Source organism: Stigmatopora argus, chromosome 2, assembly GCF_051989625.1.
Source record: "Stigmatopora argus isolate UIUO_Sarg chromosome 2, RoL_Sarg_1.0, whole genome shotgun sequence".
In the NCBI taxonomy this organism is placed as follows: Eukaryota; Metazoa; Chordata; class Actinopteri; order Syngnathiformes; family Syngnathidae; genus Stigmatopora; species Stigmatopora argus.
This window is the reverse complement of record NC_135388.1, coordinates 20,954,846-21,026,934: the sequence shown is the minus strand read 5'-3', so window position 1 is coordinate 21,026,934 and position 72,089 is coordinate 20,954,846. Positions and strand designations below refer to the sequence as shown.

General features: G+C 40.6%; 2 protein-coding genes across 9 annotated transcripts in view; one reads left to right on the top strand and one right to left on the bottom strand.

Annotated features, from left to right (window-relative positions):
* Window positions 1–17,933, top strand: part of herc1 (HECT and RLD domain containing E3 ubiquitin protein ligase family member 1) — a 136,903-nt gene extending 118,970 nt beyond the window's left edge. For all 8 annotated transcript variants that reach the window (XM_077586910.1, XM_077586900.1, XM_077586865.1 and 5 more), the window contains exons 62-79: window positions 2,953–3,252; window positions 3,356–3,421; window positions 3,532–3,657; window positions 4,748–4,886; window positions 5,707–5,888; window positions 7,639–7,794; window positions 7,943–8,065; window positions 8,158–8,260; window positions 8,589–8,758; window positions 9,364–9,502; window positions 9,614–9,783; window positions 10,034–10,203; window positions 10,294–10,459; window positions 10,536–10,612; window positions 11,983–12,235; window positions 13,502–13,654; window positions 13,777–14,082; window positions 17,332–17,933. In XM_077586910.1, coding sequence (XP_077443036.1) covers window positions 2,953–3,252; window positions 3,356–3,421; window positions 3,532–3,657; window positions 4,748–4,886; window positions 5,707–5,888; window positions 7,639–7,794; window positions 7,943–8,065; window positions 8,158–8,260; window positions 8,589–8,758; window positions 9,364–9,502; window positions 9,614–9,783; window positions 10,034–10,203; window positions 10,294–10,459; window positions 10,536–10,612; window positions 11,983–12,235; window positions 13,502–13,654; window positions 13,777–14,082; window positions 17,332–17,517 — 2,985 coding nt within the window. In that variant the 3' untranslated portion in view covers window positions 17,518–17,933. The remainder of the gene's footprint in view (window positions 1–2,952; window positions 3,253–3,355; window positions 3,422–3,531; window positions 3,658–4,747; window positions 4,887–5,706; window positions 5,889–7,638; window positions 7,795–7,942; window positions 8,066–8,157; window positions 8,261–8,588; window positions 8,759–9,363; window positions 9,503–9,613; window positions 9,784–10,033; window positions 10,204–10,293; window positions 10,460–10,535; window positions 10,613–11,982; window positions 12,236–13,501; window positions 13,655–13,776; window positions 14,083–17,331) is intronic.
* Window positions 17,934–41,524: 23,591 nt separating this feature from the next.
* LOC144066843 (CD82 antigen-like) lies at window positions 41,525–69,623 on the bottom strand. Its single transcript, XM_077590221.1, has 9 exons — window positions 69,415–69,623; window positions 57,480–57,551; window positions 54,870–54,942; window positions 49,125–49,246; window positions 48,869–48,943; window positions 47,853–47,951; window positions 44,290–44,463; window positions 44,118–44,201; window positions 41,525–42,683 (listed from the first exon to the last, which is right to left on the bottom strand). Exons 2-9 carry the CDS (start codon window positions 57,540–57,542, stop codon window positions 42,606–42,608), a joined length of 768 nt encoding a protein of 255 aa, XP_077446347.1. The 5' UTR covers window positions 57,543–57,551; window positions 69,415–69,623; the 3' UTR covers window positions 41,525–42,605.
* Between the last annotated feature and the right edge of the window lie 2,466 nt (window positions 69,624–72,089).

Genomic DNA, 72,089 nt, shown 5'->3' with positions numbered 1-72,089 from the left:
TGGCCCTTTGTGGAATTAATTGCCCAGGTCTGTTTTAGCAGGAACAAAATTATTTTTTCTCATTTTCCATTCTGGGTAGTACTTAAATGAGTGTCTGATTCAACATTAATAATTCAATTAATCAACATTAAATGACTGACAAGACATGAAAGTACATTTACGTAGTGAAATATCAGTCAAGAGCAAGGTTTTTTATGTGACGTCACTGCACTTCCAACCCAAATTTTGTGCCCTCATTCTGCCGTTCACCACAACTAGTACAAACATATCACGCTACAGCTGTACATTGTTCTTCAAAAGCTTCCACATAAACTGGCATCTTTCATTGTCATTGATAGCGATAGAGTTCCAAAGCATTTTGGAAAATTGTAAATTGACTGTATAACTCCTTTCCAACGTCACAGTATACTCACAGCGCTTTGACACTTTTGTCATTCACCTACTGTTGTCACATCAGGAGCAATGTGATGTTCAGTATGTTGCTTATGGATACTTAGACGAGGTCATCAGGGCAGAGAATCAAACCAACAACCTTAAGGATTGACGATACACTAATACCCTGACATACAAGTGCCCCAACATATGAGAAATTTGAGATCCGAGGAAAATTCCGAGCAAATATTTGCCTAGAGATACGAGACAAATTTGAGATAAGAGCATAGGAGACAGCCTGGTGGCCGAGTCCACGAGATGCTGCTTATGATAACAGCGCACTGTCTTTCTCGCTGCATCTCCCTCGCGTAAAGATAGCCACGAGCACTGGGCGTACAGGTTGCATTTTTTACGAGTTTTTTGCGTTAATCAGTGCAGCCTGTCCTTTCTCTCTATCCCTCGCCCGCGCCGTCTGTCTGTATTGAGTAATGTCACATTTTATTATTGAAGATCATAACCACTAGATAGGTATTTGTTACTTTGTGACTAAGTGGTGAATTAGAACCAATAAAAATGTTTCCATTGTAATATCCTGTTTTTTGGTGTGTTTTTTTTCAGTGGGAAAGAATTAATTTGGCAAAATTTGATTTGAGTTACAAGTAAATTGACATACGAGCTCGGTCCCGGAATGCATTAAGCTTGTATCTCAAGGTACAGTGGTACCTCGACATACGATCGTAATCCGTTCCGAGACTGAGATCGTATGTCGAGCTTTTCATAACTCGAGCGAACGTTTCCCATTGAAATGAATTGAAAACAAATTAATTAGTTCCAACCCTCTGAAAAAACACCAAAAACAGGATATTGGATTGGAAAAAATGTTTTATTTCTTCTAATTCGCCATATATTGACAAAGTAATAAATAACGAGTGGTTTAATAGTAATAAAATGTGTTTAGTAGAAGTAAAATTAGACGCATTTCGCGGAGGGTAGAGACAGCGGCATACACGGAGGCGGGGATGTTCGGGGGGACTTTATCCACGGCACTCGTAAACGAACAAACAAATTTAAATTAACTTGGATTAATATATACAGACATACTCAAACATACGTTTAATGTAACTTTACACAAACTGAATTCTAATTTTGTTTTAATCTTTTGTTACCTTCGTTTTCCGGGTTAGCGGTTTGCCACACCTCCACCCTCACGTTCGCTATCGATGGGCTGTTTGCTGTTGTATTTCCTTCAAAATATTCCGAAAATGATGCACACAAATGTCCTCACAATAGGATAGCCAACGAGAAGTAGTCTTGTATGAGCGATCGCGAGAGCTTCTTTCCTTAGAAAGAATAACGGGAAATGCAAAATGCAATAGCTGAGCTTACCCACATATTGATTGTGGGTAATGAAGTTTTATTCTGAGAAAAGGGGCCATTGCCTATGGGTGTTGTGTGCACGAGTATACTTCATTACCCTGAAAGCCCTCTTTTTGCCGGCGCATGCGCGTTGTGCGTTTCCTGGTCGAACCTCGTCTGAATAAATCGTTCAGTGCTAGATATCTGTAATACACGAAAGAGATGCGGCAAAAAAAGACAGTGCGCTACAATGATAAACAGCCTCTCATGTCATGGCCACCTGGCTTGGTCGCATCTCGAAATTTTGATCCTATCACGGGCGAATTATTCGATCGAAATTTTCGTCATACCACGAGCTGATCGTAAGTCGAGGTACCACTGTATTACTGTATTCTACCACTGAGCCACTGCACCCCATTTTGACTGAAAGGGCCAATAAGTTAAAGGAAGTGACACAAAAATGCCCCAAAATGAATAGGAAGTAACCACAAATCTACAAGAGGTCCCCTATACGAGAGCAATACTTTCCTACGTATTTTCCTTAGAAATTAAATTTTATTTTATTTTTATTTTTTTGATATTCTTGTAATATAATTTCATTAAGCCACAAGTTATATTTAGGTGAGTGCATTGAATCTGAGAGCTCATTCATCAATAAAGCCTCTTTTACCAATCCTTCCATGAAGTACTTGTAGGCACCAAGACTTGTGTTCGCTTTTGGAGTTTTGTGGGTCTAAGTACTCGTGGTATTTAAATTAATTAAATTTGTAAAGAAACAAAAGTGGAAACAATTTCACTCTCAAGGGACAATAATGGCCTATCAAATTACAAAATGTCATTTAAACACATTTTTGGCTAAAAATACTATGCATCCGTTAAACTAATATGCTTGATCTTGGAAATATACATCTGATTCATACGAGGACACAATATTATCTTTTTTTGCAACGGTTTACTTTTTTTTTCACTGAATACAGTGTTTTAGATGGCCAAAATAGCTGAAGGTTGTTGTTTGGGTGGACTTACGTGACAATCGTGATGTGTTGTTTGGGTGGACTTACGTGACAATCGTGATGTGTTGTTTGGGTGGACTTATGTGACAATCATGATGTCAGTGAAAAACCTCCATAAGGCAAATTTCCTATATCAGTCGATATAATTGTAGAATCAAAACCAAACATTATTTGTACTTTCATTTAATTAAATTGTTATCTGAACTTCTAGCCACACGTAGTATGTGGGGAGCAACTTATCCACAGCCCCTACATGCAGTGCCTCGCCTCCCTGGCAGTGGGACTTCACCTGGACCAGCTCCTATGCTTTCCACCATTGCCGCCTTCTCTCCGACACTGCCCACAAGAGTCTGGTTCTGCCATCGGCAGTTCCAGTGAGTGGGCGTGGCTGGACAGCTTCTCAACAACGGTGAAGGCAGCAGAGGCTTTGGCTCGGGGTGCTTCCTTCCCTGCGTCCTTTACTGTTCCTGACTTGGAACCTGTTCCCAAAGATGAAATGATGTTGCTCATGGTGAGAGAATGTTGTAAATGTGTGTTTGACATTTGAAAATCTATTTCATAACAAGCTATAATGAACATTTCGGTAATCTTGTTTTTTGTCTGTGTTTTTATAGGACAACACTAAATGGGTTTCGTGTATGGATGAACAAATCATGTCCTGGGCCACCTCTAGACCTGAGGTAATTAGATTGTTGTAGTGAAAATGCATCATAATCTACTACTAACACACTACTAATGGTTAGAGCATTGATTGTCCTTGTTCATTCATTCAACATTTGCTTGCTTCTAGGACTGGCACCTTGGAGGGAAATGTGATGTATATTTATGGGGTGCAGGGCGACATGGACAGTTGGCAGAAGCTGGCAGAAACATTTTGGTACCAACCATTGCACCTTCCTTCGCACAGGCGCAGCAGGTAAACATATAAACAATCGTCAGTTCACATCTTTGTTAACCACATCTCCAGTATCGTTGTTCATTCATTCATTTTCTGAACCACTTTATACTCACAAGAGATGGAGGGGTGCTGGAGCCTATCCCAGCCGACTTTAGGGCACAAGGCGGCGGCCACCCCAATTTGGCTGCCAGCCGATCGCAGGGCATGAAGAAACAGACAACCATTCACGCTTGCGCTCATACCTAGGGGCAATTTAGAGTTTCCAACCAGCCTACCATGCATGTCTTTGGAATGTGGGAGGAAACAAGAGTACCCGGAGGAAACCCACACAGACCCAAGGAGAGCATGCAAACTCCACACAAGTGGACCGACCTGGATTTGAACCCAAGGCTGCACCAGTGTAGTTGGGAAAATCCATATTTGGATCCATGTTAATGAATGATGGTCTTTCAAAATATCATAGTTGTTAAGGAGCAGGTTTTTACTAATGGAAGTGGAATAAAATGAGCTTTCTTTTCGCGCTAGGGATTTTTTTTTCACCTGTACAGCTATAATTAAAAAAATAAAATAAAAGTGCACTAAAAATCACAATAGTATATATTTAAACATATATTTACAGTGGTACCTGTATTTACGAGGTTAATTATTTCCAGATGTGGTTTCGCAACTTTGATTTTTGTAATTAGAGACGCATTTTACATGTAAAAGATTTCACTAGAATAAGCCACCGTCCCAGCGTCCCTAAAATTGGCCACCATCATCCCAGTACCCAAGAAGTCACCCGCAAAAAATCTGCACGACTACCGCCCAGTAGCTCTCAATCCAATCAGCACAAAGAGCTTTGAAAAACTGGTACTGAAACACATCAAAGCCTGTCTTCCCATCATCCATGAGCCGCATCAGTTTGCATATCGGCCGAAGAGATCCTGCTCGTTTAAATTATTGAAATGAATGAATTCTATTGTACTATGTTGTGTATTAATTGTATATAATTTGACACATGTTAAGTTTCTTCTTGTTATAAAATGTTTTCGACATACTATACATGTAAGTTCCTGGTGATTTGAAATATTCACCTCTGAATTAATCTGTATCCTTCACCCACCAGGTCGTGTGTGGTCAGAATTGCACTTTTGTTATGCAGCCTAATGGGACAGTGTTGGCCTGCGGAGAGGGCAGCTATGGACGTCTGGGACAAGGCAACTCCGATGACCTGCATGTCCTCACCGTCATCTCTGCTCTCCAAGGTGTTAAATCAGCTCCCTGATGTATACAAATTTGCCCTTTTGAGACATCAAATAAATTCAGCCCCTTACAGACATAAATATTACGATTTGGTGTGTCTATGTGGTTCTACCACTTTCAGACATCAAGCTCCCAGTCATACTGAAACTTGGGAATCATGTATTGTTTGTTCTTGTTCTATTCATATCTATTCTGCTTAAGTAATAAAGTGTATTTACTGTACCAATCGGACCCAATTGTAAGAGACCAGATTGAACAACACATTCTCAATTTCAAAGATAATTTTTTAAAAATAAATAATAAAGAAAATCGGCCGTCCCATTTCAAATGTTTTAGTCTGTTCCTTAGTCCCAATTTGCCAAAACGCTTTTGGATCTAGTTTGCCATCTTTAGTAATTCCTTTGTGTATTGCTTTATAAATGTTATTTCATCTTAAAGTGAGAAAAAGGAAATGCAGTGCCCATTCTACTGCAGTGATATGACAGCTGCATCATCAAATTCTACTGTATAAAGCAGAACATCACCAACAGCATTCATACATAATGGTTATTGCAAATGATCTTGAATTGTGTCTAGGTTGTGAGGCGGTAAATTTCCGGTTAATATCTGGGTAAACTGAAGCAGCATGTGTTACTAAATAAGCGTGAACAGACTAATCACATGGTCATAACATGACTGAGGGAAATGTTTAAAAAGGGTTTCAAATGATACCGACTAAATTGTAAGCAATTGATTTTGCTTAGTGAAGAAAGCATATATTGAGACTTTTGAGAAGACATTTTATTTTACCCTTGATTGTGTCAATGTCTTGGTATTTATCAGGTTTTGTGGTGACTCAGTTGGTGACGTCATGTGGCAGCGATGGCCATTCTATGGCACTGACAGAGAGCGGTGAGGTTTTTAGTTGGGGTGATGGTGACTATGGCAAGCTGGGCCATGGAAACAGCGACCGCCAGCGCCGACCAAGGCAGATTGAAGCCCTTCAAGGGGAAGAAGTGGTTCAGGTCAGTTTTCAAATATTGTATACCGTAAGAATGTATTCTTAGCCCCAGTATTAAATCCCCTCAGGTGTTAAATTATTAAAGGCCAGAGTATGGCTAAGTGTCATTCTTCACGTCTCTTTAAATGGTAATACTGACATTTCTTTTATAGGCTACAATAGATTCACATTTTTTCAGCAGCCTAATGTTTTTAATAGGCTGAGCTCAATACAACCGACTGTCACGACTAGCCCGGTCGTGGAACGTAATTGGACCCAAACGCAGGGAAGCAATTAAGGAGAGGGAGTACACTAACAAAACTTAATAAAATGTGACAAGGGTATCAAGAAAATAAGGAGGACCTAAAACCAAACCTGACAGGAAGACATGGGGAAATGAGGAACATGGAACATGGCATGGCAACTTGGCTTGATGCAAAGAGAGCAGACGATTTGACAAACACACAGGGTTTAAATAGACAGACAGGGGTTGATTACATTGACGTACACCTGGGTAACACAAGAGGTAGCAAGCAGGGGATACACCAGGGGCGGAGAAACGACAGGTGAACACAATGGGCAATCACTCGAACAGAACCAACCAAAACCCCCACTAACCCTAACACAGTTATTATCATTTTATTTGTTTTCAGGCATAAGCAAATCAATTTAGACACAGTCCAACCATTACGCTAACGGACAGGGATGAAGGAATTAAACAACTCGTTGTCACACCACATCTGACCGCAAACCTATTTTTTGTTTGTTAAATCACAGGAAACAGAATGAAATAGTCAAAAGTCTTATACCTTTCAAATATTTATGTTGACAATTGACATTTGTACAAGTGCATTCATTCCCCCTATAATTCACCGTAATATGGTTGTCTGGAAGTCCAGAAACCTTTATTTGCATAATCATCTAACTTAATAGGGGAGGGTAGCTTCAAAATTCTTAAAAATACTGTATTAATTAGACACACGTTTGTGAATGCTACATGAGAGCACCATTATTTATCATATTTTCTGGTCTGTAACTTGCACTTTTTTAAATAATTTGGCTGGGCTTGTGATTTCACTCTGACCTCTTTAAAAAAAGACGCATACATTTACTAATATCTGCTACGGGCTGACCGGGGTTCAATGAGCAAATCTATGGCGTTTGGCGAAGGCTTAGGCATCTCAATATTTGTAAAGATAAAAATGTTAACATGAATTTGAAATTTGAAAAAAAAAGCCTCATTATAAAGGGTTCGGTGAATGTGAAACTCGTGGCTTTCTGGACCTTTAGCCAGGTTAAAAACCACTGATTCAGAGTTAGTCCCTCTCCCCACAATCATGTTATTGTAAAAGAGGAACCCACGCCTTATTAATATTTATCAAATGTGAATTTACAACACCAAACTTTTTAATAACTGACTTTCAGTAGGTGTCGCCCAGTGAAACAATCGATACACATGATAGATTTGGCAGTTTTACGCCAGGTCCCCTTTCTGACAAAACCCACATGAGTGGGGATCGAACCTTGGCCACCATAACAGTATAATTGTCTTGTATTGTATCGTAATGTATACATTTTAACCAGGATTTATTCAATTTTTTTTTTCTGTAAATTGTTTTTTATTCATTTTACAACAAAGTTATGGACACACTGGCAACTCAGGCTAATGAGGACTTGGAGCGATATACAGTGACGTATTTTTCCTTCAAAAAAATGTTTCTAAGGCTCAAATATCTTTTAAGCCCCATAAGTCTTTTTTTTCTCCATATCTCTAGATGTCTTGCGGGTTTAAACATACTGCGGTTGTAACAGCTGATGGGAAGCTTTTTACTTTTGGCAATGGTGATTATGGCAGACTTGGTTTAGGAAACACTTCCAACAAGAAGCTGCCCGAAAAAGTCACAGCTCTGGAAGGATACCAAGTTGGTCAGGTCAGTTTCACTGAAGGAGAAATTGATGTTTAAATGGCTTTGACCCAATATTTGCTTTGTAAATCACAGGAGTTTGTTAAAAATTGATTTGGTTAAATGCAGCACATATAAAACAGGATTCTTACTATTTCCTTTGTTTTCTATTCAGGTTGCATGCGGTTTAAACCACACCTTGGTCATTTCTGCTGATGGAATGATGGTTTGGGCATTTGGTGATGGGGACTATGGAAAACTGGGACTTGGGAATTCTACAGCCAAGTCCTCACCCCAGGTTAGGTTATTTGAAATTCTGAGCAACACTGTAAATAGTTTTGTATTATAGTTATTGATGTTATTTTTAATCACTTGAAATTTAATCCGTAGAAGGTGGAAATGCTGTGTGGAATTGGCATTAAAAAAGTGGCCTGTGGCACACAGTTCTCCGTGGCTTTAACAAAAGATGGCAAAGTTTTTACATTTGGAAAAGGTATGTGCAATAATACCCGATGGTGTGGTGGTTCTTCCGCCTGACTTTGATGCGGGCAGTCTGGCCACTCGGGGGCAGTGTGAGTGTGTCTGTCTCTGTGTGCCCTACGACTGACTGCCGACCAGTCTAGGGTGTAGTCTGCCTTTCGCCTGAAGGCAGTTTGCTTAGGCTCCATCAACCCCCGCAAGCTTTTCAAGGATGGGTGGTATGCAAGATGAATGAATGTATGAATGTGCAATAATAATTTATTATTTGATTTATTTTTAATAGTTTTGCTGTATAATGAATCCTTTTTAGTATTTTTCAAATTCTTTCAAATGTTCTGTAGACCGCCTAATTGGTTTGCCAGAAGCGCGGGCAAGGAACCACAATCGTCCCCAACAGGTTCCAGCTCTGTCAGGCATCCACATCCAAGATGTTGCTGCAGGAGCAGAGCACTCTTTGGTTCTCTCCTCCACAGGGGACGTTTACACATGGGGCAGCAACTTAGAGGGCCAGGTAGGGAAATCCACTGAAAGCCCATGTGACTTCTCATGTAAATTCACATATTTTTTTGTGCCACTGTCTTCAATGTAAAGAACACTTTTCAGGGTTTAAATTTTTTGTATATAGATTATATTTAGATATTAATACATTACTGTCTTTTCATATGGTTATAGCTGTAATATTTATCAAATACACTTGGTAGTTGTACTTGTATTTTTGTATGGGCACGAAAACGTAGTGGTAGTAATAATACGGGTGATCCTACTTGGCTGTTTTTCGATTATTCGTGATCATGTCTGGTCTATATTATCTGCGATATTCGAGTGATTACTGTGTATGTGTGTGTGTGTGTGTGTGTATATATATATATATATATATATATATATATATATATACACACACAGTAATCACTCGAATATCGCAGATAATATATATATATATATATATATATATATATATATATATATATATATATATATATATAGTATATGTGGATGTATATGTATTTTATCGGCTTGATGAGACTGGGAACATGATCATCATGTCGCACATCCCTAATTTGTACTGGTAACTGTTTATTTACTTCTTTTTAAAATGTTTTTAACATGTTTCTTTAGTTGGGTCTGGGCCACACTAACCATGTAAGAGAGCCTACCTTGGTGACAGTGCTGCAAAACAAAGGCATCAACCAAATTACTGCTGGACGTTGCCATAGTGCAGCATGGACCGCTCCGTCTGTTCCACCCCGAGCTCCAGGCAAATAGCCATACATTAACTGATTCCCATAAACTAATGGTTTGAAATACAAAATTTCTGTTCGTCTATCATGTATAATTTCACCTCTGCCATGTATTGCCATGTCCCCAGGTTCTTCGGTGCCTCTTCAGCTCGGTCTGCCTGTTGCTGTACCCCCTCAATATAGTGTGCTCAAGGAGGTGAGCATAGAGGCTGTGAGGGCTCGTCTGCGCCTCCTGTATCACTTCTCCGACCTCATGTACTCATCTTGGAGACTTCTCAACCTAAGTCCCAACAACCAGGTATTCCAAAGTCTCTGCATTCACGCATACTTACATATTTATGAGACCTCCCCATATGCGAAATTAAACATGTTTGGCCTTTTTTATTTATTGGTGACTGAATGCAATCCATATGACATGAACTTCCTATTTTCTGTCCATCTGCCTTTCTCCAAAGGTTTTGCAAAAATGAATTGTGCCTTTCCCTCATTAAGTAATAATACTGTAAAATAATGATACCCTTTGGATAATTAATGAGTCTGCTTTGCAGAGCTGTACGTCCCGCTACAACGCAGGCACCTGGGGGATTGTTCAGGGCCAGTTAAGACCTTTGTTAGCCCCCAGAGTTTATACACTTCCCATGGTGCGCTCTATTGGCAAAACTATGGTGCAAGGCAAGAACTATGGTCCCCAGATCACTGTCAAACGGATCTCCACAAGGTCAGGACCTTTTTTATTTGTGAAAGAATGGAGCTCATTGTATTGTTCTTCACCATTAATTATTATTTCTCTGTCTTTGACTGGTTACAGGGGACGGAAATGTAAACCCATCTTTGTCCAGATTGCCCGACAGGTTGTGAAACTGAATGCTTCAGATCTTCGTCTTCCCTCAAGAGCCTGGAAGGTAAAGCTAGTGGGTGAGGGAGCTGATGATGCCGGAGGGGTCTTTGATGATACTATCACAGAGATGTGTCAGGTATGGACCAAACAGTTCCTTCCTGCTTTTGGGATTGATAGTTCGGTTATTCTGATTGTTCTGCGAATGTGTTTAGGAATTAGAGACCGGTGTGGTAGACCTGCTAATCCCCTCCCCCAATGCCACTGCTGAGGTTGGCTACAACAGAGACAGGTAAGGCCAAAAGTAGGATGGGATTATTGGGGTCGATACAATAGTCAAGTCAAAAGCCTTTATTGTCATTATACAACAGCTGCGTATAACGAAATTAGTGGTGCTACTCCACAAAGTGCGCGTTTCCCAATAAAAACATAAATAAGTAATTTTAAAAAGTCAAGGTAATAGAAGAAGAAAACAACTTAGAATATTCTTAAATATTGAACATTGTTATTGCACACCCCGAAGTTATTGCACAGAAGGGATTGTGTGCCGTGCTAATGCAAGTTCAGAGCCCTTATGGCTCTAGGGAAAAAAAATGTCCCTAAGTCTATTTGTCCGTGTTTTGTGAGAACTCTAGCGTCTGCCAGAGGGCAGCAGCTGGAACAGGTTGTGACAAGGGTGGTAAGGGTCCCTAACAATGTTCACAGCTCTGCTGAGGTAGCGAGGGCTGGCAATGTCATCCAGTGAGGGCAGAGAGCAGGCGGCGTTGATCACTCTCTGAATGGATTTTCTGTCTGCTGCCGTGCTTCCAGCGTACCACACTGTCATGCAGTATGCCAGGATGCTCTCCGCAGTGGCTCTGTAGAAGGTTACCAGAAGCTTAGTGTCCAAGTTGTTCCTCCTGAGTATTCTCAGGAAGTCGCTTCTGGGCCTTCTTCACCACTGCTGTGGTGTTGGTAGACCAGGAGACCTTGTCCGTGACTTTTACTTTTACTTTTAAAATAAATACAATGATAATTGATATATGGTCTGAGCCGCCTTTATTGGCTAATATATGAGGAAAAGAATAGTAGTAGTCTGCAGCCACTGGGTTTTTGCAAAGACCTCAAAATAATGAACCGCCCCTGCCAAATAAGTAGTCGAGTTGCAATCATTATTTCAGGAAGATAAAAGTTGTCCAACATTGAAGTCCTTAAAAAATATAGGATCCTTTACATCTACGAGAAGTGTGTTGTGATGGCGCACGAGCAGGGACACAGCACAATATCTCAGCCTGACAGAATAATTACTGTACTGTATCTTTAACATATTTACCATTGTAAATTCATGAGGAATTGAGGAAAACTGTTGTGTGGGTTTGCAAGATTACAGTTTTGGTCAAAGCCACTGCCATATAGTGTTGTACTAAGTGTGATACGAAATTTTATCTCATTTTTTAACATATCAGATAAAGATTTAGGTGAGACTTAAATGATGTAAATAAGCACTTCTGCAGTGGCGGTGAAATAATTTTCAATACAGCTGTACTTTGATAATGTCTTTGAAAAATCTGTTCAGAGTAACATATTTTAAGACAATTTTGCTGACTGAAATTTTTCAGATACAAAGAATTGTTTCATCCAGATATATTTTGTGTTTAAAGTAGAAGGGTTTGTGTCTCTAAGGTTCCTCCTCAACCCATCATCCTGTTTGGATGAGCAGATGCTCCAGTTTAAATTCCTTGGCATCCTAATGGGCGTGGCCATTCGTACTAAAAAACCTTTGGATCTTCATCTGGCACCTCTGGTGTGGAAACAGCTGTGCTGTATTCCTCTTCTCCTTGAAGATCTGGAGGAAGTAGACCTCCTGTATGTGCAAACCCTGAAAAGTATTCAGTACATCGAAGACAGTGGCATCACTGAGGACAATTTCCACGAGGTAGGTTAATGTGGGCTAGCTCAATTTCTCACCTTCATTTTAATTGCCAAAGCAAATGTCAGTTTGGACAACGGCATGTTCAATACTTTCACAAAAACAGTGTATCTGAAAGGCATGTGTAAACAGCCGACCGCCGTGTGTGACTACCTTAGAGTGACCTTAGAGGAAAAATGAGACAACAAAGCATTTTTTCCATTCATGAACATTCTGAAATACCAGAAACAACATTTAGCACATGTCAAGTCTAGGCGGCACTGTGAAAGAGCTGTTAGCATGGCCGCCTCAAAGTTCTGAGATCAAGGGTTCAATCCCATTCTCCGGCCTCCCTGTGTCGTGTTTGCATGTTCTCTTTGCGTGCCTGCGCTCTCCAGGTACTCTGATTTACTCCGACATCCCAAAAGCAAGCATGGTAGGCTGTTTGAACACTGAATAAATGCATATCATTTCTAAAATGTGCTTGAATAACCTAAGAAAGTTCATTTTTTTAATTACCATATTTACTCGCATATAAGCCACTTTTGTCGGACAAAAAAAGGGTACTGAATCGAGGGTACGGCTTTATTGCGCATAAAATCATGACATGCACGAAACTACAAGTTGATGACGATGACACGATGATGTCACGACAAAATGACGCAAGACAATGCAGCCGATTATTTCAAAATAAAGAAAAGAAACAGATAAAGCGCTAAACAAAATGTATTTTGACGTCTATGAATATAATTCAAGGAAAAAAATAAACCGTATCTTGCCTAAAACGTGAAAAAACTCCCCGTTCACGTCACTGCTCGCTCGGGGCACGGCCATCTTACTGTAGTTAAACGTGCTCAGAATAGCCGGACGTGAGTACACTTATCTGCTATTGCTCGCTCGGGGCGCCGTCATCTTACCGTGACTATTACTCGTACATATTAAATGTTACTTCCTTTCACCCTGTTTGGAACATCAGGAAAGTGACTGCTCTTTGTGCGGGCAGATATTTATTCAATACCAGTACTGTTTTTAGCCAATCAAATGTGACGATCCCAGCTTTCCTGCCCTTTCTCGTGATGTCATTCATAGCCCTTGACCCATACACTGTGTTCATTTCTTTCTTTGTTGTTGTCACCAAACGGGTTAAGGGGTTTGTGTATGTGCTTGAACATTTTTTCCCATCATGAGACGTTTAAGAAATGTCTTTCACATGGTCATTTATCCTGGGTTTTGTATTTCCCTTTATGTTAACCTCTGATATGTCAACAAAAATGGGTTTTGTTATTCTTTCAGATGATTCCACTTGATTCCTTTGTTGGACAGAGCGCAGATGGTAAGATGGTCCCCATCATCCCAGGAGGAAACAGCATCCCTCTCACATTCTCCAATCGAAAGGAATATGTAGAAAGGGCCATTGAGTACCGCCTACATGAAATTAATCGGCAGGTAAGGCTGTCCATTTGCTTAATGAGCTGAATAAACATATACAAATGCCTGCACTTGAACTTCTATGTCTAGAAGCGAGGCAATTTTTCAACCTAACCCTGACAACACACAAATCCCATCAGGTGGCGGCTGTGCGCGAAGGCATGTCGTGGATTGTGCCGGTGCCGCTTTTGTCACTGTTGACGGCCAAGCAGCTGGAGCAGATGGTGTGCGGAATGCCCGAGATCTGCTGCGACGTGCTCAAGAAGGTGGTGCGGTACCGAGAGGTGGACGAGCAGCACCCGCTGGTGCAGTGGTTCTGGCAAACTCTGGACGAGTTCTCCAACGAGGAGCGAGTTCTCTTCATGCGCTTTGTCTCCGGACGCTCCAGGTTGCCCGCCAACACTGCCGACATCTCGCAAAGGTTTCAGATCATGAAAGTGGACCGGGTGAGTCAGCCATTACATGTACATTTATGTAGTATTACCTAGTCCCTGAGTCTTTTACCATGGTGGGAAAATGCATGGAATCTCTTTGGAATTCCAAAATTTATGTTAACGCGTCATAAAACATCTGAACGATGTAGTGTTGAAAATATAATATCATCCTCATTTGATTTCTGCCAGCACCCTAGGCAATCGCCGTCAATAGCAGTGATTTATGATTATTTAATGTGAGCCTTCCCAAGTCGAAATAGATTTGATGTGTATAACATTGTAACATGTTAACGATCCAGAATTAGTATTGCTACCAGCTGAAAGATGAGGATACTGTAAGAAAAAATATATACTATCAGTTCAAAGTATTTGAACTAGTGATCGACCGATAGGGGTTTTTCCGGATAACTGATTATTTGGAGCCGATATAATGTATGTAAAAAATGGTCTAAAAAAATTAATCATGCAAGCCCTGAACGTTATAGAACTTTGTTAAATCACACAATTATATATATTAGGGGTGCTCAATTTTTTTGCTCAAAGATCTACTTTTCAAGGAGCCAACTTTGCGTGATCTACCCTTTTTTTCCGGGCCAATGGCAAAGCTCAGCAGTTATGTATGCTGATGATATATACCAGATGCCAGTAAGGACCCAAAGTAGTGTAGGCAGGTAGTAATCATATTTGGACTCGCATAGGCACTGTTTCCCAGCTTAAGTCTAATTTAAAATTGTATTATCTATATATATATATATATATATATCTCGCTGGAGCTTTTCAGACATTACAACCGGGCCAGGGGGTGATTTTCCCGGGAAAAGACAGCAATGAACGTCAATGGCATACGGGCAAACATTGCCCGAAAATGGGTAAAATCCAGCCGAAAACAGCATTTATGGATTAAATACAAATAATGGAGCTTTTTAGACATCAGAACCGGGCCCGCAGTATCATTTCCCCGGGAAAAAGTCAGCGATGAACGTCGATACGTCCATACGCGAAACGGCAAAACATGCACTAAAATGGGGTAAAATCCACTTCCTAGCAGCATTTCATGATTAAATACAAATACTGGAGCTTTTCAGACATTACAACCGGGCCAGGGGGGTGATTTTCCCGGGAAAAGACACCGATGAACGTCAATGGCGTACCGGCAAACATTGCCCGAAAATGGGGTAAAATCCACTTCCTAGCAGCATTTCATGATTAAATACAAATACTGGAGCTTTTCAGACATTACAACCGGGCCAGGGGGGTGATTTTCCCGGGAAAAGACAGCGATGAACGTCAATGGCGCACGGGCAAACATTGCCCGAAAATGGGTAAAATCCAGCCGAAAACAGCATTTATTGATTAAATACAAATACTGGAGCTTTTTAGACATCAGAACCGGGCCCGGGGTATCATTTCCCCACTAAAATGGGGTAAAATCCACAGCTACTAGCTAGCTACTATTTGCAAATGGATTGTGGCCTGGACATCGACATCAACACAGCTTTACGAAGCGTGGAAGGCAGCCCCTGAATAGTTACGCTAGCTACTAGCTAGTAACTGGATAACTAAATACATTTACTTTTTGCGGGATTTCGTAACTTGGATCTTTTTCATATCTCAAGGCAATCATTCGCATATAAAAAGCTTTCGTGATCTGAACATTTCGTATCTAGAGGCATTCATAAGTAGAGGTATGACTGTATTTCATAATACAGTGGTACCGCGACATACGATTTTAATCAGTTCCGGGACTGAGATCGTATGTCGAGCTTTTCGTAACTCGAGCGAACGTTTCCCATTGAAATGAACTAAATACAAAATAATTCGTTCCAACCCTCTGAAAATACACCAAAAAGAGGATATTGGATTGGAAAAACATTTTTATTTGTTCTAATTCGCCATATATTGACAAAGTAATAAATAACGAGTGGTTTAATAGTACTAAAATGTGTTTAATATAACTAAAATTGTGCAGATTTCGCGGAGGTTACAGAGAGGGACAGAAAGAGAGGGGAGGGGGGTTATCTTTCCACGATAACGTACTCGTAACGGAACAAACACATTTAAATTAACTTGGATTAATATATACAGACACATTCAAACATACGTTTAATGTAACTTTACACAAAACTGAATTCTAATTTTGTTTTAATATTTTTTTACCTTTGTAACGGGTTGACTCCACCCGCACGTTCAGCCGGAGTCTTCAAAACGAACGTATCAAGAGTTGTTTGTTTTTGCCTTCCCTTCAAAATATTTTGAAAATGACGCGCACAAATGTCCTCACAATACGATAACGCGCGACCACTTGACAGCTTGTCAGGGTGCCTCTTTTCTACAAAATCCCAAAACTCTTGCCACTTCGTTGTAACTTTTCTGGGTGATAATCGAGGCAAATGTCTTGATAAAATCAACCGTGGCTTTCGAATTGGAACTATCTTTCATCCACAATAAAAGAAGGCTCTCCATCTCGTCGTGAATGTCACTCCGCCGGTGGGAAATTTTAGTTAGTCCTTTGGAAGGCCTCTTCTCCTTAATTGCGTCCTTCTGCTTAAGGATGGTGGATATGGTTGACGTATTCCTCTCGTATTGCCGAGCAAGCTCGGTGACACCACTCTCATATTTTTCAATTATTTTGCGCTTAATGTTGATTGTCAACGGTCGCCTTCTCTTTGCAAAACTCTGCCGATCCATTTTTGTTTACTTTGTATGTAAATGTAGTATGTGGGGAAAAAATGGGGGGGATGCAAACCTCCGCCCCGTGCTCGTAGATATATTTTACACACGAAAGAGATGCGGCAAGACAGTGCCATGGCTACCTGGCTTGGTCGCATCTCGAAATTTTGATCGTATCTAGGGCGAATTATTCGATCGAAATTTTCATTGTATCTCGAGCATGTCGTAGGTAGAGCTGATCGTAGGTCGAGGTACCACTGTACTCAAATCGCTTTCCAGGGGGCTGTTTTGCCTGTTTTGGGATGATACATAGCTATAAATGAACTTAAAAACACTCTTGCTGCTCTGAGCTGCGAATGTCGCTGTATTATGCATCAGTCTTTGTCAATATAACACCGCCACATCTTTATTCATCACTGTTGCCCTTGGTGTTGTTTATCAAATGAAAGCGTAGCGTCACGACAGATTTATTGTTGCCCTTCTGACTCTGGCTTCATAGTATGTAAAACTTGCACTGTATTTGGTCAAATCATGCAAATGGTTGCACAGGTGTCAACACTAGCATTGACTGATTTTCTGTTGTCTGCACAGCCATACGACAGCCTACCCACCTCCCAGACGTGTTTCTTCCAGCTGCGTCTGCCACCGTACACCAGTCAGGCCGTCATGGCCGAGCGGCTGCGCTACGCCATTAACAACTGCCGCTCCATCGACATGGATAACTACATGCTCTCTCGCAACGTGGACAACGCTGAGGGCTCTGACACGGACTACTGACAGCTACTCGGAAGACTAGGAATGAGCTGTCGCGTACACCTTACCGGCTGGAATGCCTCACAAGAGCTGAAATGCGTCATCATCACTTCACCATTATTGGAACTACACAACAAATGGGCCATATTTTAAATATATTTTCAAACAGCACAAAGTTTATTTGTCCTCATGACTTAAAGACTTTTTAATGACACAAAACTTCACAAGTGCATTTAGTGTGTGCCCGTTTTTTTTTTACTCCATGTTCCTAGTGCTCCGTGGAGTTACTTGTTTGGAAATGTGCAAAGGACAAATATATTGTATACATTGTGTAAAATGCTTCATGACAAATTTATCGCTGTAACATCCATATTTATTGTTTTATTGACCAATATACCTGATTTCCCTAAGCACCCAAACAATAAATGCTGCAGAATGGATTTTTCTTTAACCTTGTGTATTTTTCCTGGGTTTGACAATTTTAAATTAGTTAGGCTCACAAACAAAGTATTCAGACAGTGAGGAAAGTTATGTTGTTTTAGCTTTTACAAAAACATTCAGAATACAAGGATTTAATCTATATCAGGGGTGGCGAACAAGTTAGTGAAGCGCGTGTTCGCCACCCCCCTTCTATATGTTCTTTAAAGGAACAATATTATTGGTGGCCAAAAGTAATACTGCAACATGGATCAAAATTTTGAAGCACACGACATCCTCTTGTGTCCCCTTTTGTTTGCCAGATAAGTGCTTCGCAATGGAGAATCAAGCTGCATTATTAGACTAATGTTGCATTTCAACCAGAAACTAGAAAACGCTATTTCTAGATAAATTACGTGGTTGGCTTTGCTGTGCTGGTTAGTATACTTTTAGTACTAGTACACACAAGTATAGGTATTTGTAGAACAAGGACGCGCAAGTACTTGAAAAGCTTACAGAGCTCACTCAACGTGAATGAAGACAAATAATTCATCTAATAATTGGCTAATTGGTTTAGGGTGGGATATCCACTAATCAAAAAATCCAAACAATAGCTTTGCTGACCTGAGAATCAACTTTGTATTCACACCTGTAAGATATGCTGAGTCACTATTTGCAATTGCTTGTTAGTATTGCATCAGTTTGGTGTGAGTAATGAAAAATGTCGAGTCATGTTGAGACATCTGCTCTGCAGATGTCTGGGCGTATCAGCCCACACCCTCTTTCTGTTATCTTCTCTGTGCAGCATCATGTTTTTCACATAAATAGACGCACAAACTGTTAGTTCGGAGAGAGTTCCGGCAAATAGGCTGTGCGTTCGCAGCCGTTCGAGCTCTCCCCATCTTGCAGTCTAGTAATAAACGTATCTCCTTGAAATTGGTCTCCCTCTTTCTTAACCTGCTCCTGAAGTTGTTTTACAGAAATCCAACAACACCAGCCTAAAAGGTGTGCACCACAGCCTTTTTCAAAACAGGCCACCAAAATGGGCCATTAATGAATAATTGTAGGCCTTTTAAAAATATCTCAACTTCATTGGAATAGCGGTTATAGAAACAGGTGTTGTCTGTGTTTCATGGCCAGGTGGTCAAGTGGTTAGTGCGTCTGCCTCACCAATCTGGAATCGAGGGCTCCTTTCTGCATGAAGTTTGCATGTTTTCCCTGGACTTGCAGGGGTTTCCTCCGGGTACTCCGGTTTCCTCCCACATCCCTATAAACATACATGCTAAGCTGGTTGAACACTACATTTCCCCTATGTGTGAGTGTGAATGGTTGTCCGTCTCCTTGTGCCCTGCGATTGGCTGCCAACCAATTCAGGATGTCCCCAGCCTTGTGCCCATAGTTGACTGCAATCGACACCCCCCTGCGACTCTTGAGATGATAAGGGGTATGGAAAATGAATGAACAATGTCATTTCCATCCATTTTGTGTTTAAGGGCACCTGAGTCTCATCTCTCATCTCATCTTCCGCTTATCCGAAGTCGGGTCGCAGGGGGAGCAGTTTCAGCAGGGAAGCCCGGACTTCCCTCCACAGCCACTTCATCCAGCTCTTCCGGGAGTATCCCAAGGCGTTCCCGAGACATAGTCTTACCAGCGTGTCCGAGGTCGGCCCCGTGGCCTCCTCCCGGTGGGACGTGCCCGGAACACCTCCCAAGAGAGGCGTCCAGGGGGCATCCTGATCCGATGCCCGAGCCAACTCATCTCTGGCTCCTCTCGATCTGGAGGAGCAGCGGCTCTACTCCGAGCCCCTCCTGGATGACTGAGCTTCTCTCTAAGGGAGAGTCTGGACATCCTGCGGAGGAAACCCATGTCAGCTGCTTGTATCTGAGATCTCGTTCTTTCGGTCACGACCCACAGCTCGCGACCATAGATGTTCTACATTAGGGAATACCTTAAATGTAAAAAGACAGAATGGGTCAACGTGCACAACCTTGAATGCATCAGCCTTAAAATATCATCCCCCGGTGGTTTCCTTCTTTCTAGAAAACATAAAATTAAAACTAGATAAAGACTGGGTCATTGGTGGAGTCTTCATTGATCTCAAAAAGGCATTTGACACCATCTACCACCAAATACTGCTGACCAAACTGTCTAATTTTAATTTCTCACCAACCACGCTAAATTGGATTTAATCATACTTAGCTGTAAGATGTAAACATGGATAGTGGTTGTTGTGAGAGCCAATGAGAACCCAGAGGAGTGTAGCAAGGTTCTAAAGCAGTGGTTCTTAACCTGGTTCGGTGGAGCCTCTGCCGCGGAGGTCAAGACACATCGACTCATCATGTCTATTCACGTGATGGCTTGAACATCACTGGCTGCAGATGGTCACGTGACATTGCTTGGCAAATCAGTTGCTGCGAGGAATTTATACATCTTGAATTTGAAAAAAATCACATTTTATTTTACAGTAAAGTAGGGTTCGGTGAGAGCGTATATGAAACTGGTTGGTTTCGACAGCTCCAACAAGGTTAACAACCACTGTTCGAAAGGGAGAATCAATGCTTCCATGACAATTTTAAAATAATTACCGTCATATATATGACAGTATTTTTTTTAAATTGTCACGGAAGCATTGATTCTGATATATAAAAATGCAAAGTAACAAAAGCAGAACCAAACATGTTCGTAATATAACATAAATAAATTTAAATGAACTTGGATTATGATACAGACACACTCAAAAATACGTTTAATCTAACCTTACACAAAACTTATTTCTAATTTTGCTTCAAAATTTTATACCTTTCTTCTCCCAGGTTGGCTCTATTTGCCCCGCCTCCACCCTGACTTTCAGCTGCAAGAACCTATCGAGGGTTGTGTGCTTGTCTTCCCTTTAAAATATTGCAAAAATGATGCACACAAATGTCCTTCCAATAGGATAATGCACGACCACTTGCCAACGGGAAGCAATATACTCCTCTCGTATTAGCAAGCAAGCTCAGCAACCCGTACAGCTTGCCCAATTGTCCCAGTGGTCACCAAACTACGGCCCGCGGGCCGGATACAGCCCACGGGCCGGATACGGCCCGTCAGCACATTTTGCCCGGCCCTCTGAACAATACCAGAGACGCTATCGGATTTTTTTCCTATTTGGCCTTGAAGACTGGGACGTTTTAATCTTGTGTTTGGTTTATTGCACCCCCGCTGAGCCCACAAATTATCCCAGTGAAGCGGGGCTTCGCATTGCTTCTTTGGTGACACGTGCGGGAAGTGTTTCCCTTTGATGCACGCGGGCACCTCCACCGGTGCATGCGCGATGCATGCGCGAGCACAGTGTTACCGAGACATCTGGACGATCGCAGGTGAGGGCGGAGCCCTGGGACCATCGCGGACTATTCAAGCATATAAAAACAGTGCAACCTGTTTGAGAATTGTTCTTTTTAACCCAGAGCTGTGGAGGGGAGCAACTCTGAATTGGATTTATATATTAGGAATACATATTCTGTGGAGTAACCCAGCGCATCTTGGTCGTCTCTATTCGAATTTTGAGCATGCCCTTTTGTTAGGACGACAAGCCAGTTATAGTTTAATATAGATAAAAATATTTATAGTCTACAACTGAGCTAACTTTTATCTGTTAAGATTATGCATGGCACAACAGAAAGTTAATGTTCCATGGCTTTTTTTCTATGAAGAACCCAGAGAGTTATTTAGTTATTTATTTCATAAATAGTGTTATTTATTTCCTGTTTTTTCTGTGAAGAACTCAGAGAGGGTTATTTAGTTATTATTTATTTCATTAATAGTGTTATTATTTGTTTCCTGACTTTTTTTCTGTAAAGAACCTGGAAAGGGTTATTTGGTTGTGTGGCTTTCTGGAAAACATTTTTTTTTTTAAGCTCCCCTACGATCGTCACACTTTTTCTGTTACAAACTGACACCAGCCCCCCATCAGAGAAGGGAAAATTTATGTGGCCCTCACAGGAAAAAGTTTGGGGACCCCTGCCGTACACCATTCTGCACTGGGGGGGACACTGAAAAAATGCAACGCTCCGCCCAGTGCTCATAGAGACAATTACACGAGGGAGTTGCAACCAGAAAGACAGTACCCATGCTCAAAAGCAGCCTCTCGCGTTGGCCACGCCTGGCTGTATGCTCATATCTCTAAATTTGTCTCGTATCTCAAGGTAAATATTTGCTCAAAATTTTACTCGTATCTCAAATTGCTCATATTTCGGGGCACTAGTATGTTGAGGTATTACTGTATGTAGAAAATAATACATTTAACAATAACATAGGCCAAGCGCCTGCCTGTGTAGAGGTTTACTCTTCTGACTTCGGTGCAGACATGCGCGTCTCGATTCCCTCTGGTGGCGGCATGATTCTGAGTGTCTATGGTCTCTCTGTGTGTCCTACGGCTGACTGGCAACCAGTCTAGCGTGTAGTCTGTCTTTCGCCCAAAGTCAGCTGGATAGGCTCCAGCAACCCTTACGAGCACGCGCGGTACGGAAGAATGAATTAAGGAATAGTAGTATAGGAAACTCTTCATTTTCCGTTGAGCTTATCCTCGCAGGGGTGCGGCAGCCTATTTTAGCCAACCACAGGCAGCAGGTAGGGGACACCTGGTTGGTGAATGGGTTGCCAGTCAATCGCAGGGCACAAACAACAGGAGACAAACAACCATTCACGCTCATGCTCAAATATAAGTACAATTCAAATGATCACTTTTAATTTTAATGGCATACGATCAGTTTACAAGCTTCATGGACAGAAACTAATCCCTAGATTATCGCGGCTTCACTACATCAGGTTTTTTTTCTGGGGGGAATTTTTTTTTGTTAATTACGTTTTTTTGTAAGTTCATAAAAGTGTGAAAATCCACGCTGAAACTCTCGCTGAAGCCACTCCCCTGTCCTCCGCTTGCTACTAGAACTCAGCATGAAGTAAAAAATATATATATTGGATTGGATTGGATAACTTTATTCATCCCGGATTCGGGAAATTTCATTGTGACAGTAGCAAGAAAAGGCATAGTTATAAGTTAGACAGTACAGTCAAAGGCCACAGAACAACAAAGCAAAAAGCACAAAGTACAAAGCAAATCAAAGTCAATGGGATCATTAAGAATCACCAAATCATTAAGACAGAAAAGCAGCAAAAACACAAAACGAGCTACGAGTTTCGGTATACATACATTCATAAAAATGTGAAAATACACGCTGAAATTTGCAAGCGGAAGCCACTTCCCTGTCCTCTGCTTACTACTAGGACTCAGCACTGAAGTATAATTTTATTTAATTTAATTTTTTAAATAAGGGTGTTTTTCGTTTATCGCGGCCATGTCTGGTCTACATTAACCGCGATAATCGGGGGATTACTGTAAAGCAACTTGTTTTTCAATGCTATAACGCAACCTTTTTTTCGATGCTATCTCTTGAAATACAGTATATTCAGAACATTAGGCCTATCTGACCATACCTAAACATTTCAGTTTTCATTTCTCAACTAAAATAAATGTTTTCATTTCATATAAATTATAAATTCCTTTATGAAGTGAGATAAGACCAAAATAAAATTCTCTCTAACCGTTCACTTAAATGTTGCATTTATTTACAATAGAGTTTAAATATTCATACAACAAAAGTTTTCATATTTACATTGCCTTTGAAAATCCAAAACTTCATGACTTCAGTAGTACTGATACTGCACAGTTATTTACACACACACCATTTAGATTAAGATATGTAGATTTGTTTTACAATTATTTCTCCATGAATTCAGATCTCCTTTGTCAATCTAATATCATTTCATGGCTCACCCAATAAATTATCTCCGAGTATAAGTTGCACCGTCCAAATAATGCACAATGAAGAGGAAGAAACTATATATAAGTCGCACTGTAGTATGAGTCACACCTTTGTCACCTTTTTCTTGGGTGTGTTCCCTTGTTTCCTGTCCATGTGATTACCCATTAGTATTACCTGCTGTGTCTTTCCTGATCGGCTTCTCTCGTGTGACCCAGGTGATGCTAATTGTCTTGTCAAGCCCTTGCTATGTATATTTAAACCCTGTCTCTTTGTCTATTGTGGTGGGAATATTGTTCCCTATAAGGTTATGTTGGTGTGCGTCTTTCCTCTATGTTTTTCCCTGGTTAGTTTGTTTCTTTCTGTTATTAGTTTCTCCCAATTTTTGTTTGTAATTTTTTATTTTGTGAACAGTCTGTTTGTATTAAAACCTTACATTAGGTCACCCGCACTCCCTTTTGTCCGCCTGATTTCGTGCACCTGGGTCCAACCCTATTCTGCCACCGAGACAATCATTACAACTTTTGAGGGGGGGCTCATCTCATTTTCTGAACCGCTTTATCCTCACTAGGGTCGCGGGGGGGCTATCCCAGCTGACTTCGGGCCAGAGGTGCGAGACACCTTGAATTGGTGGCCAGCCAATTGCAGGCTACTTATTATTTGACCCTCTCAGGAACAATGGTCACTACAGTGGACAGCTATTCAAAAGTTGACAATTAAAGGTGCTGTAAACTTAAAGTAAAAATGATTAAATTGTTAGACTGGGCCAAATTAAAAACATTTGTTAACAACTCTGACAAATTTGAATGAATAATAAAAAAGAGGAGTACATCTAGTTATAAGGCTTTAAAAATGTCAGGCCCAGGGCCAGACAGGTGGGTGGTTGCTCCTCTCATCCAATCACAGGTCCAGCACCTGATGAGCTAAGCAATGGCAGGTGTGGCTCATCACAATCACTGAGCTATTTAAGCCACCCAGAGCTTGACCAAGTTGCTGGATTGTCTTTATCAGTTCACTCTAAAGCACCTTCCTGTGCTACCTCCTTGTTTTGCCTCACCTGACCTCAAACCTCCTGTTTTGGATTGGATTGGATAACTTTATTCATCCCGTATTCGGGAAATTTCGTTGTCACAGTAGCAAGGGGGTGAGGATGCAGAAATAGGAAAGGCCTTTTAGACATAAATAGATGATGATAGAATTATTATGGAATATTCTATATGTGTTGTAAACATTTTTCAATAAGTAGTAATGCTATAAATCAAGTCAAGGGATGGACTTTTTCCTGCACAGTCGACTCTTCAAGGGCGAAGGCGTTACGGACAGTTCTACCAAATGTTATGACGAAGACTCCAGCAGATTTGAAAATACTGCTTTGTTTACCTTATAAAGAAATTATTATGCTTACTGGTGCAAATAATAATGCCGTTGTTTTGCTTATTGTGCAAATTCTTACGCAGGTGTTCCGATAAAAACAGACAGTGTTTTTATAACCTTCATGCTTATACAATTGTTTAAAACAGCAGAGACAGTTGTTTTTGCATATGCAATTGTTTAAATCAGATTACCTTTGAATGTTTTGGTTATGTGCCGCTAAATGGAACGAAGAGTATTCCGCTCGTCAGAATGCACTGTGGACTAAGACGGCGTCGCATTGCATCTCCTTGCAAGTTGTAGGCAGAGTTTGTTGAAAGATGTTTTTCCTTTTTTGATTAAATATTACTAATAATGATTTAAAAGGTTTGAATCATTATTCCAACATTTGGTCCTTCGAGTAGCCGGGGTCAACACATCGATAGGGAATCCAGACGCTGCAGTTTAATATCTGGAGTGACCGTGCACGGCGAGAATCCCTTTTCCAGGCCGGACTATTTCTCAGCAGCGCCTGTTTTCTAATCGGTTGACGACTATCCTCTTGGTAAGCATCTTTCGACATTTCTGCCGAGTCCGCGTGTGATGGCTGCATATTGAGACGGGTTCCGAGTGCGTGAAGGGCATCACACGCGAAGGCCTTATTTTGAAGTAAGGCTCGCAAGTTGTAGGCAGAGTTTGTTGAGAGATGTTTTTCCTTTTTTAATTAAATATTACTAATAATGATTTAAAAGGTTTGAATAATTATTCTAACATTTGGTCGGGCATGGTGGCGCGTGCCTGTAATCCAAGCTACTGGGAGGCTGAGACTGGCGGATCGTTTGAGCTCAGGAGTTCTGAGCTGCAGCGGACTATGTCGAGCGGGTGTCCGCGCTAAGTTCGGTATCGATATGGTGTCCCCGGGGGAGCTCGGGACCACCAGGTCGTCTAAGGAGGGGTGCATCGGCCCAGGTCGGAAACGGAGCAGGTCAAAGCCCCCGTGCCGATCAGTAGCGGGATCGCGCCTGTGAATAGACGCTGTAGTGCAGCCTGGGGCGCCGCCAATGAGTGCAGGAGGGATATAATGATACCTATTATTGGTTTATGATACATGGGTTAAATCAGTTGATAACGGTGGGACTGGAGACACAGAGGCTGTGTTATTCCACAGAAAAGAGGACGGGGAGACTGGCCCGGTGGGGAAGAAATGTGTTGTTGTTGTTGTTAAAAAGGACCAGGTCGGGAGGGCCCGTGGGGGACATGGGGAGAAAACACTATCTCCCCAGGCCGGGGCGCCGCCAATGAGTGATGTGTTATTGAACAATATCCCATGATCGAAGTTGCTGATACTAATGTGGGCAAGGAGCAGGCTCCTACTAAATTTGGATGTTCGAATCCAAAAGCTGATGGTGGCCCGTTGTGTCATGACGGGCAGCATTTATCAGGAGCAGCTAAAAAATGTGTTGCATGCTCATTCAAATGTGTTGCATGCTCATTCAAATTATACTTATATATATTACATATATCGCGTGATTGCCTGGACAAAAATGTCTCTAAAAACAAGGCAGGCCTGCTCAAAATGATTTGAATGGGGATTTTGAACATGAGGATGTTGAGCAAATTTTAAACCAGATATCACATTCTTTGGGATTGAATTCAATTGGATTTTTTTGTGTGATGCTGAAAGTTGTAAAATGGCAATTAAAATGGTTATTTCAAAGAATGAAATGGCTTATTGTGGCTTATCCTGGTTTCGTTCCCGTCTGCTAGCGGGAATATTTTGGTTAACAGAAATACAAAACAGCAAATTAAATGTTTAGCGGGGTTGCCAAAACTGCGTTTTGGTCAGACTCTAAACTTGCCGAATAATGCTTTGATTGCGGGGGGAGCGCTCTGTTTTGGTGCGGCTGAATATTAAAATAATTGGCCTTGGGGGTGCTGAAGCAAACTTGAGGGCAGAAATGGGTTTTGCTATGATATAGTTGTGCTTGCGGCATATTGTGAGTATGGGGTCTTGGCAAACTACGATGATATGATGATATAGTTGGATATCGGGAGAGTAATTAATTTAGTTTATTAATTTAGTCTTCTCTAAAAAATAATTGCTCACAGGAGGCACAGGAGGGGAAGCATTGGGCACAAAGAAAAGAGAGCACTTTGGAATTTGTAAACAAAAGATAAGGATGCTGCTTCTGCAGCGAGCATGAAGGTCAATGTCTTTCGAGGTGATATAAAATCTGTTTGGCAAAGATTGATTTGGGGAAGGCTTTGGAATTGGGAATAATACTATTATTATTATTTTATTTTCTTTTTTGTGAAGTTCAAAGGGCTCTTAATTGAAGAGAGCTAGTTTTGGAGGATAAAACGATATTATTACTGTTTTTGAATGGTTGGCTGGTTAAAGAAAAATGAATGGATTTTTTACAATATTATGGCATATTGGTTACAATTTGTGGGTCCTTTATTAAGCATTGAAAATTGTAATTAGGAAATGCCTAGTAAAAGGTGGATTTCACTAATTTAATTATTGTAGATTTTTCTTGTGGTAACAGGGAGCTATAAGAAATGGCTCTTATCTTAAGTAAACATAGTATGGGGTGATTTGCAATTTATGTCTTAGGTATTAAGGGTTATTTGGTTGTTAAAGAAATCAGACATGAAATTAACAATGCGGAAATGAGAAATTTCATGGCATTCGTCCAAATTGTTAGGTAAATTGAACCTGGCTGGGGTAGATAAGATAATTGGTTAAGGATAGGCATAGTTTCCCTAGAAGAAACATGGAGCGTCTTTAGGTGCACAAAAGACTTTCCTTGTTTGACCTGAAGGGGGCGTATGCTTTGCTATAGGTCATATTGATGACTATTGGGACGTTATTACTGTCTATTGCTTTAGAGGCATACACATTAAGAATTTAGCCAAAACTTACTGCATTGCAATTATGGGGTTAATACAACTGAATGTTACGGTGATAACGATGGGCAATAACAAGCTTAGATAAAGGGGACTATCTACAACAAAGTCTGGTAGGGCCTTCCATGGTGTGAAACAAGTGAAATAATGTCTATGTTTTAAAAATAACAGCTCCAAATTATAAAATATCAACCTTGGAGAAATGCTTTAAGTAGATGGGTTGACTAGAATGGGCAAAATTCGATAACATTGAAAGGGGGTGTAACATAATCCAGAACATGGAGATAAAGTTTTTACAAACGGTTAAAATACAAAAAGGGGGTGTGTGTGTGTTTCAATGTGTCACAACTTTTCCGTTATTGAACAAATTTCTATTTTTAGATATGTGGCATGTGAATCTAATACATTAATTATCTAGTTTCTTCAGGCATCAATCTTGATGATTGGGGGAGCACTCTAAATTTCTTGATTATGAGTGCCAGCGTGGATGAGTGTCTGTCTTTTGTGTTTCAATTGGCTGGCCACCAAGATATATCAATATTCTAATATCAAGGTGGAATATTTGTGAAATCGCTGATAAGCCTTTCGAGGACGGCGGTGGCAGAGTAGGACAGAAACAAAAAGAAAAGAATTTCGCCAAATGAAATTTTTTGATTTCTGCAATGGGAAATTTTGGGAACCTGGGGGACTAAACAAAAACAAAAGACTTATCTGGGAGGGCTGCCATTTTGAGTCATGGTAAATTTCATGCCTCAAAAAAGGGGGAGGTTATATATTCAATCTATATGCAGATATATGGCAAAAACACGGGCGATTCCCCCTTATGTCAAGCTACAAAAGCTACATATCCATTTCAAAGGATACACATGGATTTTATAGAATATGTGTGGTACATAACAGTCCTAAAACAGATTGGGGAAACCTTGTTGCAGAAACTGGTCTAGATTGGCAAGCTTGGGTGACACACGCGTGCGAAAAAAACCCATCAGGCCTTCGATAAAATTAACCCATACGGTGGGGCATTACAAATCATAATTCAGACTGACAAATTAACTTGTGAATCTTTGTCTGACGTTTTTCCTAAGTCCATGGGTAAGAAGGTCGTCGGAGATGGAAACACCCGGATCCGCCATAGTAAAATTAAAATCTGAGATGACCAGAGAATTCATTTCTGCAACGGGGAGTTCCCAAACGGGAGGCGGTAAGAAATAATTGGTTATTGTTGATGGAAAATGCAGCTATTATAAATCAAACCTGTATCAAACCTGTATCAAACCTGTATAACATGTATGGGGGGGCCAACCTCTCTTAAGAGTAGTACCCGCGCAAATTACCCCTGATTGTGTAAAGGAGATAATGACAAAAGATGTAAGCCCAAAATGTATGAAATGGAATAATGTCTACCCAGTTACAACGGCAGCAAAGGACAAGCCTAACTTTTCAACACATGTCGCGTTTAATCATTTTACCTGCTTAGTCCTCACAGGGCACGGTCCGGCACTGGGAGCGATAAATGTGACGTGGTGTGCCCACGTCCTAAAACAGACTGCACCCCTGATTCCACGTTCTGACCTATGGTGGTGGTGGGGTCAAAACAAATTATACGACTCCTGCCAAAATGACAGCAGGACTTTGTGCCTTGGTCTCACTGCTATTACCAGTGTCTGTTTTTCCATCTACAGTAGAGGAGATACAATTGGCTGCACAGAAATCCGGTATGATGGCGGGCCCCTCGCGACGGCGTCGCATGGAGAGAGGGTGATCCGACATACATTGATGATGAGTATAAGTTGGCTAATCAGATCGCAGCAGGTTGGGAGTATATTTTTCTTTTAATTACTCCAAACAAAAATGTTGATTGGATAAATTACCTGCATTACAATGTCCAAAACCTTGGAAATTATACTGAACAGGGATTTGTGGCGATAAAGGAACAACTGGCAGCCACTAGTCTGACGGCGTTCCAGGATCGTGCAGCGGTTGAAATGCTTCTTGAAGGAGCAGGGGGCGTATGCAACGTTTGAAAATGTTGCACTCAACAACACGCCCCCCACTGGGTCCCACACCAGGGCCAACGATGGCCTGCAGACCCTAAACCGCAAGATGAAAAAGCATCCTGGAGTAGAATAATGTCCGCTGACAGATTTGTGGCCTCACTAATAATGATTTGGCCTAATTTGTGGTAGCCCTTTTTGCTACGATTTTGACATTATGTGGGTGTTGTATTATTCCCTGCTTAAGATCTTTGATGAGCCGACTTATAACCACTGCGATTGCCCCTACAAATTCCAAATTGCATGAATTATATCTCCTACTGAAGTGCTGACACTAACAGTGAATTCCAGGAGCATGGTAATTACGAGGATGGATTGGACGAAAATGATCTTGTGTTCTGCTTTTCAGACCTGCCGAACGAGTAGAGCCTAAGCGGGTAAAATTAAAACAGCCAACGGTGATATCCCTCTCATTTTGAATTTGTCATAAAATGAATAACAAACATATAGTAAAAGGAGGGAATGATATAATTATTATGGAATATTCTATATGTGTTGTAAACATTTTTCAATAAGTAGTAATGCTATAAATCAAGTCAAGGGATGGACTTTTTCCTGCACAGTCGACTCTTCAAGGGCGAAGGCGTTACGGACAGTTCTACCAAATGTTATGACGAAGACTCCAGCAGATTTGAAAATACTGCTTTGTTTACCTTATAAAGAAATTATTATGCTTACTGGTGCAAATAATAATGCCGTTGTTTTGCTTATTGTGCAAATTCTTACGCAGGTGTTCCGATAAAAACAGACAGTGTTTTTATAACCTTCATGCTTATACAATTGTTTAAAACAGCAGAGACAGTTGTTTTTGCATATGCAATTGTTTAAATCAGATTACCTTTGAATGTTTTGGTTATGTGCCGCTAAATGGAACGAAGAGTATTCCGCTCGTCAGAATGCACTGTGGACTAAGACGGCGTCGCATTGCATCTCCTTGCAAGTTGTAGGCAGAGTTTGTTGAAAGATGTTTTTCCTTTTTTGATTAAATATTACTAATAATGATTTAAAAGGTTTGAATCATTATTCCAACAATTTTGTTCCCAGGAACTCGACCACGCTCACGACCATGACCGCGCGTCTTGTACCTTGGCTTTGAACCGCTCTACGGACCTCTCGGCTATCGACCTCCACGCTACGCAAGACGACTCCTCCACGCTTCTCCCCTTGTACCTTCACCTCACCCTACACAACGGACACTCATAATAAACAGAAAGCTCCAGGCTTGTGTGTGTTTGCCTGCTTTGGGGGCTCTACTTTTATTTTTCTTGCTATAGAGGTAGACAACATTGTTATTTCAGATTATTTGGAAGAATTTGTGGTAATTAGCCAACAAATTACAGAACTCTGGCACCATGGACACAGCCCCAGAACTGATCTCATAATTGGTTGAATGATGAAGAGCTGGATGTTGTCATCAAAACAATAACAACTTTCACAGCTGACAATTGACTTTAAAATGGAAAAGTCTATGTTTAGAATCGGGAACCGTGTGAAAAGTATTTGCAAAACATATGTTCCTTTAGTGTTGATGGAAATATTAGGACCATTTGATGGATCATTAAAGTTCAAATCTTACAAATCCTTTCCTTTACCAAAACTCTAAGTATTCTGTTGAGAACGCAAGGTTGTAGTTGGAGGAAACTTTTTTTCAATGAAAACTGTTATTTTATCTGTTAAAAATATTCTACCAGTTACTACAAAACTGTTACATTATAATCCATTTTCAGTCCACAATCAGTTTCATGTGATCAGTCATGATATTTCACTTATTAATGTAGCTTTTGTCCTTCGAGCAAGGAGAAACTTACAAATAGAAGCAAACATTTCTTTTCACAGATGGATCCACAGCAGCCCAGAAAACCTAGCAGGAACAGCATTGCGCCAATGGCTAAGATGATGTAGACTCCCGTGAACAGCAAGGGGTTGGCCACCATGATCTCTTTGAAGCCCATGGGGTCCACCACTATCCAAACACCAACACTGATCATGAAGGAGTCCACAAGCTGGAAGAGACAGTGGGATACATTTAAAGGGGCATCAAATCGCATATCTTCACTTTTGATATCTTGGAGGACTCACGAAGATGAGGAAGTTGAATATGAACATCAGGTACTTCATACAGCTGAGGCAATCACCCTCAATGGCTTAACACCCACGCAGAGTCACAGCTGTTGAAAGCAGTGAAGTGAGTAAAAGTCAAGAAGAGCATGACTTCAAAAGTCAAGAGCTGCACATGAATTGGAATGTCAAAGTTCAGGTATTACAAAAAGTGCCATATGGTGTCGTGTCTTTTAAAAATGGGATTAAAGTACAACCATCTCTATCGTTAGTACTGTTGCAAACGCAAGGATGCTGGATTTACTGGTCTTCATCCAAATTGAAATTTGTGTTTAACCATATTTTTTGGTTGGTTCAAATAAGAAAAGACTTAAGAGGGAGCAAGCTTTTATAACAATCGAATGCTCTTAAATCATTGGATATGCTTATGATTGTAAATGCATTATAAAAAGGTTTAAAAAAAATCAACATTCATTCATTTTCTGAACTGCTTTATCCTCACTAGGGTCATGGGGGGTGCTTGAGCCTATCCCAGCTGACTACATGCACCAGGTGGGGGACACCCTGAATTGGTGGCCAGTAGGGCACGAGGAGACGGACAACCATTCCCTCTCACACTCATACTTAGGGGTAATTTAGAGTGTCCAATCAGCTTACCATGCATGTCTTTAGAATGTGGGAGGAAACGGGAGTGAGAGAAAACCCATGCAGGCCCGGGGAGAACATGTAAACCACACTGGTGGACCGACCTGGATTTGAACCCAGGACCCCAGAGCTGTGAGGTCGACGTGCTAACCAGTCAATCCGCCGGGCTGCCCTGAAATCAACATATAGTGCACGATGTCCCAGAATTGAGATGATGTTACATTTTCGATTGATTGGAGGAACATTAAATGGTCCTTTCTCGACTATGGGTTTCACCAGTGAAAACTGCATTTTTGATTTCGCTAATCAAGCTTATAGCCCATAGGGCAGTCTAAGGGGTAAAAGTAAACTGTTTTGAAGCTGTAAGTAAAGGGGAAAAAACAATCAGAGCTATTGCACAAACATTGGGCATAGCCACTACAACCATTTAGAAAATTTAGAAAAAAAGAAACTTTTTTTTTTTTTACAAAGCATTATTGTTTGTGTTCATTTCAATTTAAATCAGCTTCTTCCCACTCAGATGTACATGAAAAAGGTATTAGCTTTCCATTTAATAATGCTGCACAAAACTAGTTACATTGTATTTTGTTTTTGTATCAATAATTTACAATGACATACTACGTATTTGTCTTAATTTCAAGTCATAACAAAATTGTGGTGGTTTTAGGGTGGCCAGTTTAACCTCCATTTTATTTCAATTCTCCATTAAATCTATCTATACTTTCGACATGAATGAAAGCAGAAATCCACTGTTCCTTTTAGCAAGCAGGACAGGCAAACGCATGATGCTGACACATTGGCAACGACACTGTGTTGTCGCTTGTGAGGATGAGACCATCAAAGCAGTGCCTCTTAGTGGGATCATTTCACACATGAGGAACATTGGCTGCTGGTTAAGTGGGTACGGTGATGTGAGTGGGGCCCGCGGTAGGGGTGTGAAACACCAACTGTGCACTTCAGGTCCTTGATGGTGTTTACCAATGGGTGATGACATGAAGCCATCTGGCACATTCAAGGCAGTAAAAAAGTTTGGATTACTAAATCAACTTTTATCTAAAGAGATAGGAGTGTAAGACTCATCTTTGTTGTGGGCAACATCCTACTTCTGGTTTTCTTCAGAGGGCCATTCTGTTGGCCAATCCTTTTTTTCCATTCATTCATTTTCGGAACTGCTTTATCCTCATTTGGGTCATGGGGGGTGCTGGAGCCTATTCCAGCTGACTCTGGGCCAGAGGCGGGGGACACCCTGAATCTATGGCCAGCCGATCGCAAGGTACAAGGAGATGGACAACCATGCACACTCAGTGTTGGGTTTATTCTGGGATGTTACTATATGTTCATTAAGCATTAATAGGTAATGAAGCTATAATTTAATTTGTGCTATACTTTATGTTGGGACTGAGTAAGCTCTTTCCCCCCACAGCTGCTTTCGAGGCCAGTTAATTGTTTTCAGGACTATTGACCGAACAGGACACCATGTTCCAGGCCGAGACTGTTGATCTGAGTTGGCAATGAAGATGTACGAGAGACTCTTAAATTGCTTTGACTTGGATTCCGGCAGATGCCGATAATCGAATCAACTTCCGAAAATACTCGCATTATTGTTTAAAAATACTGTCGCTCTGTTTACCTTATAAAGAAATTATTATGCTTACTTGTGCAAATTCTTACGCAGGTGTTTTTGGTTCCGATCTAATATGAGATTGTCGTGGCAGTTGTTTTTTGACCTTAATGGTGTTATTCGGTTAGCTTATGCAATTGTTTGAATCAGATTACCTTAAGTGTTTTGATTATGCGCTGACTAAATTGACAGAGGAGGATGCCGTTTCTTTAGAATCATCTTGGACGAGGACGCGTCGGGAGTGAATTTCCTTGCAAGTTGTAGCCAGAGTATGTGTAATGATGTCTACCTGTTTTGATTAAAGTGTATTAATAATAAACCTATCACTCACATACCTAGGGTCAATTTTAGAGTGTTCAATCAGCCTACCATGCATGTTTTTAGAATGTGGGAGGAAACTGGAGTACCTGGAGGAAATCCACGCAGGCAGGAGAAAATGAGCTGTGGCCGAGTGCCTTCGATGGACTTGCAGTCGACAACAACTCTTCATGTTTCAAGATTGTCTTATTCTCTTATCGTTTTTTACGCCGATCGTCGTTATGTGATTGAACCTATGCTTGTCACGCTGAAGTCGCACTTGTGCAAATGTCGGTCCTTTTGGAGACGGCTTCAACATGGGATATTTTCGTTGAATACGAACCAATAAACTTCTGCGAGTGTCTGGGTTTCTTATTAGAAATTTCATCCAAACTGCCATCCCGAGCAGCCATATTGAGACTTTACTGTGCTATGACACCTATTTCATTTACAAAAAACCCGGAAATAATAGGATTTGTTTCAAAACAAAAGACTGGTGCTTTAGTCAGACATAATAATACTTACCGTATTTACTCGAATATAAGCCGCCCGGGCGTTTAAGCCGCACCCTTAAAATTGCCTTAAAATTGTTGAATTTTCCAATTTCTTGCGTATAAGCCGCCCCCTGATTCCCAATTTTCACCTCCATAGTCATGGTTTTAATAAGGATTTCACCTCCATAGTCATAGTTTTAATAAGGATTTCACCTCCATAGTCATGGTTTTAATAAGGAATAAAATGTCTTACTTTGAAGGGAAAATCTTTAAAAAAAATCATGTATGTATGAATTAAAATGTGTATTTTGCCCTTATCTAGTAATGACTCTATGAACTTACACTTATCCTTAGCTCTGTCCCGCAGCTAGATGTGTTCTTGAAGATTTGCAATATTGTCGTTATCTTCTATTTGCCGGTTTATAACAAATAGCTTACTGTATGAAGTGGAAAATCCCATCCTTGTTAAGTTTCGTTACCACCCTCTTAAGAAAATAAAGGTGAATGTAAGTTGTCTGTCTCTGCTCATTTGTGGACGACAGCCTTGCCTGTAGTTCACCTGTGCCTGGAATAATCTGTAAGGAAAGCTTCAAAGTCACTGTTCATCATCAAGTTTCAACTCCCCATCAGGGAATCGGACCCTGGTTTTCCACGTGATAGGCAGAGATACTAACCACTATACTAACGAGGAAATTGTGTTGGCTGAAGTGGGTAGCTGGTGGAAGGCATAACCAGGTAAAAACTGGGCAATAAACAGATGAAGTTGAAAAGAGGTCCAAAGGTCACTCGACAAGAAAACTACCATCGTATAAGGTGACTCTGTCTCAGATCAGGATCACATCCAGAGGGTGGCTCATTTATTTGGGGCAATGTTTTGGGTGCATATCACTGATTAAACACGAGAAGATCAAAACTACAAGTTTAAACTCCCCATCGGAAATCAGACCCTGGTCTTCCACGGCAATAAACAGATGATGTTGAAAAGGTCAGCGACGGCGATGGTTGATCTAAAGGTCATGGAAAGCAGTACATCCCTGGACGAGACAACAAACTGTGTACTATAAGGTGTCAATGTCTCCTATAAGCACCACTTTCAGAAGGTGGATGATTTGTTGGGGGCAATGTTTTGGGTGCATATCACTGATTAAACACGAGAAGATTAAAACTATAAGCTTCAACTGCCCATTAGGGAATCGGACCCTGGTCTTCCGCGTAAAAGGCTGAGATACTAACCACTATACTAAGAAGAAAGCTGTGCCCATCTAACCACATAGCCAGTGGAAGGCAGATTGGGGTAAAACCTAGGCATAAACAGATGACGTTGAAAAGAGGTCCAAAGATCAGCAACGGCAATGGTTGATCTGAAGGTCACGGAAAGCAGAAAATCACTCGACAAGACAACAAACAGTGTACATATAAGGTGACTTTGTTTCAGATAAGGACCACGTTCAGAGGGTGGATGATTTATTTGGGGCAATATTTTGGGTGCATATCACTGATTAAACATGAGAAGATTAAAACCATAAGTTTCAACTCCCCGTCGGGGAATCGGACCCCGGTCTTCTGCGTGACAGGCAGAGATACTAACCACTATACTAACGAGGAAGTTGTGTTGGCTGAAATGGGTAGCTGGTGGAAGGCATAACCAGGTAAAAACTGGGCAATAAACAGATGATGTTGAAAAGAGGCCCAAGGGTCAGCAACGGCAATGGTTGATCTGAAGGTCACGGAAAGCAGAAAATCACTCGACAAGACAACAAACCGTCCATAAGGTGTCTATGTCTCCAATAAGCACCACATTCAGAGGGTGGATGATTTATTTGGGGCATTGGGTGTATTAAAACCATAATTTTCAACTCCCCGTCGGGGACTCGGACCGTGGTCTTCCACGTGACAGGCACAGACACTAACCACTATACTAACAAGGCAGTCATGTTTGCAGATGTGGGTAGCTGGTTGAAGGCAGAACCAGGTAAAAACTGGGCAATAAACAGATGATGTTGAAAAGAGGCCCAAAGGTCAGCAAGGGCAATGGTTGATCTGAAGGTCATGGAAAGCAGTACATCCCTGGACAAGACAACAAACTGTGTATTAGGTGTCTATGTCTCCTATAAGCACCACTTTAAGAGGGTGGATGATTTGTTGGGGGCAATGTTTTGGGTGCATATCACTGATTAAACACGAGAAGATTAAAACTAAAAGCTTCAACTGCCCGTCAGGGAATCAGACCCTGGTCTTCTGTGTGAAAGGCAGAGATACTAACCACTATACTAAGAAGAAAGCTGTGCCCATCCAACCACATAGCCAGTGGAAGGCAGATTGGGGTAAAACCTAGGCAATAAACAGATGATGTTGAAAAGAGGTCCAAAGATCAGCAACGGCAATGGTTGATCTGAAGGTCACGGAAAGCAGAAAATCACTCGACAAGACAACAAACCGTCTATAAGGTGTCTATGTCTCCAATAAGCACCACATTCAGAGGGTGGATGATTTATTTGGGGCATTGTTTTGGGTGTAGATCACTGATTAAACACGAGAAGATTAAAACCATAAGTTTCAACTCCCCTTCGGGGAATCGGACCCCAGTCTTCCGCGTGACAGGCGGAGATACTAACCACTATACTCACGAGGAAGTTATGCTAGCTGAAATGGGTAGCTGGTTGAAGGCATAACCAGGTAAAAACTGGGCAATAAAAAGATGAAGTTTAAAAGAGCGCCAAAGGTCAGCAACGGCAATGGTTGATCTGGAGGTCATGGAAAGCAGAAAATCACTCGACAAGACAACTACCATTGTATCAGGTGACTGTCTCAGATCAGGACCACATCTAGAGGGTGGCTGATATATTTGGGGCAATGTTTTGGGTGCATATCACTGATTAAACACGAGAAGATCAAAACTACAGGCCTCTCTAATCTTTTCAAGTAGGAGAACTTGCACAATTGGTGGTTGACTAAATACTGATTTGCCCCACTGTATATATATATACATATATATATATATATATATATATATATATATATATATATATATATATATATATATATATATATATACACAGTGGCGGTCTGTGAATTTCCTAGTGACGCCTTCAGCTGTCGGAATCAATCCAACCCTCCAAAACTATTTTATAGCTATAAATCCTCTACTGCAGCTACAGCTGCGACACATAAAAAAATCATCTTTACAACGTCTTTTTCTTGAGTCTGTATCCGTTTTTGCTATTGCAATCAAGTTGGCGCCGTTCAAGTGGCAGCCGGTGGCGATAGCTCCGTCCACTCTTGCTCGTTTTGTGTTTTTGCTGCTTTTCTGTCTTAATAATTTGATTTGGTGATTCTTAATGATCCCATTTACTTTGCTTTGCTTTGTACTTTGTGCTTTTGCTTTGTTGTTCTGCGGCCTTTGCGACTGTACTGTCTAACTTGTAACTATGTGTAACTATGCCTTTCCTGTATTTGCATTCTCACCCTCTTGCTACTGTCACAATGAAATTTCCCGAATACGGGATGAATAAAGTTATCCAATCCAATCAATATTAACCTCATACAATTTAAATATTATTTAGGAATATAGCCATATTTTACTCACCAAAATCCTTTTCAACTGTACACAATATCCATCCTCCTTTCTTTCCTCCTTCTTTTCTATCGCCATCGAAGCTAATGCTGAAAGCCGAGCCTGTCCTGTCGTATTTCTGGCATACATTTTTATTCGATTTAGTGCTGAAAATGTTCGTTCCCGGTTGTGACAGGCTTGCTTGCTTTGGAGTTGTCCGACCTTTCTTAATGATGTCGAGCTTTTTTTTTCTTGAAAAGTCCGTCTTGAAAATGGCTTTGACGGTAAATCTGCAAACAAATCCATTTCTTCTCCTCCTTCAGCCATTGCGGGTTGACAAAACTGCTATTAAATCAACACAACAATATATTTGCTTGTGCAGCTCGCTCCAGATACAGTTTGGTAGCTCTGGCTCGTCCACTCTATCACTAGCCAATCATAGTTGGTGAAAGCGATGACGTATCCCTACGCCTGCGAGAAGGCAATGACATATCCCTACGCCTGCGAGAAGGCAATGACCTATCCCTACGCCTGCGAGAAGGCAATGACGTATCCCTACGCCTGCAAGAAGGCAATGACGTATCCCTACGCCTGCGAGAAGGCCTTGGTGTCACCAAATAGAATTCTGATTGGTTAAAGCAACAGTCTTATCGACGCTTGTTTAATGCAGCAGAGCCTGCAGAACTGATTGTTCTGCCTTGAGGCAGATTTCTGACCCTGGCAACAAATAAAGGCTGAAATGTGATTGGTTAAATGCTTCAATATGAAAACACACATCTAGAAGCAGTGCAACCAGGGGGAAAAGCAATGAAAGGAAGCTAACAGACAATTTAAAATTATTTAATAAGTATTCATGGACAAAATATAATATATGATTCAGATATTTCTTAGGCCAGCAGAGAAGGCCTTGAAGGCCCTCACACAACACCTGTATATATATATATATATACACACATATATGCATAAACATGTGGGCGGCCCCTCAGCTGAGTGACTAGCGCGTTGGCCTCACAGCTCTGGGTTCAAATCTTGGTCGATCTACCTGTGTGGAGTTTGCATGTTCTCCCAGGGCCTGCGTGGGTTTTTTCTGGGTACTCCGGTTTCCTCCCACATTCCAAAAACATACATGGTAGGCCGATTGGACACTCTAAATTGCCCCTAGGTATGAGTGTGGGTGTGAATGGTTGTCCGTGTCCTCTTGCCCTGCGATTGGCTGGCCACCAATTCAGGGTGTCCCCCGCCTCTTGCCCGGAGTCAGCTGGGATAGGCTTTCGCACCCCCTGCAACCCTAATGAGGATGAAGCGCTTCCGAAAATGAGATGAAACGAGACCGCATTTTCTCTCAAATAAGCCGTATTTGATGACTGAATCAAGGGTACGGCTTATAAGCGCACAACTATATTCTTTTTCACCAGTAAATATCGGCAAATTAACGTTGACTATTTGTTGGCTATTTTCTGTTTTGCAGTAAGAAAACAACCATTACTGGATGAATTACTAACTTCCTTCTGATATTGACCCCAATAATGTGGTTTTGATTCACAGTATCTCAGAAATAAATATATGCGATGATTGTTCTTAAGATTTTCCCTTCAAAGTAACACATTTCTACTCCCTATTAAAATCATGTATATGGATGGGAAAATTGTGAATCAGGGGTCAGCTTATATGCGAGAAATTGTAAAATTCAACAATTTTAAGGCAATTTTAAGGGTGCGGCTTATATGCGAGAAAATACGGTAACTTAAAATACCTAAATACATAAAACCTCTATTTAAGCGGCACCTCTATTTGAACGGCACCTCTAATAAAACGCCCCTTTGGTGGAAGAATTGAAAAATAGAACGGCACCCTTTAATTGAATGTCATTACAGGGGAAGTTGAAGTGAAGTGAAATAGAGGTTTTTCTTAACCTGAGAAGGTGGTCAGATGGCAAGCGCCTTCTTGCCTGGGATTCATACTGTTGTCACATTAGCGATGCCACCAAGAAGCATTTGAAGAAGCTCCAGATTGATGTGGCCGTGATTCCAGTAGGCTGCACCAAATTTATACAGCCCCCCGAGGTCTACTGGAATGCCCCATTCAAGGCCAAAGTCCGGCAGTTCTACGAGAACTGGATGTTGCACAGCGAGAAGAGCTACACCAAATTCGGCAACATGCGAGCACCAACAATGGGAGTTTATTTGAAATGGATTGTCGATGCTTGAGATCATCTGCCGAAGGATCTAATCAAGTTGTTCAAGGGATGCGGACTGACCAATGCTCTCGATGGCTCGAAGGATTGCCAGATCTATTGTTTCAGGTCAGACGGCCCGGTTCAGACTGGTTTGCAACTTCTCCAGCAAGCGCGAGCCAATGCTGGCGATGATGAACGTGAACTTACTCAGACACTTGACGCTTATGAGGAAGGTGATGTGAATGACGAGGACAGCTACAACAGCGACATGTCACTTGATTTTCACCAGTGAATTTGTAATAACTTACCAGTAATCGCCTTGTATTTGTGCCTTTTGTAAATATGCATATGTTACCTGGTTTCTCTTTTCATCCATAAAATTTACCACATCTCAAAATTCTGACCAGCTAGTCGAAAAATAGAGCAGCACCCTCTAATTGAACGGCACTACGGGGGAAAAGAACGGCATGCCGTTGAAGTAGAGGTTTTACGGTAACTTAAATCGGCTGTTGGAACTGAGAGCACAGTTTCCCATCAAAGTAGTTTAACTTTGAGATCAGAGTTGGACGAGTTTATGCAAACTGCTTTGTGAAATGAACTCCAGGAGGACTCCCTTTTTAAACACTCATTAACCAACACAACAAGGGGTCATGTATTGATAATTGACACCCAATAGGAATGAATTTATTGGCAAAGGAAACAGAAGAGAATGAATAATATGAGTACAAAACTACTTAGCCAGCTTCACAACCAGTCCTTTTTCATTGTTACAAAAAGACATAGCCTTAAGAAAAGCATTACAGGGTTAAGTGTAAATAAAGCTTTGTTTATAGTGACTGTACACGAATAGTGGATGACAATTTATACGAAATAAAATACCAGTTTTGTCAGGTTACAAAATAACTACATTATAGAAGACATTCTAATTTTTTCAAAACCCAACGACAAATCACTTCTCTTCTATTTCTTCATGCAAGCTTTAAAAACATTTTTCCCCAACATTTTTAGTAAACATTGTCTTTGTACGACAATTATGTTCGTGCTCGCTCAAGACAAACTGCGAGTGCAATCATTGGAAATCAATTATAAAAGTGTTTTTCTTTAGTAACAAATTACTTCTGTTATTGCCAAAAAGTACAAAAGAGGAGAATGAGAAACCTTTGAAAGTAAAAGGAGTAACCAGCTTGCATTGATAAACATGGAAGTACTTCAGGGTCAAGTTCAAGGAAATAAATGAAATTATATACAAAGTAATACAATTATACACAATGCTGGTGTGTGTGTGTGTATATATATAAATGACTCAAGGTTGGGGGATTTGACAGCTGTATAAATCAGCTGTAGAACCCCCCTAAAAAACCTTTGGAAGAATTGAAACAAATTTGAGAACGTGATGACAAACACATGATTCACTATTAATATTACTGTCATCACATATTTTGATGTGATTTTAAGTTCAACCTTCCTTCTTTGTTGTTCTCTTTTTGCCACTAAACTAGGCTATTTTAATACAGTCAAAACATTTGCAACATAGCTCTCAGATATTAAGTTTAAGAGCAAAAAAATTCTAAAGTGCGTCAAGCAAGACTGGTCTGAGAAAAACATACCTCACAAGAAGTATATAACTAAATGTAAAGCTAACACATAATTCTACATTTGCAAAAAACATTTGACCTCAAATTAAGTGGAAAATGCCGCGTTAGCTTCAGTTCAAGCCGAATTCAACGTGGTAAACTTCAATACTTTGGCACTTTGGTGTAGTACTCCCTGTGAACGTTCTTGCACAAGCAGATCGCCAGAGTCATCCCAAGTAGCTGCCAGAGAGAAAAAAATCAGATTAATAATGGCAGCCAAAGTGAACCTATGACACAATAAGTCCGGAATTGAGATATTTTAAATCACAACTTTAAAATTCCAAATTAATCCATGCACGAAATATTAAAAGCTGCCGTTGCTGAGTAAGTTTACTTGCCGTGAGACAATTCTGAGATACGAGCAGACGAGAAAGCCAAGGTGGCCGCGAGAGGCTGCTTATGATTTCAACATAACTGTCTGAATGAATGAACAAATAATAAGTTTTTCCTTTTGGTCAGCAGAAACGGCTAGTTAAAGAGCTAGCGTCTAGTCTGTAGAAAAAGCTAACAGTACAGATTTGCAACCCTGTTACTGTCATTATACCAAATATTGTACATATGAAATACTATTGTCATGTAGTTAAAAAATTACTATCTTTGATAGTACAGACGCTCCCCTACTTACGAACATTCAACTTACGAACAACGGTACATACGAACATGTCTGCAAATTGCGTTTAAGTCCAAAAATGTTCGCAAGTCCAATTTTGTATTTCGCGTCTTTTTCGGAGTAGTACTTCTTTCCGCCGCTAATACCGACGCCTGGCGCTGTGAGAGCTCAGCTCACCCAGCATCTACCTTCTTCGTTGCAATGCGGAAGTGCGTGAATGTATCTCCAGTGTGCAAAGAACCTTTTTCATTTGTATCATTAAATATCTCATGCATCCAATATTGAATATGGTTGGTAAAAAGCTAAAGGCTTCTATTGAGGGAGTTGCAAGGGAGAGGCAAGCCATTTCATTTGAAACGAGTGGCAATAATAACGAAGCTTGATGCGCGTGAGAGTGGTTGAGCGTTGCACATTCAGTACCATTTCTAAACAGAAAGATCGAGCAGCAGGACCCAAATATTGAACATTGCACAAAGTTTGCAAATCAATTGAATGATGCCATACAGTGCTACTGCATCATTTATGATGAAAAAAAGAAGAAAACTGTGCAATCGTCATTAGGTCGCTTCTTTTGGCCAGTTTCTAATACATAAATCTATCTCTCTCTCTACAGTACTGTACATATTCTCTCCATTTTATTAAATGTTTTTTTTTCAGTACAAACCAATGCGTGTTACTTATACAAGCCTTAAACATACAAATGCACTTATATAAACCTTCAATATACTTATATAGGCCTTAAACATAAATTATAATACAAAATATAGCACTAAATCAACTTACAAACAAATTCAACTTATGAACAATCGCTCGGAACCAATTGCGTTCGTAAGTTGAGGAGTGTCTGTATATTGCTATGAATGACAAAAACGCAGCAGAACAATGAACACTTCTTTTTTGAGACACGTGAAGCCATCTGACATTTTGAATGTCATCAAAATCTCGGATGATCCAACCATCGCGCAACAGCCAGATTCAAATTTCTAGTAAGGTTCCCTGCATACCTCAATAAAAGCGATTGCAATACATATTCCCAGGACGACTCCAATGTTGGTAAGAAGCCAGTTCTCAACGCTGACAGCGCAACCCTGCGGGGAAAATCAATGTTTATGCTTTCACTCTCAATGAAAACCAAAGATATTATATCAGACTAAAGAGTAGCAACAAGCATGTTACCGTGTCGTATACAGGCCAGTCAGGTGTCTGAGCCTCACAAAAGCCACTCTCAGAGACGTTTCCAGCTGCGAGGGAGATGTTGTGGCACGAGCAGGGAAACAGAAGCTGAGAGCTGTTGATGATAACCAGGTTTCCGTTCCAGTCTCCTTGACCGTTCCAGCCGCAGCATTCCATCTGCAGAGAACAGGAATGAAACCCTTCTCAAAACATCTTGTGATTTAGAAATCACTTGAGCAAGTTTAAAAATCCTACACTTCTGTAGGTGTCATTACTGGCACACTTGACTTTCAAAAAATAGTTACGAACTGTAGGGCTTTTCCACGAATAGAGTTGCCATGTACCGCCTCTCCATGAGTCATTTGGATTAAATAGCAGCCTTGCCTGCTTCAAACTCATATTCCTGCTACTGGCTGCATTGTAATGCCATGTAGGTTCTCACAGACAAGGAAAAAAAGTCCTTGATTTGCTTGTTCTAGTCTTTACTTAACTAGCTACCAAGCTCACAAATTATTATTCAGTTCAGATACTTGACGACCTTGCAAAATCTATACAGTAAATACCTTGACATTCAAGTGCCCCAACATACGAGCAATTTGAGATACGAGTAAAATTTCGAGCAAATATTTACCTTGAGATACGAGACAGATTTTGATATACAGTGGTACCTCGACAGACGAGCACCCCGACATACGAGCAATTAAAGATACAGACGCTCCCCTACTTACGAACATACGACTTACGAACAACGGTACATACGAACATGTCTGCAAATTGCGTTTATGTCGAAAAATGTTCGTAAGTTCGATTTTGTATTGCGCGCCTTTTTCCGAGTAGTGCTTCTTTCCGCCGCTAATACCGACGCCTGGCGCTGTGAGCGCTCAGCTCACCCAGCATCCACCTTCCTCTGCCCAGTTCGTTGCAGTGCGTAAGTTGCGTAAATTGCCTAAGTTGCGTAAGTGCGTGACATATCTCCAGTGCGCAAAGAACCTTTTTCATTTTTATCATGAAATATCTCGTGCAGCCATTATTGAATATGGTTGGTGAAAAGTGAAAGGCTTCTAGTGAGGGAGGTGCAAGGAAGAGGCAAGCCATTTCATTTGAAACGAGTGGCAATAATAACAAAGCTTGATGCACGCGAGAGTGGTGAGCGTTGTACGGGCATACAACTTGAATCGTTCGACCATCAGTACCATTTATAAACAGAAAGATCGAGCAGCAGGACCCAAATATTGAATGTTGCACAAAGTTAGCAAATTAATTTAATGATGCCATACAGTGCTACCGCATCATTTATGATGAAAAAAAAAGAAGAAAACTGTGCAATCGTCGTTAGATCGCTTCTTTCTGCCAGTTTCTAATACATAAATCTCTCTCTCTCTCTATACAGTACTGTACATATTCTCTCCATTTTATTAAAAGTTTTTTTAGTACAAACCAATGCGTGTTACTTATACAAGCCTTAAACATACAAATGCACTTATATAAACCTTCAATATACTTATATAGACCTTAAACATAAATTATAATACAAAATATAGCACTGAATCAACTTACAAACAAATTCAACTTATGAACAATTGCTTGGAACCTAACTCGTTCGTAAGTAGGGGAGCGTCTGTACGAGTAAAATTTCGATATACGAGCAGACAGCGGACGCGAGATGCTGCTCATAAGAACATCATGGGCACTGTCTCTCTCCCCGCAACTCTCTCGTGTAATGTCTCTGGTCGCAACTCCTTCTTTGTAATGTCTCTGCGAGCACTGGGCGGAGCGTTGCATTTTTTCAGTGTTGTTTTTTCCCATTAGTCATTGCGAGGCGATCCCTAATACGAGAGTTATATATGCTACTTCTCGTTGGCAAATGATCGTGCGTTATCCTATTGTGAGGACATTTGTGTGCATCATTTTGGGAATATTTTGAAGGGAATACAAAAGCAAACATCTAGGTTGCATGTGAAAGTCAGTGTGGAGGCGGGGCAAAAAGAGTCAACCCGGGAGAAGAAAGGTGTCAAAATGTCAAACAAAATTAGAATTAAGTTTAGTGTTAGGTTCAATTAAACTAATTTTTGAGTGTGTCTGCATCGTAATCCAAGATCATTTAAATTTGTTTATGTTAGGTTACGAGGGCTTTGACGTGCTTTGACTCTGTCCGTCTCTCTCTCCCCCTCTCCCCCTTCGAAATCCGTATAATTTTAGTACTATTAAAAGACATTTTAGTAATATTAAACCACTAGTTATGTGTTACTTTGTTAATAGATGGCGAATTAGAACAAATAAAACATTTTTTCCAATCCAATATCCTGTTTTTGGTCTTTTTTCAGAGGGTTGGAACGAAGTAATTTGTTTTTGGTTCATTTCAATGGGAAACGTTTGTTCGAGTTACAAGAATATCGACATACGAGGTCAGTCCCGGAACGAATTAAGCTCGTATCTCGAGGTACCACTTTACAGTGGAATCTCGACATACGAGTGCCCCAACATACGAGCAATTTGAGATACGAGTAAAATTTCGGGCAAATATTTATCTTGAGATACGAGACAAATTTTGATATACGAGCATACAGCGGATACGAGAGGCTGCTCATAAGAACATCATGGGCACTGTCTTTCTGGTCGCAACTCCCTCGTGTAATGTCTCTACGAGCACTGGGCAGAGCGTTGCATTTTTTCAGTGTTTTTCCCCCCGTTAGTCAGTGCGAATGGCGTATATACTACTTCTCATTGGCAAGTAGTCGTTCGTTATCCTATTGTGAGGACATTTGTGTGCATCATTTACGGAATATTTAGAAGGTAATAAATAGCTCCCAAGCAGCCAAGGAAGCCAATTTTTCGTGAAATTTTACAATACAATATCACGTAAGAGTACAGCAAGTGAACACAAAAAAAGTTAAGAGGCTGCAACTTCACATAAAATTGTTTCAATGGATAATGAGTAGAATCCTCGATAAGTTGCATATGAAAGTCAGGGTGGAGGCGGGGAAAATACAGCTAACCTGGGAGAAGAAACGTATAAATATTTAAAACAAAATTAAAATTAAATTTAGTGTAAGGTTAAATTAAACTTATTTTGAGTGTGTCTGCATCGTAATCCAAGTTCATTTAAATTTGTTTATGTTATGTTACGAGCACGTTGCCGTGCAAAAAGTCCCTCTCTCTATTCCCTCCACAAAATCCATCTAATTTTAGTAGTATTAAACATCATAACCACTAGTTATTTGTTACTCTGTTAATAGATGGCGAATTATAACAAATAAAAATGTTTTTCCATTCAAATATCCTGTTTTTGGGTGTTTTTTTTCAGAGGGTTGGAACGAATTAATTAGTTTTTAGTTAATTTCTATGGGAAACGTTGATTTGAGATACGAGTAAATCGACATACGAGCTCGGTCCCGGAACGCATTAAGCTCGTATCTCAAGGTACCACTGTGCTAGCTTTTTTTTCACCTGGTACTGAATGCAAGTGGTGTCAGTAACATGTTTTAAGATATAAAATGAGAAAACTAGCTTTTAAATATCATAGGTTGGGCTTAAAGCAAGGAGGAGGAGAACACAAGTCCACTTACATTTCTCTGGATGAAGTCCCATGCCTGGTCTGTAGTTGAGTTCTTCCCCGGATAATTGTCCAAGACCTTGGATACAATCTTAGACATCTCTTCATTTAACTGGAAGGAAGACAGTTAGAGTGTTATATTTTCTTATGAGTGGCATGTCAAAGAATGTTTTCGTTCGATATTTATATGATTTTCTTTTTGGGCTCAAAATGATTGACAAAGACTATTCTCTAGGTCACGTCTATCACTGCTCATATTGCTTTATTCATAAAAGAAAATGAATTCTTTACAAATTTCTAATCAATTTAAATGAATTGGTGCTTTACAAATTGGGGTATGAATGTGCGTGGGGATGGGTGAATGTGAGTTACTTTAAGGCACGTTGGGCACAGTAAAAATGTGCAGATAAACGCACTGCATAGAAAATGTCCTCAATCTACCATTTTACAAGCTAGAAAACCAGACAGAAATTTCAACTTGAATATCCAGATTGTTTAATGACATGGAAAAATCATGTTTATGATACAATAGGCTACACAATCATGATTTTGAAATTCCTTTCGGCATTTGAAATGTTTACCTTTAAAAATATATTCATATTTGTCAACAACAACAGAATTGATTAAATGTTTCGATGGCGTCTGTTTTGAGAATGTTTATGCTTTTATTTAAACAATGGAAAAAGAACAATCCCACTAACCAAAAGGTCATTTCCTATTATACGTTGAGTGAAACTGTGAAAAAAAACTAGCCCAAAAAGTCATTGTTTACAATGAATGAGTGTGTTTTATACAGAACTGTTTGTTTTTGTAGAAGAATAATTTTTCGATCTAATTATCCAACGCCAAGTGGAAAAAACTACTGTTGCCATTTTTGCTTGTTCAATAGACACCAGGAGGCGCTGCAAACCAATTTCCCTCCATTTTAATAACTATCAAGTTGTTTGACTTCAAATTTACATACTTTCCGTTAGTGTTGATTGCTGTATGTAAATAGGTGTGGACGCAACCAAATAATATGTTACTCACCGCACCCTTCTGAAAATAGATAAGGGTGCCTGCAACAATCTCAGCAATGAGGATCAACAAGAGGCAGGTGAAGTACTAAAAGGAAGGAATGAATACACAATAAGAAAACATGAAGCCTATTTGCCCTAATAAATCAACAGCTAACATACTCAGAGGAACATTTTATCATAACCTTTAGTATCTCTGGATGTGTACGCCTTCACTCAAAGAAAATGTCTGTGTCAAAGTTGATATCAATGAAATTTACGCCACTTACGAGGCCAAGCAGACAGCGAATTTCATAAATAGCTCCCAAGCAGCCAAGGAAGCCCATAAGCATGGAGAAAGTTCCGACTCCAATCAGGATGTAGCAAGCGGCCTTGACAGCTATGGAGTCATCTGCAAGGAAAGGATAAGCAAACTAGTCAGAATTTACAAACCAGTTACAGTATTCCCTCAAATATCGTGGTTAATGTAGACCAGACATGACAAACAAAGAAACGCAGAGTAGGATCACCCCCATCAGAGCTACAACAATACGTGTTTTCGCGCCTATAGAGAAATACAAGTACACTAGTACAATTATCAAAAAGTGTAGATTTATTAAATATTACAGCTATAAACATGTCAAAAGACCTAAATACAATGTATATATTTAAAAATGTAACTACTTTAAATACTGTACTCACAGTGAAAATAGTTCCTCTCCGCTTGATAAGAATCCAAAAAAGTCTTTGTTCTCTTGTGGCCACGAGTCAATTGTTCGCGGTATTCAAGGGATCACTACTGTACTCGCCTGACTAAACATGTCAGGAGTTAAGATTCCATTTAAGTCCAGCATCGTCTTCCCAAAACCTTGTCGCTGCCTGTAGCTCAATGTAAAACACAGACCATTTTTAAAGAGTTTCTCGTTTCATCAATCACCGTCAATGGCAATTATTTAACTTGCAGATCTCGCTCGTCGCCATATCACCGGCCGACGCTGCGGGCACGGATCGCCGAAGCCCCAGCCGACGCCGCGGGTACGGGCCGCCAAAGCCCCGGCCTACGCCGCGGGTAGGGGCCGGCGAAGACTCGGCCGACGGCGCGGGCATGGGCTGTCGAATCGTTGGCCGACCGGCCGGGAAATTGAAATTCTATTTTCGGATAAGCGCAACTTAGGTCAGCCCACTGCCTAGACCTAAATGGAATCTTAACTCCCACGCTGCTCTGCCTCGAGATCGCTGTCTTTTCCCGGGAAAATCATCCCCCTGGCTCGGTTGTAATGTCTGAAAAGCTCCAGTATTTGTATTTAATCACTAAATGCTGATAGGAAGTGGATTTTACCCCGTTTTAGTGCAATTTTTGCCATTTCGCGTATGGACGTATCAACGTTCATCGCTGTCTTTTTCCCGGGGAAATGATACTCCGGGCCCGGTTCTGATGTCTAAAGAGCTCCAGTATTTGTATTTAATCAATAAATGCTTTTTTTGGCTGGCTTTTACCCCATTTTCGAGCAATGTTTGCCGGTACGCCATTGACATTCATCGCTGTCTTTTCTCGGGAAAATCACCCCCCTGGCCCAGTTGTAATGTCTGAAAAGCTCCAGTATTTGTCATCATCATTAAATGCTGCTAGGAAGTGGATTTTACCCCATTTTTGTGCATTTATTTATTGTATTTTTATGTGTCGCAGCTGTAGCTGCAGTAGAGGTTTTATAGCCATGAAATAGTTTTTGCTGAAGGCGACACTAGGAATTGCATGGACCGCCACTGATATTCATAAAGTAAAATCACTAGGTTGGCAGAGTAAATATTGTGGAGTATAATTGATATAAAGCACAAAAACCTACTGTAGGTTTTTCATCGTTTTGAAAAAGTACCACCCAAACATTTTTTGGTCCTCCAGTATCAACAAAATGCAATCTCGTTGGTTAAACTGTCTGTGCTCAATCAGTTGGAACAAAAACCAAGACCCACAGAGGTCCTTGTGGACCGGATAGGAGACCCCTGTTTGAAGGTTTAATTTGTAGTTGTTCTTTTGTTTAGTGTACAGACGATCCCCTACTAAAGAACATTCGAGTTACGAACAACGGTACATACAAACATGTCTGCGCATAGGTGTTTTTTTTTCCCAAGATGGTGCCGTCACGCGGAAGCCAGTGACAGTAGCTCTGTATATTCTTACGTTTTTCGTGTTTTACAGCCCTTCTATCTTTTTTAAAATTACATGTCAATATTTCTCAATACATTCCTCTTTACTTTACTTTGTACTTTATACTTTTTACTTTAATGTTTTTACAACTTTCTTTGTTCTGTGAGCCTGGCTTCTTTCGGCCGCTAATACCGACGCCTGGCGCCGTGAGAGCTCACCCAGCATCCACCTTCCTCTGCCCAGTTCGTTGCAGTGCGTAAGTGTGTGAACGTATCTCCAGTGCGCAAAGAACATTTTTATCATTAAATATCTCGTGCATCCATTATTCAATACGGTTGGTGAAAAGCGAAAGGCTTCTAGTGAGGGTGGTAGTGCAAGGAAGAGGAAAGCCATTTCATTTGAAACGATAGTGGAATAATAAAGAAGCTTGATGCGGGTGAGAAAATGGTGAGCGTTGCACGGGCATACAACTTGAATCGTTCGACGATCGTTCGTTAAATGTTTTTTTCAGTACAAACCAATGCAGGTTACTTATACAAGCCTTAAACATACAAATGCACTTATATAAACCTTCAATATACTTATATAGGCCTTAAACATAAATTATAATACAAAATATAGCACTGAATCAACTTACGAACAAATTCAACTTATGAACAATCGCACGGAACCTAACTCGTTCGTAAGTTGGGGAGCGTCTGTATTTACTTTTGCATTCCGTGTATTTGTTTTATCCCTTCATTATGATTATAATTATCATCATTCATTTTGTGAACTTTAACCTTAAAGTAATTTGATTTAGTTATTGAATGTAAATGTAATAAATCAAGACAAATTATATTCGTTTGGGCAATGGGCAACTTTGTCCAAGAAAAATTGGGCCACAAGGCCATAAATGTAAACAATCCCTGATTTAATGTAAGAGGTAAAGTTGTTATTTATTCGCTTGGAATAAATATAATTGACTTGCAAGTCTTGATTTACGAATCACAGCTATCCATTTGTCATATAATCCATGAAAAAAAATACATCTGTTCAATTTGTTACAAAAGTGCCCTATTTATCAAATGTATTGTTAATATGAACAGATTAACTGCATTTTAAAACAACAAAAGCTACATGAGATGCTTACCATTGGTGGTGCGAATGAAATCATACGTCAAGGCTTTTGACTGGGCACAGAGACAATAACATCTGACCGGCAAAAGTCTGACTTAATGTCACACACAAATTCCCACCCACATTTGCTGAATTGTGCCATTGACAACACTGTCACTTAGGTCTCTGCAGAAAATCTGTCTACTGTACTTTATCCCTTTAGTTTGTGTGTTTTTCCCAAGGTATGACAGCATCTATGACCTCTGGCAAGATATGGCTCACGCTCTCTGCCTCTCCGTCACCAGACTAATGACGAGTGCAGTGGTGAGTAAGGCAGTGAGCGCACTGGGCTGATGTGATGCATTTTGATGCTGGGCAGGGGAAAAAGACTCCACTGTATGACGGGAGGACACCTGCAGCGATGCCACTGACAAGAGACGAGTGTCCTCATCTCCTCCAAGACAACAACACACTCTCTCCCTGACTGCATAGTGTACGTTCTCATTACTTGCACATCATTGTCTTCATTTGCCTAAGATTTTCAGTCTTGTGAACACTGCTTCTGCTTGTTGTCACACTCCTATGTAGTTTCCTGATGTAAGACACGAGACAATCTCTTTTTATGCTTCTTCATTTGGAATAATTTCAAGTATTATTGATATATAGATATACAAATATATTGATCAATCTATCAATGCGTACATAATATTAATTAAAAATTCAATTTTAAATGTGTCAAAACTATGTATACTCTAGTTATGGCCCTAAATAGGGACAGATATTTTCGACCAGATTTTAATTAATCAGAATCAGTTAAATTGACTTCTATTACAGAATGAGAGCCTGTCAAGTCACCCCTCAAGTTGTTGATTTTGTTCTTGTTGACATCAACTATAAATTAAATCATGTTCCTCTGTCATTTACAAACTGTTCATTTTGAAATCACTTTGCTGCTCCACGCCGTCCAGCCGTCTCACACGCCCAGAGAGTTCTATTTTCGAATAAGAGTGACGGCGTCCACCCAATGCCCACACTCAACTTCCACTTTGCTCCTTTGTGGCGTCAAACCGTCTTACCCGCCCAGAGAGCTCTATTTTCAGATAAAGACGAGGCGTCCACCGTGAAGTCGCCCAGAGCTTGATTAAAAAGGTACATTTATGTCAGGTTTTCCAGAGAAATGTAAAAAAACTTGACCTGATTCGAATCTGGTCGAAAATATCTGGCACAAATAGTAACAGGCTGTAGTCAGATGGCACACTTACAAATTTAACTTTAGATCAGGATAAGTAGTAGATTGAGGCCATTGTGCGAATGGAAAGTAAACTAGAGGAGCAATGTTTATTTTTGGAGAGAGGAATTGAAAGACTCGTACTGTACACTGCTGTTTCGGTTAGAAATAACTTAGCCCATGCTGGATGTGTTTAATAGTTATAACAAAGATTTCAGAGTTTTATAACATTCATTGGTTCAGCAACTTTTTTCAACGGTTATTGTGTATATATAAACATAATACACAAGTATTACAAATAAAGAATTATATGGAGCCTATTCATTATTTTTTTCCATACTGCTTATCCTCAACTGTTGTGGCTGGTGCTGGAGCCTAGCCCAGCCAACTACACGCACCAAGCGGGGGACACCCTGAAATTGGTGACCAGCCAATCGCAGGGCATAAGGAGACATACAAACATTCATGACACACTCAAACCTAGAAGCAATTTAGAGTGTTCCACGAGCCAACCCTACATGTTTTGGGGATGTGGGAGGAAACCAGAGTACCTGGAGAAAACTCACACAAGGGGAAAACATACAAACTCCTAACAGGAAGGTCCAAACCTGCGATTAAACCCTCGATCTCAGAACGGTGAGGCCAACTCGCTAACCACTTGTTCACCGGGCCACTAGCTAGTATAAATATATAAATAAACATTGAAGAACATACAGGTCAAGTATAAATATGAAAATAGTATGAATAAATATGAATGCTTTATAAAGCATGCGAGTTGTATTGCAAAGCAATTGTATTACACATGGTATGCTGAGTTTGGCATTGCACAGTGGAGATTGTTTAAGAGATTCAACAATCTGTATAACAATGTGTAAATATGTAAAGCAATTATGTTTTATAGGGTCTCCTCTTTGACTTGCGGCATTACGGTAGTGCTCATGTGATGCCGTGAACCGATCAAATTGTGTTTAACAGAAAAAAAATGAAGGCTCAAAGTGATGGCTTGGTATGACCAAAAGTACTAAACAAATAGATGTGGAAAGCAGACTTCATAAAATTGGAGCGTAAAGTATTTTTCTATTCCCCCAGGAGCGATTGCAAGAAAACTGCCTAATATGTTGTGACACTAGACCTGTCCTCTATGATATGACGATTGATTATATGTCACCAAAACGATAGTACTCACTACCTTTGTAATTAGAAATAAATGTTTATAAAGTGAAAATGTGAGTTGTAGTTTTTGTTTGACTAGCTGGCCGCAAAAAATTAAACAACTTTGCTCCAAGAAAAAAACAATTGAATACACCTTGTTCATACTGAAGCTGTAAAAATAATGACCATAGGAAATAATGGACTCCAAATAACTCTTTTTGGCTTGCCACTTTTCAATTTGAACTGACCTTTACATTTCTTAATTTGAAGCTAAACATAGATTACAGAGATTTTCAAAATCAAATGATGAACCGTAAAATAAAGCAAGCAACATTTAAAAAAAAAACACTTTCACTGTGACACAGGGACGTTTTCCTGACGTGAAAATAATATTTTTAATTTAGGACTTACTGAGGACAACTAAGAAGCTTTGATTGTCGAGAAGAAGCCATAATCCAAAACCCATGATGACAGCGCCAAGAAGCTAAAATAAGAAAATAACAGACAGGCATTATGAAGATTGAACAACATGCTCTAACCGTAGATGCAAGCAGTATTCAATTGTCCAGCTTTGATGCAAAATCTGTTAATATGCTGTGACTTGCTGTTCTTGTTCTAGTGAGGAAATTTTGAAACTGAAGGAAACATATATAGAAATCAGTTAAACTATTCAGGGAGTTCAATTTCCATTTTTTGACTTATTTCAGCTGACTTTGGGCAAGAGCCACATTTTCAAGACAGTTTAGGAGTTTTATAAATAAATAACCTAACAAAGATCTTTTGTGGGATTTGGGAAAGAAGTCTCAGTATCAAAATTAAATGCTTGCAAGCCTCTGCAAAACATGTTAACTTTACACTCACCAAAGACTTCAACTGTGTGGTGTTTATGCTCGCAACATTATGGTATGTCACCCAGAATATCCAGTTTGTATGTTGTTGTTATTGTTTTTAAGTTAACACTGTCCTGCTAAAAATGGATTTCGAGTACCGTATTTTCACACCTATAGGGCGCACTTACGTCTATTTTCTCTAAATTGGTCGGTGCGCCCAATCGGTCGGTACGTTTTGTCCGTGCACTAAACTCAATTTTTGTATGGCCCTGACCGCTTGAGGATTGCTAACGGATGGCCAACATTGATTGTAGTTCGGGCAGGCAGCATCGCACAAGTTACGTGACGATTTGGAATGAATTGTCGATGTCGATACAATGGCGAGGAGAATCAAAGGCTTGGGAGTGATGCATGTCGCAAGTTACAATGGATTGTGGATGACGGGGCTCAAGTGTCGGCCAGCACTGTTCGAGCTTTCGCCAAAGCTGGAATCAAGTTCCCTGAATAAACAACTCTGACTGACAGTGGAGCATAGCATGTTGAACGCCAAACTCGTTATAGAAGAGTGTACCTTTTACCTCAATAAAGCACTATCAAACTTAGTTTTGCTTGTGTGGTCTTTAAAAAAAAACACGCTAGCCTAACATACGCCAGCGGCCAGCCTAACATACGCCAGCGGCCAGCCTAACATACGCCAGCGGCCAGCCTAACATACGCCAGCGGCCAGCCTAACATACGCCAGCGGCCAGCCTAACATACGCCAGCGGCCAGCCTAACATACGCCAGCGGCCAGCCTAACATACGCCAGCGGCCAGCCTAACATACGCCAGCGGCCAGCCTAACATACGCCAGCGGCCAGCCTAACATACGCCAGCGGCCAGCCTAACATACGCCAGCGGCCAGCCTAACATACGCCAGCGGCCAGCCTAACATACGCCAGCGGCCAGCCTAACATACGCCAGCGGCCAGCCTAACATACGCCAGCGGCCAGCCTAACATACGCCAGCGGCCAGCCTAACATACGCCAGCGGCCAGCCTAACATACGCCAGCGGCCAGCCTAACATACGCCAGCGGCCAGCCTAACATACGCCAGCGGCCAGCCTAACATACGCCAGCGGCCAGCCTAACATACGCCAGCGGCCAGCCTAACATACGCCAGCGGCCAGCCTAACATACGCCAGCGGCCAGCCTAACATACGCCAGCGGCCAGCCTAACATACGCCAGCGGCCAGCCTAACATACGCCAGCGGCCAGCCTAACATACGCCAGCGGCCAGCCTAACATACGCCAGCGGCCAGCCTAACATACGCCAGCGGCCAGCCTAACATACGCCAGCGGCCAGCCTAACATACGCCAGCGGCCAGCCTAACATACGCCAGCGGCCAGCCTAACATACGCCAGCGGCCAGCCTAACATACGCCAGCGGCCAGCCTAACATACGCCAGCGGCCAGCCTAACATACGCCTGCGGCCAGCCTAACATACGCCTGCGGCCAGCCTAACATACGCCTGCGGCCAGCCTAACATACGCCTGCGGCCAGCCTAACATACGCCTGCGGCCAGCCTAACATACGCCTGCGGCCAGCATAACATACGCCTGCGGCCAGCATAACATACGCCTGCGGCCAGCATAACATACGCCTGCGGCCAGCATAACATACGCCTGCGGCCAGCATAACATACGCCAGCGGCCAGCATAACATACGCCAGCGGCCATCATAACATACGCTAGCGGCCATCATAACATACGCTAGCGGATAGTATAACATACGCTAGCGGATAGTATAACATAGGTACGCTAACCTAGTTTCATGCTAGCACCTTTTGCGACAAGCCCTATGTATTGACAAAAAACTGAAAACATACCCGCAACTGAGACTACACCCTATCAGACGGTGCGTTTTAAAGGTGTGAAAATACGGTACACTCCTGATCAAATCCTGTTAAATGTTTGGCATTTGTGTTTTTCTTTATTTCAGCTAAATGATCAGATGACAAGTGAAAATAATTTAGTTAATCTGGGGGGTGGTTTATCTTGCTCTGTTGATATTAAATACTCTACTAAAGCATGTAATAGTGAGAATGAAGATTGCTTTATACAGTGAATACACTAAGAGACATGCCTGTTGAAATATTTTTGGCAAGTGTTCTGGATATTCATCAATACAATTGAAGATGAAATACTACTCACAAAGAAAATGAAGTTGAAAAGGAACAAGAAGTACTTGATCGCCGTCACGCAGCCTTTCCCCATGATGCTTATCTGTGAACGAAAGAGACCATGAGTACCCAACATTGTTTTTGTGATAGAGTGCAAAGCTCCCGACGTCATAACAAATAACAGCAAAAGAATACCAGCACATTTGATCAAATTTGTTCCGAAAGGAAAACCAGTTAGTGTAAATATATGAAAGTAAAACATCTATAATAAAAAAAAAACAGGTATGTTCTTGACCAGAAAGGTATTCAGGTAAAATAAATGGAGGACGATTTGTTTTGAGGATAAGACTTACTTGTTGTTTTAGGGTTCGTGTTTCAAAACATGTGACATGTCTGTGCTAGTCATCCAAAGAAATATGCAAACATCTGTGAAGTCTCTACAGGATATTTGTTTTAGTACAAGAAGTAAAGTATCCACCAAAAAGTGACACAGGAGCTAACAGTCAAATATAATCTTTGAAAATCTGTACAGGGAATTTTTCTTCATTCTTCTTATTTTAAAGCAAAATATCATGATTGTTGGGTACTCAGATAGGAGACAGAATGATAACACTGGTAAACCTTTCACAAGAATGAGCGAAATTAGAGTGAAGGCTCAAATCTGTAAGATTAAACTTGCAAAACCAGTTGAAACTGAATAAGTGCTCATAGAACAAGGCGTGTCCCCATTGCATACAACCAATATACTGAATAAACTAGCAGGTTCTGAACTAAAATAAATATCCAAGTAAAAAACAGCAATCAAATGTCCCAATTAGATGATTAGCAGTATGAAAGAAACAGCCAAAATACACACAATAACAGAAACTACTTTTGGAGAATTGAAATCAGAATGTTAAATGGGACAAATTCATGCAAATACAGTTTACCACATTACAAAACGTTGAAATGTATTTTAATATAGTGAACTGCAACAATAATTCTAAATAGCATTTATGTTTTGCTCCACATTGTTTTGCCCTATGACAGCAAAACATGAACAGGCTCAGTCGGTTTTCCACCAATGTCATCTACACAATCCTTTCACACTCTGTACAATAATACGTTTCACTCGCCAATAAATCTATGAAAATCTGGGTAAAGGTTGGAGGCCTGCATTCAGTTATCCTGCGGCAGTCAAGTCCTACAGTGTGAGAGTCATGTACATGACCCATATTTTCTTCAGTGGAAATGGGTCACTGTTACAGTGTCGCTATTCTACTTGACTCACTGAGTGTTGATTTAAGCATAAAACCCTTAAAAATGCTTAAAATGTGTCAGCTCTAATGTTAACAAAAGTTGCCATATTTACTTAAGTAAACAGTGAAAACTTAACGTCTGTTTTATGCGTCACAACATGGCAGGATTCTATTCACATTACCAATAGCTTTGTTTTTGTAACCATGGCAGAAGAACTACAAACAAGTTCAGCTTTGAAAAAAAAAAAAAAATCCAAATTAGACATAATTATGAAAGTGCCCTTTGTCCATCCATAACTTCTTACCAGAAGTTTAAGATGTTGTGGCAGCCAAATTGCTTCTAATGTTCATATTATTGGTTCATATTACTGCAATAGTCATCACTTTCCAACAAGATATAAAAATAAAAAAATTGGAATTTAGTTTTATTTCATAATCACAAATGTACAATCATTTCCTTTCAAAAAGAAAGTAATGTAAGCAAAACCAGGAAGTGTGTCCATAGCGGTAGTGTTCACCAAGTTTCTGGGTGCAATAATAGCATGAGATACACACTACGCAGGTATCAAGGCTTCTATTTTAACGATCGACCACAAGACCTTTGATCAGCCTTAATAATAATTGGGATGTGCTGACATGGTAAACGCTACGAACACATACTCGCGTCTGCCACGTTTAACTAGGTAAGACGGCGGCGCCTTGGAAAAGATGGTGGTGCCCTACATAAGATGGCGACGCCCTGAGCTAGCAGTAACAGGCACAAGTGAGTTTTTTCAATTGTCCACCTGTGTGGAATGTGCATGTTCTCCCCGGGCCTGCGTGGGTTTCCTCCGGGTACTCCGGTTTCCATCCACATTCCAAAAACATGCATGGTAGGCTGATTGGACGGTCTAAATGGCCCCTTGGTACGGGTGTGACTGTGAATGGTTGTCCATCTCCTTATGCCCTGTGATCGGCTGGCCACCAATTCAGGGTGTCCCTGCCTCTAGCCCGAAGTCAACTGGGGTAGGCTCCAGCACCCCCCGCAACACAAATGAGGATAAAGCGGTTCAGAAAATGTGATGAGATGAGATATTGTCTTCGCAAATGAATTGCTGGTGACAAAAAGACCGATTGGATGTCATGCGATGTAACATTAGATTACTTGTATTGGATCTCAATTGACTAATTCAATGTTGTGGCTGGTGGATGGATAGCCAGCACATTTAATGACAATGTCAGCTGTGATTTTCTTTTTAGAAGCCCATTACGCGTATCATTAAAAAAAGACTTATACTAGTTCAAGAAATACAATAATGTTTGCATTGCAGTCAGTGTACCTAACTTAAATAAAGACCAAATTGCATCTCACTCCTTTTAGTTCTACATTTCCAGTTTAATGATACAACAATGACACACAATCCAGTTGTACAAGTTGATCCATATGGCGTTTGGTTTGTTTCATTAGAAAAAAACATGGAAACAATGAGTCACAGTCTTGGGTGTTAATTGAAATTACATAATTGATTTTATTACTTGTTTTAAAGTTGTCACCTAAAAACTTGCAGCACTTTTTGTATAAGAGAGGACAAACATCGAATGCAAGGGTCACTAACTTCGGTCCTAGATGGCACCTACCCAATTTGTTTTCCATGTCTCGCTCCTCAAAGTCTTCTGAATCAAATGATCAACTCTTCAGCAATATCTACAGAAGCCTGATAACGATCCAGGTTATTTGATTTATGTGTGTTGTAAAGCGGATATATGGAACATAGACTGCATAGATGCCTTCAAGGACCAGAGTTGCTGACCCTTGAGTCAATGTAACAGATCACAATTTGAATCAGCAATCCGATCAATCATTTGTGACCTTCAAAGCAAAATAGGATGCAATTAAGTAGGACAGAGAGATTTCAAGATAAGATTACATAAAGTATATACTGTAGTAGTCGTAGTGGTATACACTAACTCATCTTCATATGCATGTGGATAGTGTGTATGCACTATTCCTTTTTTTAATATAAAATACAAACCAATGTGTATTTGGCAAACCTTGATCATGCCATGACATCTTGATACTGGACAAAAGTCAAATGAATTCAGTTATGCTTTATTAAATCAGACATATGTTCCCCCATTTTAGTGATTGTAAGTGGTCAAAAGCACACTATTAATAACTCTGTTGTAATAAACAATACATTTGATTGGTGAACATCTATCTACGTGTAATATTGGCTGCTCAGTCAGAACGATTAAACACCAGTCAAGTCTTCTCCCCACCTGACGACAATGCCATTTACCCACTCTCAATAGTACAGCTTGCAGTCTCCCTCCCACCCCAACTGGTCTCCAAAACAATGGAAGCTTTCAAGCATTATTCTCTCATGTAACAAAAGGGAGAATTTGAGCCGTAGTGCGCTGCTTCATTCTTACAGCTCCTCCTCTCGAAAAAGACAACAGCAGATGGGCGAAATATGTAACTTTCCACTCTGAGACCGGACACAACCTGATGGTCTATTTACCCCACACTTTGCACACCATATTATTATCTTTTGGAGCGTAACCATGTGATATGGCATATGCTCAAGAGTTAAACCAGGCATCTGTGGTCACTTGAAGCAGCAGAAAGTAGAAATGTCAAGATAATAGCTCGGCCACCACACACTCAATTCACTTAGATTAATCTTGTTGCGCAGGAAACATTGTGTATTAAATACCGCATTTACTCGCATATAAGCCGTATTTGTCGCTGTAAAAAAAATGACTGAATCAAGGGTACGGGTTATATGCCCATAAAAGACTTGACATGCACGAAACTGCAAGGTGACAAAGACGAAACGGCATAACACCATAACGCAAGACAATGCGGCCGATACGGTAATTCATTTCAAAATAGAGAAAAGACAAATAGATAAAATACTAAACCAAATTTATTTTGACGTCTATGAATGAAATCTTGCATCTTGCATAAATGGTGAAACAACTCACTTGTGCTCGTCACCGCTCGCTCATGGCGTCGCCATCCCACCGCAGTTATAAGCTTGCTCTGACTGGCCAGACGTTTTTCTTAAGATTTTCCCTTCAAAGTAACACATTTGTACTCCCTATTAAAACCATGAATATGGAGGTGAAAATTGGGAATCATTGGGCGGCTTATAGGCAAGAAATTGTAAAATTCAACGGTTTTAAGGCAATTTTAAGGGGACGGCTTATATGCGAGTAAATACGGTATGTTATTATAAATTTGACACCTTTGACAAGTTGACAGAGAACTGCTGAATACATATAGATTGGCATGTATCAAAAACTCAATGATTCATACCTGTCAACCTCTGCCGATAACTGCCCTTATAAATGATTATGATTCCCCTTACAAACCCCCAAAAAACCTTACAAACACCGTACGAGTTGTACGGTGTTTGTAAGTTTTTTTGGGGGTTTGTAAGGGGAATCATAATCATTTATAAGGGCAGTTATCGGCAGAGGTTGACAGGTATGATGATTGACAATATTGTTGTGTACAAATACTTTTAGGATTCCTTTCTTAAACCTGTAATGTAATTTTCAACTGCATTTTGTTTTAATAAAACAATTACGTGAAGATTATGTCAATCTGAAAAATGGATGAAACACTCAATCATTGCAGGGGGTGACTGAACTTGACCTGCATTGCAATAAACTATTCAAACTAAATCTTCTCCAGTGACACAATATGGAAAACAGCTCAGGAAGATTTTCACATTGCGAGAATAAGACATGAAATGCAACAAGGCAGAAGAAATAATGACTGTCTGTAAATATATTATTAGATATGATTTGGATAGGTCGTCCGGTGGAGCGAGTGGTTAGCGCGTTAGCCTCACAGCTCTGGGGTCCTGGGTACAAGTCCAGGTCGGTCCACCTGTTTGGAGCGTGCATGTTCTCCCCGAGCCTGTGTGGGTTTTCTCCGGGTACTCCAGTTTCCTCCCACATTCCAAAGGCATGCACGGTAGGCTGATTGGACCCTCTAAATTCCCCCTAGGTATGAGTGTGAGTGTGTATGGTTGTCCGTTTCCTTGTACCCTGCGATCGGCTGGCCGCCGTTTCAGGGTGTCCCCCCCGTCTCTGGCCCAGAGTCAGCTGGTATAGGCTCCAGCACCCCCTGCAAGTCTAATGAGGATAAATCGGTTCAGAAAATGAGATGAGATACGATTTGTATTACAACTAGATCGACTGCAACTGGAAGCAATCTAGACGAATGCACCGAGACGAATCAATTGCTGCAAAATCAATTTGGTCCAGATCCCATCCAACCCACTGGCATTATCCAACTTCTCGGTAAAATCTCGTTTGGGACTCGTACAGGTTGCCATGACAGCTGGAGGGGCAGTCAGGAGTAAGGAGTAAAGGAAAACAACTTGAACTATCTAATTACCTGTCATCTTTGTTTCTTTAAGAGTACACATTCAACCTTTATCAAATTTATGCAGTCATTAAAAAGTAGAATTGGGAACCTCTGGGTACATGTTGTTTGAATACGATACAAGACAAATGTTCCATCTAATTTTACATATGTCTGGGCATTCAGACAACCTCCCTGACAACACTGAGAACCACTGTGAGCAACATCAAAATTGCTCGCTATGGCCACACACCAGTGACACACCTGCCATCAGAAAGTGCATTTCCACTATTCATAAATGATCAATAGCAGTGGTGTCAAACATGCGACCCACGGGCCGGAAGTGGTCAGCTAGGGGTTGTTATACCTGACGAGCACTTTGGAGCTCAATCATACTGTACGTACAGAATTAAATGCTTTCATTTTTTTCCGACAAGCGCACCGTAAACCAGATGTTTGTGACCAGCGTTCATTTGCTCCCTGCCGTCAAATCGGCACCTTCAATGGCAGCCAATGGGTTAATAAGGAACCTTAAAATCTGCCAAAACAAACAGGAAGTAACCCAGAACTACCCAAAAATCAGTACCAACTGACGCAAACAAGAAGCATACTGGGAAAATCAATCGGAAATGATCCCAAATTTACACGAAGTGACCCGTAAGTACACGAAAATGACACAAATTTAACTAATTGCCTGCTATTGACAAAGGATAGATTTCCAATCCATTTAAACTGAGTGGGGAAGCTAATCTTTCAGTGCCATTGACGTCTAGCGCCGTCAATGGCGGCCAGTAAGTGAACTTTTTGAGCCAAAAATAAAGTGGTCCAGCACACAGGAAATCTAGTTTAAGGCATTAATCTGGCCCGCAAACCAAACTGAGTTTGACATCCCTGATCTATAAATCATAAAATTTTATGATTGATATCCACACATAAAACATCTTAATAAATGTCACTAGAATATGCACAAATCTGACTTAAATTTCTGTCACTTCTGTCCTTCTGGGGAAAAAAAATATACGAAGTTTTAGTCACAAATTATGGGTGGGCGTTATACCCGAGTGCTTGTTACACTCGATTAAATACGGTACTCCAACAGCCATTCCAACTTAAAAGAAGTGCAGTTCTTTTTTAACTTCGGTTTGGGGAGTCGACGTATCACATTCACTTTAGAAGGTTAGCATTAGCGTCACTTAACTCAGCAACTCTGGTTATTTTGAATTGAATGATAAAAAACGTTCAGGTTTGGACATGAATCAATAAATCAAGGTTATTGATTAGGTTCAATGACATTGTTTTACAAACGAATGTAATGAAATACATTAATTATTTCATGGCTTATACAATAATTTAGAGCAGGGGTGCAGGTTTTTGTTTCAACCGATCCAACACAAACAGTTTAACCAATGAGGTTTCTGCTGAAACAAGAAGCACCTAACTGCAATCCATGGATTGCACTTCTAAGATACCAGATTGGTGGAAAGGTTTCCTCTTATAGGTTGGAACGAAAACCCGCACCCACTGCGGCCCTTTCTGCAGTAGTTTGGAGAACCCTGATTTAGATGAACCAACTTCAAGTTGTAATTTCCCGGACATGATATTTAGCAAAATGATTGATATACCAAAGGAAAGTGGAGACTGTAGTTCTTTTGATTAAGCCAAAAATTCAGTTTTGAAAAAAGGGTTAAATGAAACCCATTTTGCTGTGCCGAGTAAATTCAGTTCTGTTTTTTTTAAGGCAGAAGTTTTAAATGTAATTTGTTTTCAACATTATTTTGTGCTGTGCAATATATATGGCTATCATGCTTGTTTTCCGTAACAAATTGCTAGCATATTTGGTCGGGACTCAGTATTGGCAGGTCCTCAAAATCATGTGACTCGAACTCAAAAAAACCTCAAAAGCATGTACTCTGGGTATCCATGTAAATGCATTTTATTTTGAGATGAAGAAGAGTGGATATAATGCACCTATACTATGTGGCCAAGCAAATATATGTTTATAGTGCTTACAAGTCGCCATAGGTGATTTTAAAAAAATAAAGACGATCCAGTAATACCTTGAGATACGAGCTTAATGTGTTCCGGGATCGAGGTCTATGTCAATTTATCGTATCTGAAATCAAATTTTCCCATAGAAAATAACTACATACAAATTAATCAGTTCCCACCCTCTGTAAACAACCCTTGTCTGTCTATTTAAACCCTGTGTGAGCAATTGAAGCTTCTATTGATGAGGATTGTACAATCAGCTGAACTGGGTTTAGGTGCAGTGTTCACAAATCTGACACCAGTACATAACTTGGTAAAGGCAGGGTAACTCTATAAAGATTTTTACCTGATGGATTGTCTGGATATTATTCATAGAACGTCTGAGTTTCTATAAGGGGTACATTGCGTTTTAAATAATGTTCGAATTTATTGTCTATAACGAATATTTTTTTACTTTCTACAAGGCCTCTTTGTATGTTACAGGCAGATTTTTGTTTAAGTTTTTACAACGAAGACAAACACAATTTTTTCTAATAAAAGTTGAAGGTAGGTCAATTATCTGAAAGGAGTTTTTCTACTAAAAGATTAAAAATTATCTTTATTTTAATTGTAGGAATATTCATTTATTAATTTTCAACCGCTTATTCTTGTCAGGGTCAGAGCCTATCCTAGCTAAACCCTAGGCAGTAAACCTAGACTGGTCGCCAAGTCAGTCGTCGGGCACAGATAAAGAGTGAAAACTATTCACAATCACAATAAAACTGTCAACGAGTGGGAATCCATTCCACGCTGCCTGCACCAAAATCTGGCGAGAAAAAAAAAAAAACACTGAACCATTGGGTGGAGTTCTGGGAATATAGCTCATTCAAATAATTTTAAAATGTCAAAAGAAACTATTAGAATAAGAGAAATGCAATTATTCAAAATAATGAAATCAGGTGGTTGATCCGAACACTTGTTAAATTGGTTTCAAATTTGCCGTTATGAAACTATTTACAATTAAACAAATGACAACCTCAATCTAAAGCAATATTGCACATAGTTCTGTCTTGTTTGTTGGGAGAAAACTGTAAGGAGGAGCTTGAATAACATTGAATTCACACAGCTCTGGGGCAATTCCAACAAACAGGGGAAACGGGTTATGTACTTGTGTTTTGCCACAGTTAAGCCTCTTGTTTTAGGCAGTTCAGCAGTTGGTACACTATCGGGTTGAACTCAAACAAGGAATTACATTAAACTCATGTAGACGTTCTTTAGACCAGAAGCTGCATGGATGCCTCCAAAATTTAACCAGCAACAGCTGGGAACTCTTGCACAGCATAATCCATACAACATCTCTGTTTGCTGGATATGGAAAGATAATTAAGGTCACACTGGATGGAGGGAAGAAAACCCTGATTTATAGCCTCAGATGTTAGGGGGGGTTGCTGTGCAGTATAGGATGCCATGTGAGGCCCGGGACCCTGTGGGGGAAAATTTGGGGCTTAACTGTGATGCCATAATTTTCAATGCTGACCCACATTTTCATCTGTACCCAGCTGGTCCTCATAACCACTCCATACTCGGCAATTAAAAGGGCAAAAATCAATCATAGGAATAAGCACTCTGCTCCGATGAGTACTTTTTACAGTATTGTATTAGTAGAACATGTTTTGCCAAATGTATTTATTGTATTTCTGGACCACAACTTCTTTACCACTTGATTCAAGACAAATGAAAATATGGGTATTTGTCCGGGGGACTTTCCACGACAACGCACTTTTAACCGAACAAACAAATTTAAATTAACTTGGATTAATATATACAGACACACTCAAACATAAGTTTAATGTAACTTTACACAAAACTGAATTCTAATTTTGTTTTATTTTATTTTTACCTTCGTTCTCTTCGGGTTAGTTGGTTGCCACGCCTCCACCCTCACGTTCGCTATCGATGGGCTGTTTGCTGTTGTACGTACTCCCTTCAAAATATTCCGAAAATGATGCACACAGATGTCCACACAATAGGATAACACACGACCACTTGCCAACGAGAAGTACTAGTCTTGAATTAGCAATCGCTCCGCCAACGGGAGCTAACAGGCCAGGGCGAAAACAGGAAATGCAATACCCTACCCACGTAATGATTGTGGGTAATGAAGTTTTATTCAGAGAAAGGGTGCCATTGCCTATGGGTGTTGTGTGCACGAGTATACTTCATTACCCAGAAAGCCCTCTTTTTGCCTGCGCATGCACGTTATGCGCTTTCTGGTCGAAACTCGTCTGAATAAATCGTTCAGTCCTCGTAGATATAATAGTTGTACACGAAAGAGATGCGGCAAAAAAGTGCGGTACAATGATAAACAGCCTCTCATGTCATGGCCACCTGGCTTGGTCGCATCTCGAAATTTTGATCGTATCGGTTTTTTTTTGCATTTGTCAGTGCAGAATTAAGGCAAACACAACGGATCCAGAGCAAGCTGGTGCAATGAAGGATATTATGAAGAAAAGGCGTATGATGACAATCGATATTAAGCAAGAAATACTCGAGAAACATGACTAGTTTACACGTGACTGAGCTGGCTCGTCAATACGTATGGAGAAGCAGAAAGTTCGCCCCGAAAGCCACGGTGGAATACATGAACTTCTTTGCCTTGGTTATTGCACAAGAAGGTTTAAATTTAGTGTAGGATTAAAACTTTTTTTTAAGTGTGTAAAGGATTCCAAGTTCATTTAAGTTAAATTTAAAGTTTATGTTACGTTACGAGCGCATCCGTCAAGTGACTCTTTCTCTCTTTCCCCCATCCACGAACTCCCCGATGTATAAAATAATGCCTCATTTTATAATTAAACATCATAACCACTAGTTATTTGTTATTCTGTTAGTAGATGGTGAATTAAAACCAATAAAATATGTTTTTCCATTGTAATATCCTGTTTTGGGGGTATTTTTTTCAGAGGGTGCAAACAAATTAATTTGTATTTAGTTCATTTCTATGGGAAACGTTGATTTGAGATACAAGTAAATCGACATACGAGCTCAGTCCCCCATTAAGCTTGTATTTCAAGGTACCACTGTACTATTTACTACTAAATTTAGAGCAAAATCAGTGTAAACGGGAGTAATAGACATTTAACCACATCACTCAAAATTAATTATTTTTGTTAACATGAAAAATCCAGGCATTAGTACAAAATATCCAAGGAGCTTCCTTGGTCATTTAACCCTTCATAGGGCACTCTTTTATCTCATTGGCTACCAGGAGGATAGATAATGACTTTTACTTTTGGAGTGGCAGGTAGCAAATAATCGCTGCCGACATCCCAGTCAAATAGCTTGGACGTTTCCTGCAATCAGTGGCAGAAATGACGTAATTACAATGAATTATTAACAACAAGAACTTATTGGGGCTTTAATTGTATGTATAGTAATTTTGTACATTTTTGTTTTTAGTTATATTTTTATTTAAACAAACAGCTAAATCTTGTTAAAAACTTGCAATAATGATGAATAATTTTAAAATTATAATGATATGATTAGAATTGCAGCCCAGTGGCTTGAGTGGTTAGCGCGCGCTGACCTCACAGTGGGGGACCTGGGTTCAAATCCGGGTCGGTCCACCTGTGTGGAGTTTGCAGGTTTTCCCCGGGCATTCCGGTTTCCTCCCACATTCAAAAGTCATGAATGGTAGGCTGATTGGACACTCTAAATTGCCCCTATGCAAGAGTGTGAGCTTGAATGGTTGTTTGTCTCCTTGTGCCCTGTGTTTGGCTGGCCACCAAATCAAGGCACCCCCCTGCCTCTGGCCCAAGGTCAGCTGGGATAGGCTCCAGCACCCCTTGCGACCCTAGTGAGGATAAAGCGGTTCAGAAAATGAAATGAGTGATATAATTAGAATTGAGACCGAGCATTCACATTTCAATCATGTAAGCCACAATTGTATAAAAAAAATGTTAATATGACCAAAAATAGTCACTACGATGACTTGTATATTTGCACACACCGTCCCACATGCTCACACATAACTAAATACACCTGAAATTGAGAAAGAATTATTTTCATGGGGACTACATTGTCTTTTCCTGCTACAAACTGAATTTCCCGAATACGGGATAAATAAAGGTCAATCTATTTAAATCTAAATGATAAAGACAGCGTGAACAAAAGCCACTGGAATTGATTCATTTAGATTAATACGCGCCACATCACCATCTTTGAAGAAGACGCCATTAAAAGAAAGAACGATTCTTTTTTTGTTTATCTGAAATTCCATCAGGCGCTGATCAGATGAGTTTGCATCCAACACGCTTGAGGCATACAATCACGTGTTGGGGAACAGTAGAACCCGTTTTCATGTCGAAAACCCACACCAGATTGGAGAAGTCTTTACTACTTACCGAAAAGTTGCCGCTGAGTGTGTAGTTGAAAGCTATTGCGTGTGGCTTCTATCTCCTATGAGCGGAGAGTTGGTTGTGGCTGGACTGTACGACTTCCACGCTCTAACACGACAGACACGGAGAACAATTTAGCAGCAGTCGAAAGGCTCAAGATGGGTAGACAGCAGGGGAATCTCCTCCAGTCCCCGCCATGTGGCAGATATGGGAATTAGCAAGTGGAACGCCCTTCTTTAACTCCTAAATCCCCGCAACGCCACCTCTTAACACGAGGCAGATTTTCAAAATAAAGAAAGAAAGACAAATCTGTTGGCTCAGCAACACAAACTTTCACAAACACTGCGAGCGTATAGTAGCAGTTCTTTTCTCTCTGCGTGTGTGAATGTACTTAAAAAAAACATTTTCAAAACAATGCTTAACATCTCATTTTCTGAACCGCTTTGGGGTCGCGGGGGTGCTGGAGCCAGTCCCAGCTGCCTCCAGGCCAGAGGCGGGGTACACCCTAAATCGTTGGCCAGCCAATCGCAGGGCACAAGGAGACGGACAACCATGCACACTCATACCCAGGGGCAATTTAGAGTGTCCAATCAGCCTACCATGCATGTCTTTAGAATGTGGCAGGAAACCAGAGTACCCAGAGAAAACCCACACAGGCCCAAGGAGAACATGCAAACTCCACACAAGTGGACCGACCTGAATTTGAACCCAGGACCCCAGAGCTGTGAGGCTGACGCGCTAACCACTCGCTCCACCCGGCCGCCCAATGTTTAACATATAAAACAAATTCAGTATTCCATGCCACTATGTTGTTTTGCCATCTTTGGCATCCTTTGTGGCTAATTTTCCTTTGATGTCCATCACGTGGGCGGCCCGGAGTATGAGTGGTTAGCATGTCGGCTTCACAGCTCTGGGGTCCTGGATTCAAATCCAGGTCGGTCCACCTGTGCGGAGTTTGCATGTGGGTTTCCTGTGGCTTCTCTGGTTTCCTCCCAAAAACATGAATGGAAGGCAAATTGAACACTCTAAATTGCCCCTAGGTATGGGTGTGAGCGTGAATGGTTGTTTGTCTCCATCTGCCCTGCGGTCAGCTGGCCACCGATTCAGGGTGTCCCCCGCCTTTGGCCCGGAGATTGGCTCCAGCAAATGAATGAATGAATGTCACATGAATATTTAGCTACACTCCACAGATGCAGTGTTCTTTACAATTCATATTATAATAGGCCTCACAGTTGTAGGGCTATGAATTTGATCCCAGGTTGGTCCTCACTGTGTGGAGCCTGCATGGGTTTTCTCCGGGTACTTCCATTTCCTCACACATCGAAAAACATGCAGTGTAGGCTGGTTGAAAATTTTAAATTCCCCCTAGGTATGAGTATGAGCATGAATGATTGTCTGTTTCCTTGTGCCCTGCGATTGGCTGGCCAACGATTCAGCCTGGTGCCCGTAGTTAGCTGGGATAGGCTCAGGTTAAGTGCAAAATGGATGGCAATTTGGATGAAACTTCTAATAAGAAACCCAGACACTCTCGTATAAGTTTATTGACGAAATATCCCATGTTGAACACAACATGCAAGTGCGACTTCAGCGTGACACATGTTGGAATTACAGACTATAAAACGCACGTAAAAGGACCCAAACACAAAGATAAACTTATTTTCATTATGATGTACTTTTTCAATAGTTTGCAAAAACACAATATTTCAATTAATGTAAAAACATGATAATAACAGTTTCATTTAAATTGTCCTACGTTATTATTATTTTTTACATTTTATATCGATTTGGCGTGAATCGCATTCACTCCGGATAAACTCCAGAAATGGGACAAGGGTACTCATGAAATTGGGTCAACGGAGGTTGGCAGCTCTGTATCGTGGTTTATAACAGGCTCCCTAAGAATAAAGTTTATTCCTAACAGCAGAATACTGTTTATTTCCCCTTAATGTTACAATTTTCCAATTACATTCCAATAAAATAAATACAGTAGTACCTCGAGATACGACCTTAATACATTCCGGGACTGAGCTCGTATGTCGATTTACTCGTAACTCAAATGAATGTATCCCATCGAAATGAACTAAAAACAAATTAATTTGTTCCTACACTCTGACAAACACCAAAAACAGGATATTGGATTGGAAAAACATTTTATTTGTTCTAATTTGCCATCTTGTTACGATCGCGCCGCGTCGTCGTGGCACGATCGGGAATGGATTAGGACCCAGTCGCGGGTAAACAGGATGAGGAGAGGCAATTAGCTTCAAAGCAACATCTTTAATAACTCAGGAGGGATTTTACAAACGAGGACTTGTGAAACGGAAGCGATACCAAACCGGACACAGGAGAACGAGAGGTATCGAGGAGAAAGGTAGCATGGCTGCATGGCTACTGAATCCACGCAGTTACCTCCAGGAACATGCAGGAATTGTGCAGGAGCTTGCTGGAACAATCCGACAATGATAATAGAACTAATTGGTGTTTAAATACTAACTCAGGAAGTCATCAACAGATTGATTCCAGCTGCTCTGCCTCTACGGCTGGCCAGGAGGGACAATACGGGGCGCTCGTGACAATCTATTAACAAAGTAACAAATAACTAGTGGTTTAATAGTACTAAAATTAGATGGATTTCGCGGAGGGGAGAGAGAAAGAAGCCGGGGAGAGATGCACACAAATGT

What these genes read in the sequence shown, in the direction of transcription:
- LOC144066843 (XM_077590221.1), bottom strand. Translation starts at nt 57,542, where the DNA reads ATGGGGAAAGGCTGCGTGACGGCGATCAAGTACTTCTTGTTCCTTTTC. An exon ending in TTCGCTGTCTGCTTGGCCTC is followed by an intron (nt 48,944 to 49,124) that starts GTAAGTGGCGTA and finishes CCTTCCTTTTAG; the next exon opens with TACTTCACCTGCCTCTTGTT. An exon ending in TTGCAATCGCTTTTATTGAG is followed by an intron (nt 42,684 to 44,117) that starts GTATGCAGGGAA and finishes TCTCTCTGGCAG; the next exon opens with CTACTTGGGATGACTCTGGC.